At 39.5% G+C, this 59,303-nt stretch overlaps 8 protein-coding genes, 1 long non-coding RNA gene and 1 other non-coding gene across 16 annotated transcripts; 7 read left to right on the top strand and 3 right to left on the bottom strand.

Moving 5' to 3' along the window:
• Positions 1–6,183: 6,183 nt before the first annotated feature.
• On the bottom strand, positions 6,184–11,478 carry mtfr1l (mitochondrial fission regulator 1-like). Its single transcript, XM_077621676.1, has 8 exons — positions 11,336–11,478; positions 10,344–10,480; positions 10,107–10,214; positions 9,931–10,040; positions 9,111–9,322; positions 8,666–9,032; positions 7,314–7,456; positions 6,184–7,239 (listed from the first exon to the last, which is right to left on the bottom strand). The coding sequence occupies exons 2-7, from the start codon at positions 10,356–10,358 to the stop codon at positions 7,339–7,341; spliced, it is 930 nt and encodes a 309-aa protein (XP_077477802.1). The 5' UTR covers positions 10,359–10,480; positions 11,336–11,478; the 3' UTR covers positions 6,184–7,239; positions 7,314–7,338.
• Positions 11,479–11,678: 200 nt separating this feature from the next.
• Positions 11,679–20,907, top strand: LOC144089443 (oxidation resistance protein 1). 5 transcript variants are annotated; one of them, XM_077620272.1, is made up of 16 exons: positions 11,679–11,821; positions 12,943–13,174; positions 14,016–14,221; positions 14,372–14,451; positions 15,676–15,765; positions 16,071–16,223; positions 17,022–17,153; positions 17,240–17,424; positions 17,752–18,071; positions 18,145–18,307; positions 18,538–18,718; positions 18,783–18,899; positions 19,462–19,614; positions 19,678–19,773; positions 19,844–19,917; positions 20,441–20,907. In XM_077620272.1, the coding sequence occupies exons 2-16, from the start codon at positions 13,077–13,079 to the stop codon at positions 20,574–20,576; spliced, it is 2,184 nt and encodes a 727-aa protein (XP_077476398.1). In that variant the 5' UTR covers positions 11,679–11,821; positions 12,943–13,076; the 3' UTR covers positions 20,577–20,907. The 5 variants fall into 5 exon arrangements, with proteins under 5 accessions (XP_077476398.1, XP_077476395.1, XP_077476396.1 ...); XM_077620269.1 differs by lacking the exons at positions 11,679–11,821; positions 12,943–13,174; positions 14,016–14,221; positions 14,372–14,451 and having other exon boundaries at positions 15,614–15,765; positions 16,074–16,229; positions 18,139–18,307; XM_077620270.1 differs by lacking the exons at positions 11,679–11,821; positions 12,943–13,174; positions 14,016–14,221; positions 14,372–14,451 and having other exon boundaries at positions 15,614–15,765; positions 18,139–18,307.
• A 567-nt stretch (positions 20,908–21,474) lies between these two features.
• selenon (selenoprotein N) lies at positions 21,475–26,437 on the bottom strand. 2 transcript variants are annotated; one of them, XM_077620275.1, is made up of 13 exons: positions 26,355–26,423; positions 26,065–26,262; positions 25,401–25,518; positions 25,193–25,323; positions 24,502–24,714; positions 24,304–24,428; positions 24,001–24,138; positions 23,833–23,914; positions 23,582–23,770; positions 23,418–23,523; positions 22,721–22,833; positions 22,502–22,603; positions 21,475–22,239 (listed from the first exon to the last, which is right to left on the bottom strand). In XM_077620275.1, the coding sequence occupies exons 2-13, from the start codon at positions 26,251–26,253 to the stop codon at positions 22,063–22,065; spliced, it is 1,683 nt and encodes a 560-aa protein (XP_077476401.1). In that variant the 5' UTR covers positions 26,254–26,262; positions 26,355–26,423; the 3' UTR covers positions 21,475–22,062. The 2 variants fall into 2 exon arrangements, with proteins under 2 accessions (XP_077476401.1, XP_077476400.1); XM_077620274.1 differs by having other exon boundaries at positions 26,065–26,437.
• Positions 21,810–27,656, top strand: LOC144089446 (uncharacterized). The gene is made up of 2 exons (XR_013305077.1): positions 21,810–23,510; positions 23,592–27,656. It is a non-coding gene; the product is annotated as an uncharacterized LOC144089446 (long non-coding RNA).
• znf593 (zinc finger protein 593) lies at positions 26,786–28,515 on the bottom strand. Of its 2 annotated transcripts, XM_077620276.1 has the most exons (4): positions 28,437–28,515; positions 27,916–28,130; positions 27,435–27,497; positions 26,786–27,362 (listed from the first exon to the last, which is right to left on the bottom strand). In XM_077620276.1, the coding sequence occupies exons 2-4, from the start codon at positions 28,113–28,115 to the stop codon at positions 27,236–27,238; spliced, it is 390 nt and encodes a 129-aa protein (XP_077476402.1). In that variant the 5' UTR covers positions 28,116–28,130; positions 28,437–28,515; the 3' UTR covers positions 26,786–27,235. The 2 variants fall into 2 exon arrangements, with proteins under 2 accessions (XP_077476402.1, XP_077476403.1); XM_077620277.1 differs by lacking the exon at positions 28,437–28,515 and having other exon boundaries at positions 27,916–28,429.
• A 230-nt stretch (positions 28,516–28,745) lies between these two features.
• Positions 28,746–40,009, top strand: rlf (RLF zinc finger). The gene is made up of 8 exons (XM_077620267.1): positions 28,746–28,968; positions 31,315–31,469; positions 32,200–32,281; positions 33,333–33,468; positions 33,570–33,772; positions 33,909–34,045; positions 34,765–34,906; positions 35,126–40,009. The coding sequence occupies exons 1-8, from the start codon at positions 28,789–28,791 to the stop codon at positions 39,560–39,562; spliced, it is 5,472 nt and encodes a 1,823-aa protein (XP_077476393.1). The 5' UTR covers positions 28,746–28,788; the 3' UTR covers positions 39,563–40,009.
• A 658-nt stretch (positions 40,010–40,667) lies between these two features.
• Positions 40,668–45,637, top strand: zmpste24 (zinc metallopeptidase, STE24 homolog). Its single transcript, XM_077621628.1, has 9 exons — positions 40,668–41,037; positions 42,039–42,185; positions 42,287–42,490; positions 42,619–42,771; positions 42,910–43,051; positions 43,117–43,292; positions 43,954–44,058; positions 44,218–44,361; positions 44,516–45,637. Exons 1-9 carry the CDS (start codon positions 40,930–40,932, stop codon positions 44,738–44,740), a joined length of 1,404 nt encoding a protein of 467 aa, XP_077477754.1. The 5' UTR covers positions 40,668–40,929; the 3' UTR covers positions 44,741–45,637.
• Positions 45,638–46,394: 757 nt separating this feature from the next.
• On the top strand, positions 46,395–48,039 carry atp5if1b (ATP synthase inhibitory factor subunit 1b). The gene is made up of 3 exons (XM_077620995.1): positions 46,395–46,538; positions 47,500–47,612; positions 47,692–48,039. Exons 1-3 carry the CDS (start codon positions 46,398–46,400, stop codon positions 47,831–47,833), a joined length of 396 nt encoding a protein of 131 aa, XP_077477121.1. The 5' UTR covers positions 46,395–46,397; the 3' UTR covers positions 47,834–48,039.
• A 265-nt stretch (positions 48,040–48,304) lies between these two features.
• Positions 48,305–50,608, top strand: rpl13a (ribosomal protein L13a). The gene is made up of 7 exons (XM_077621649.1): positions 48,305–48,430; positions 48,881–48,953; positions 49,171–49,236; positions 49,407–49,508; positions 49,804–49,889; positions 50,076–50,135; positions 50,341–50,608. Exons 1-7 carry the CDS (start codon positions 48,341–48,343, stop codon positions 50,548–50,550), a joined length of 687 nt encoding a protein of 228 aa, XP_077477775.1. The 5' UTR covers positions 48,305–48,340; the 3' UTR covers positions 50,551–50,608.
• Positions 49,024–49,104, top strand: LOC144090423 (small nucleolar RNA Z195/SNORD33/SNORD32 family). The gene has a single exon (XR_013305392.1). It is a non-coding gene; the product is annotated as a small nucleolar RNA Z195/SNORD33/SNORD32 family (small nucleolar RNA).
• Positions 50,609–59,303: the final 8,695 nt, after the last annotated feature.

Here is a 59,303-nt window from a genome sequence, read left to right as displayed (position 1 = left end):
AAGACAAGAGGGAGGATCTATTGGGTCATACAATGAATTATGTGCCTAGTCAACAGCAGAGAATGTTTGTAAAATAGCCTACAGGGGCAGTGTTTTTGAAAAGGAATAGTTTACATTTCATACAGAGCATGAATTCAAATGTGAAAATAAGTGTTGATTTCTTACTGTGATTATTGTTTGATTGTTGAGTTTGCATATTCTCCTCGGGCGTGTGTGGGTTTTCTCCAGGTACTCCGGTTTCCTCCCACATTCCAAAAACATTCTTGGTAAGCTGTTTGGACACTCTAAATTGCCGTTAACTGAATGGTTGTCTGTCTCATCGTGCCCTGCAATTGGCTGGCCACCAATTCAGGGTGTCCCGAAGTCATCTGGGATAGGCTCCAGCACCCCTCACGACCCCTGTGAGGATAAACTGGTTCGGAAAATGAATGAATCAATACATTTCCAAGACTGTATTTTTGTGTTTTACCTCATGGAGTTACCAGTCATTACTTTTGACAATTTTTAGGCAGTTTGAGGAGTTGAATATTTTTACAACTTTGGGTAAGAATGTGACAGAAGGAAGTTGAGCATGAGTTGTCACGATAGCCGCCACATGGGAGCAGTCAACATGCGAGCGACTCCGCAGGGGGTTAAAAAACACATCGGGTGAGTCAATGTTGCGTGCATGTTTATGTGGCGGTGGCGTGTGCACGCTGGTGTCAATAGTGGTCGTGCAAAAGGGCAAAACTGGAGTCAAGAGCGGAGAAGGCGTCAATCTCACATTTGTCCGAATATGGACAAAATCACAGTTTAGGTCATGTAGGCCACACTTGTATACCAAATAATAATATTGTGGCCTATATGATTACACAATGTGACTTCCATCTATGAAGACACCTAAGTCTTTATAGTTATTGTTTTATATTTTACCTAAAAAATGTCCCTTGCGCTATGTAGGGTTAACTTCAAGCTAAAAGAAAGTTAGCAATATTGACTTCAAACTGGTAAAATTGAAACATTTTAGATTTAAAGGACAACAACAGGGGGAATTATTCCAAAAGGGATGGTATGATCACATTATGACGCTATACCTACTATTCCTCTGGTATGTGCACAGACCCTAATGGAATAAATGAATGGAAAAATAACATAGTATTTTCCTAGAAAGAATATCCCAGAAGTGCGAAATGTTCTCTGTGAAAAGCGTGGTCAAATGGTCCCAAGGGCAATTTTAATTATGGAAAAAGTTGCAAACAGGCCGGCATGCTCGCGTGGAATACTGTTGGCTGCTTTGATTGACATGTATATTCATGCTGATGCAACCATGTGTTCACTTGTTTTCCGAATGCAACGCGGTGAATATTTAAGTAATTTTGCACACGTTGTTGTGCTACCCCACACGTCACTATGCCAGTTTTTTTTTTTACTTCTCCAGATGTCGAACCAGTCTAGAAAGCACCACATTTAGTAGATGCTTAATTTATGCAAGGCAGCAAAAAACGATGGTGGTTTCATTAGATTAAATCAACACTTTTTGCGTTGTCTTGGAAAAAATAAAAATACAATTTACACTCCAAAATCTATATTCTTCCAGATTACGACCTTTCTTTTTCTTTTCGTATATTTGAAAACAAAAAAATAAACAAGACTGTATTTAATTTTTAAAGGGAATCATGAGTCTAGCAGTCATTGAGCTTCTTTTAAGAAAATGTGGTAATATCCAAAATGTCATCGTGCTTACATGATGTCAAATTCCAGACCAGACGACCATTCTTGGAATTCCCCAGTTATTACAGAATCATAATTTGCATTCATTACAACGGTGAGAAGCTGGATTACCAAACACTCTTATCATAAAAGACAGGGAACATTAAATGTCACATTCGATGAAATAGCCTGTCATCTAAAAGTGTGCCAATTACCAGCTTGACATTATCCACACATACTTCCACAGCATGTGTAGCAAAGGTGGGCAAATGGATTCCCTAAGAACCAGGGCTAATTAGGCGGTCTTATTATGTGCTGTCCCAGGAATAGTCTCTGCAGGGTTCATGACAAAGTAATAAGAGGTTTATGTGTGTGGCTTTGCATGTGTGTGTTCATAACTGTGCATAGTGACATTTACATCCATTCGAAATCATACTCAAAGGGTTGACAAATATACTACATATATATGTATATATGTATGTATATATGTATGTATATATATATATATATATATATATATATATACTATATATATGTAATACATATATATATATATATACATATATACTATATATATGTAATACATATATATAGTATATATGTATATATGTATATATATTATGTATATATATACTACATATATATGTATATATATTATGTATATATATACTACATATATATGTATATACTACATATATATGTATATATACTACATATATATGTATATATACTACATATCTGTATATATACTACATATATGTATATATACTACATATATATGTATATATATATTACCTATATACATTTTAATTCGATTCAAGGACCTCCGATTGATATAATACAATGAATGTACCTGCATCAATAACAAAAACAGCACTTTGGACATTTTGGCAATTAGATTGCTGAAAATTTGCATAAGAACTCTTCTTTAAAAAAACATAGAAAAGATGATAGATGCTGTATCATTCAATGCATCAATCAGATCAATGAATTGTTAAAGCCAATCTAATAATGTTAAAATACTAGTATATGTATTCTTTGGACAATTACATGAAATTTGTCAATGTTATAAAGTTATCCACATTTTGATTAGATGCAAGGGCCTGCGATCAATGTTTCAATGTATCATGACCCCTACATCAGACGTGTTGTTTTGATTCAAATCAATTAAATAATGGCCAGTAGCTTCACATTAAAACCCCAAAGGATAGTCACGATAATTTAATTCAAACTCTCTTTCCCTGCCTTGAACTTCTGAAGAGGCTCCATTTCAATTCATGAATAATAAGCAGATTTTTACCATGAGTTTGACACTACGCAGGCGTAAAACTGATTGAAATGCCAAACACCTTCCCCCTCCTGCGACGACGCTCAAAGCCAGCCAACGGTCTTTTCATGATGTTTTTATTATTTGATGGAGCGATGCTGCTGACCTTAACTGGTGTCCAGCTGGTCGTCTTGGACGCTCGGGGAGTGGCGGTCAGCACTAACGATGCGGCGGCTAAAAACGGACTATGAAGAGCCGCCGGGGTCTTTAGGGCGGCGCACCTCTCATGTTTGAAACCTTTCTCATCCACTCTGTCGACCTAAATCAAGACGGACTTTGCTATGATAAGAAGACAGGGAGATGGCAATCAAACGGAGCGGAAAAGCAATTTATACTGAGATTTAAATTATATTTGACTTTTTCACTCACTGGCCTTGAATTAGCTTTTAAATTCCAACTCTCTTCCTTTTTCCTGTTCTTTTTAAACCACACTATTAAATAAAAAAACTGAATTTCAAGTGAACCTATTGCACTTAAGATTTAGATTTTTTTGTTAACTTTCAAGGTTTTGGCAGACAGAATGAATCTAATTATTGTGAACAAGCCATGCGGAATTTTGACCCAAAACTGACAGGTTAAGCATAGCTGCATTTGCTGGAAGGACAGATTACTTGATAAAGATTATTATTTTGACGTAGTCAGGTATAGCACGTCGCGGTTCTAAGATCAAGAGTTCAATCCCATGTTCTCTTTGTGCCTTCATGGGTTTTCTCTGGGTACTTTGGTCTCCTCCGACATCCCAAAAACATGAATGGTAAGTTGCTTGAACACTATCTAAATTGACCTTAGGTATGAGTGTGACCGTGAATGTTTTTTTTGTCTCCTTGAAGCCTACGATTGTCTGGCAACCAATTCCAGGTGTCCTCCACTTACTCCCCGGCGACCCGTGTGAGGATAAGCGTAACGGAAAATAAATGAATGAGTGTACGAACTGTTACCACCACAAGCTCAAATGTGAGCTACAAAGGGGGGAAAAGATATATCATATGTTTTCTTTTAAACTGGCTTGAATCAGTATTTTAAAAAAAATGGAACAATTACGCAAAGGCTGGTGCTCACGTTGCCACTACGCTCACGGGATCAGTTGCGCATTCTGCTCTGGTATTTCCTTTGCCTTTTTCCAAAGTGGAATGATACTCAGACTGGAAATGGGAGTGAGTCACAATTTGGCAAAGACAGAAAAAAAAAAAAGGATTTTTTTTTTTAATACTCACAAGATTGCGCTTTGTTCTACTCTTTCTTTCTGGAAATGTGACCCCAGAGCAGAGCTATTTCCATCCCCTTTTGGGAGGATGCAACGTGTTTATGACCATTAACTGTGACAACACCTGCAGTCCGCACAGCTGCACTCCAGATTGATGAACGGTCGCCACAACAGGTTTTAACAGATTTTGGCAGGCTCATCAATCAGTCAATAAATGATAATTATTTGGGCAAAAAAAGGGAAAGAGAAAAGCATGGCATCGATCAAACAAACAAACTTCAACACAGGTTGATTCATTGCAAATCCTTCTAATTAAAAGTCATTGGAAATCTATCACTATGAATGGGAGGCAAAGAAATAATTAAAAATACACTTCATCGTTATTGGGGGCCATCCCCAAAGTATTTCTGGTTTTATTAATCTTTATTTGATCTTTTTGAATATTTTAGATATAATGGATATTTTATTCTACATTATATAAGATGGATTAATATATATATACACACATACATATATATGTACATACATACATATATATGTACATATTAAATGTATTCATTCATAAAAAAAATATGATTTACAGTTTAAAAAAATAATGTTTTTAAAATTTAGACCTGACATCCACATATGTGAATATCACAATTTGAGCCATTTAGGCTTCAATTTTAACGTATTCACTGCAATTGACATACGTCAAATCCATTTGAACTGGGATGGCAGGCATTGAGTAATCATATTTCATGACGCTAGATGTCCAATTCAATTTGACGGGGTTCTGGCAGTAATTGAACCATATATGCGAGCCTTCCCGGTCATAATGAGTTGGACGTTTAGCACCAAAGCGTCAATGGCATTGAATTAACATTTGCCATACAAGTATGCACTGGGCTTCAGAATGTGATGTCCACATATGTGAGCTCCAGGTCTTTGCAGGGTTACATTTGACTTTTTAATCAACTCTGACTCTGACAAATGTCTCACTTGTGCGGTCATCAACAATATTGAGGATAATTAAAACAGGTCAAATGCAGAACAAATGAAATAGCACAGTTAATCAACACGGGTAGAGCAGCCAGGGGGGGAAAGTATTTCACAATAGGTAGGTTAAGTGATACAGTTCAGCAAAGCCAAACTAATCGTAGTTAGGTACTTGAAAGACGAGAGAAAAAGTAGCAAGAAAAAAAATGTGAATCAGAGGTCTATATTTAACAGGGCCTAATTATGACGATAAATCTCATTTTTAGAAGTCCCCCCAGAAACGCCTACATTCAGTAGGATAGCTATGGTGGAGTTGAACTAGGCCAAGGACTCGTTCAGAAATAGAGTGCAGCTTACTTTTAGGAGCAACTTCAAATCTAAAGTAGAATGGGCCAGATTTCATGCTAATGTTCAAGAGGGGTGTGATTATAAGTTACATTCATTCAACTCATCAACTTTTCTGTAGTTTAGCTGAGCCTTCCTGCCTCCTTGTGGAAACCTTTTATACTGCCCAAGCACTGCAAAATAGTGTATTGAAATTTTAAGTTTTATAAAAAAAAAATCATAGATCCGTTAGGGTGTGAAATAAGCAATTTTGAGATACAAGTCATCATTCAGTCATTTTGTTGTCTACAAAAAATAGATGCGACTGCTAAATTTTGTCAATGTGGTGATGATGTATAACTCAGGTGGTTAAGTATCATTTTCAGGCTATGTATTGCCACTACTAGTTGTGATTACTTTAAATAAAGGAATAACTCACAAAACGGCAAACCCGAAACCCCACTAAGTGGTCTTAATGCTGAATTTAATTTCCTTCCTGCTAATTCCTAATCACTAATTACCTTTCCCATGTATTTTAAATCCTTCAAATACAATCTGCGATATGAGTTTTCTATTAAAAACACAGATGTATAATAAAATACAGTTAACAGTTAAGTGATCACTGTGTAGTATTCTGTTAGTCATAAATAAAAAGTTAACATTTTCCAAAAAAGATCAACCCATCTTTATTTACATATGCTAACATGACAAAAATAATATCAACAAACGCGTTGCAATGGACGTGCTGTATTCAACCCAACAAAGAGGATCAATGCTGAGAAACTGAGGTAAATTTTAACTTGTCATGGTGCTCTGAAATGTCTTAACGATCTTTGTCATCTCTTAAAAGGATGCGTGAGGAAGTAAATGTGTCATGACAGCGAGGAATTATTGTGAGGGAGTTATTCCTACCCATATTGGTGGCTCATTATGAAAAACACATTACACTAAATCAATTTTGACAAATATCACACATTTTGTTAGGGAATAAGGGATAGGCTAATAAGAAAATGAAGTTGTGGCACAATCAGGGATGGGGGCGAGCAAAATCAGCCATCCGAGCAGGCAACAGATGTGCGGTAAGGCGTTACAAGGAATATTCATAGTCAAAACTCATGTGTTCCTATACAAAGTTATGTAAAACACACACACACTTCACTTATTTTTGCTTCATCGGGAATCCCTATTCTACATCAAAAGGCCGTCAAACGTTCGGATCCTTCAAAGGTCTTCATTCGAGGGTTGGAAAAGTTCCAAAAAATAGATATATATACTCCAAATACACTGTGTATGCTCCTTTCCACACGGGAACACCTTTTAATTGACCTAGAGTAATTTGTTTTATACGCGTGTCATCCCTAAACGCCATTTTAGAGTATATATAGGCTAGACATATACACACACAAATCGCTCTTATTTCCGTCCAAAGATCTAAGAAATGTTGTGCGTATAGTCGCAAACATGTTCAAGTATGATACAGACCTGCAAAATGTCCTAATTAAAAAGCCTCCTTTTCCACGCCGAATAAGTTACAAAGGATTCCTAAAAAGGGGCCACTGGTTGGTTACTCCTGGTTGAAAGTCATTGTTCTGAAACCTGGAGTGCAGAATAAACTATGCCATAGAGATTAGATTTGTTTACTAACTTGCAGCAGTCAGCTACTGCATGGAGGTCCAAGGAATAAAGTTGCATTGTATGACCGTTCATGATAAAACATCTAGAAATGGACAAAAAAAAAATCTCAATATGTTGACATTATCAGTGCCTGGATGAAAATGCTTTGCCACTTACATGGAGCAGCAGGACCGGTGAAGAGCTAATTCCGTTTCAAGGCAACACTGTCTTCTTCCTTCAGGACGAACTTTTTCCTCAGAGCTTCGGAGATCAGGGAAGCCGAATCCTCCTCTCTCAAAGACGTACAGCCTCTGTTATACCTAGGGTTGGGTTGGGTATTGTTTGGTACTTTTTAAAATGGTGCTGAAACAGTTCTTGAAATGATACTTTCCAAAAAAAACACCAAAAAAAACAAAAGGATAGACTACAAAGTAAATATAATATATATATATAAAAAATATAATATATATAAAAAATATAATATATATTTTTTAACTAGCTCTACAATGTATTGTGTCTGTCTTGCTACTGCAACCAAGAAATTTCCCGAATACGGGATGAAATAAAGTTCTAACCTAACTGTTGGGTTTATTCTGGGATGTTACTATATGTTCATTAAGAAGCTATAAATTAATTTGTGCTTTATGTTGGGACCAAGTAAGCACAAGGACACTTTCCCCCACAGCTGCTTTCGAGGCCAGTTAATTGTTTTCAGGACTATTGACTGAACAGGACACCTTGTTCCAGGCTGAGACTGTTGATCTGAGTTGGCAATGAAGATCTACAAGGGACTCTTAAATTGCTTTGACTTGGATTCCGGCAGATGGCGATAATCGCATTATTGTTTAAAAATATGGTCGCTCTGTTTACCTTGTAAAGAAATGATATGCTTATTCGTGCAAATTCTTACGCAGTTGTTTTGGTTTCTGATCCGCTCGGGTCACATTGTATGCTTACTTGTGCAAAATCTTATGCAGGTGTTTGTGGTTTCGATCTAATATGAGATTGTTGTGGCAGTTGTTTTTTTACCTTAATGGTGTTATTCGGTTAGCTTATGCAATTGTTTGAATCAGATTACATTAAATGTTTTGAGTATGGCGCGACTAAATGGACAGAGGAGGATGCCTCTTGAACGAAGGCGAGTTGGGAGTGATTTTCCTTGCACGTTGTAGCCACTGTGTTAAAGATGTCTCCCTGTTTGATTAAAGTGTATTAATAATAAATCTATCTTAACTAGGTCTGCAATGTCTCGTGTCTGTCTTGCTACTGCAACCAAGAAATTTCCCAAATACGGGATGAAATAAAGTTCTAACCTAACCTAACCTAAATACAAGCAAAATGGTGTTGTTGTAACACACAATAAGTGGGTGGCTTAAAAAAAAAAAAAAACATCTTGGTCCGGTTACTGGAACGGCACTAAACTGATACACAATGAAATTAATACCATACATTGATTACATTCTACAAATGTGTTAAGCACATTTGACCTGTGAATTAAATTTGAAATACATCATAAATCGAGTTTTTACCTATCTTTACTCATCTTCATGCGGTTCATGTCCTTCAGGATGTCCATTACGTCGGCAAAGCTGGTGGACTTGGACAGGGACACCGTGTCTTCCTCCGCCTCGCGGTAGTCCATGCTAGGCCGGTCCAGGTCGAAGGTGGCCGATGCAGTCATAGAGACCGGTGGGAGTGGGTCCGGGACCAGCTCCGACACTACCGACACCATGTCTTTGTCACTGTCCTCTTCATCTTCCTCAGTGACATCGCTAATAACGAAAGAGGCGGCTGCCGCGGCCGCTGGCTGGTAGGGAGTGGTTTCGAAGGGGGCCATGGAAAAGCTCATGGTGGTGTCATCAGGGGAGAGCAGATCAGGAGTTAAGGGGTTGGAGCCTGGAATGAAAGAAAGGAATGGGTAAAAAGATATCCAGTTTTAACCATCTTTACTTACAGGAAGAACAAAACATTCACCTGTGTCGCCGGCCACGATCTTTGCAATCTGCGCTCGAAGTTTGCTCAGCTCGTCCTGCAGGGCAGTAGTGCGGTTGAGGGCGGTGACCCCGGGCTTTCTCAAGCCCTCCACCCGCTTGCCCTCACGTCGGAAGTTGGGCACTGATGAGTTCCTGTGTAGAACCAGGAGCGGCGTGGGCCTCCACTCGTGTTTCAAAGGGCGACTGTCACTCCTGGAGAAATAAAAATAATAATACAAATGACGACTGACTGTATATAGTCACCGTCCCAGAACATGTAGGGCAGGACAGTGTACATTTCTTTATGGCTTTAACAGCAGTGCATTGACACGTTTAACCGGTACTCGGACGTTTGGTCGCCCGGAAGGCTATTGATAATTACCATTTAAAATTGTTGCTCAAATTCCCTAAATACAAACTGCGAATTATTATTTTGTCATACGAAATGCCCTATTAATTATCAGGCTAAAGAAAAGCTCCAAATTTCCCAGACTTTTATTGTGTTTTGTTGGAGAACTTGTTAAGACCCTGACTGACATCCCTCCCTAAGCGGACAACTCATGTACATACACACTCTTATACACTCACAAGTCCGCTCAGTGAAACTGCTCAGGGCCATTGTTGGCTTTGATTGATGCGTAATCCGTGTTGTTTTACCTTGTTTGGTACTCGGACGTTTGGTCGCCAGACGTTTGGGTCCGGGCGACCAAACGACCAAACGTCCGGTCACGCGTTTAACCGAGCGTCATTCATTCATTATGTATCAATGAATCCTGACTGGTGTCTACATCCAAAGGATAAGATAAAAGATCCCTCTTTACCGCACTCTGGCGTACGTCTCCTCTTCATCTGCAACAATCCAGGCAATATCTGCTAAGGTGGGAACCATGGGACCGTCCATTGGGCGAAGAGAAGGCATGCCAGGTAGCTCCTGATTAATACATATTAAAATCATGTATAAAAAATAACAAACTTTCAATGATAAAAGGGAAAATACCTGAAAACATGCTCTTTGTGGTGGTTTGAGCGGAAGAGTGGATCCTATTCTCCTCACCACGCTGCGAGTGGATCCATGTGGCTTGTTTTGCCAGATAGGAATAACGTCCTGCAAACAAACAAAACAAAGGATCGGTCGCTCCAAACCAAGAATCTTTGCTGTGCTGCAAAATGCACATGCCAGCACAGTCATAGAGTGCTAATTGATGCAGTGTCTGGAAAAAAAAGGCTGACTTACGGTTTCTGTTTCCATGGCGACAGCTCAGCTTGCGGGGGAAGCACCGGTGCTTTGGTGCTCTTAATGGCTCAAGACTGAGCAGATGTCACGCTAATCGGACAACTCTTGGGATGTAAATTAGAGATTAGTCAGAGCATCTGTTGGGGATACAAAAGCAAGGAGAGAAAAGTTTATATTGAGTAGCGTGAACTTTTATGGAACAAACTCATACAACGTTTTAAGGATGTTTCATTGTGATTCTTGAATTGAGGACATTGAAAAGTCACGAGAATATGCCAACCTGATTTGAATTAGAAACTAAACTAAAATCAACATCTATCCTTGTCAGTGGCCAGCAAGACATTAATATTATGAAATGTAAAAAAACAAAAGAGATTATTTTGTTTCTAAATAACCAGATAATATCGTCTCTTGCCCTAAGGGTTAAAATGTCAGATTGCAACAGAAGTAATGTTATATATTGACAATTCTGTCACTGATTTGCGAATTTCCATTATGTTATTAATATAGTTTTAGTTACTTCAAGGCTATATTTAGTATTGACTTTGAATAGTTTTGTCTCCTGTCCAATCAATGTCACATTGAAAGTAAACAATAAAAAGAAGTATTGATCGCACCAGGGTCTCTTACAAACAACGGGTGTACACTATTATGTGGAACAAAATCATGTTAAAGACATACAGAGTAAAAAGTATATGTAACAAAATGTAGTTTTGTTATTGAGGCACTGTTATAAATCATGCGCCATCAAAAAACAATAGCCGATCTCCTTTTAGTCACAAACTGATCAACACACTGCTGCTGATGTGAACTGTCAATAAATATGATTAGCCGTGAAAGCTAACAAAAACAAATACACACATACGTATATATAAGGCCGTGCGTTAGCATCGGTAGCGCAGACGATGACCCGAAAAGTATACATCCATTTTCTGGACGTTTAGTTGAAAATCAATGTTAAAACGACTAAAAACACAAAAAATAAAACTTACGTTCAAAAGCGGGTAAGATCGAGTAGATGAATTCTATTCCAGGAGCAGTTTATCCTTTTCGTCTTTCAATGTGAGTTATGTTGATGTTCATCAGCGGAAGCCGGTGGTTCGCTTCCGGTGACTGTTCCGTTGCTTTTTCCATCACTGCGCCCCTAGAGTTGGCGGAGAATACGCTTCAATAATTTTAATATAGTTGTAAAAAATTTTGTTTATGTTTTGGGAATATTTTGATGAAAGTGTTGAAACAACGAACAGTGCATTGTGTTACTGGAGGGCGGGTTGTTGTTGCGCCTATTTTTCATCTTTGATGCTACAAGATTTTCTCCAACATACTTCCGCTTTCGCAGGAAGTCGGCTCTTTGAGAAAGAGGAACTGGATTTGTTTTAAATTGACAAGTAGGCGGACCGTGACCACAACACAGCACGTGATATCATAAGACTGCAACTGGAGGATTGCGCAGCGGGGTTTGGCATCCCTAATGACCGGTATGTAAAAGCCTCAGTCCCTGCAAGTTTGCGGTTCATCTGTTTAGAAGCTGTATTATCCTTCCGATCCATTTCTGCTTGTCAGGCTGTGCGTACTTCCACCTGCGGTGATTTGACGCACACCCAAAACACTTCCTGGAATCACACTACGAAATATTTGCTTTGGCATACATTCTAAAAGAACGACATGCAAATATTTGAGATGTAAACAAAGCACCACGCGCTGTAAAGGCTGCAGGCCTTTGAAATGTTGCGGTCCAACGCTCTGATTTGAAGGTATATCACCATTACAAATGCATGCAGCATAGTGGTATAGTAGTTGAGTCTTGATTGGTATGATCGAGACACTGAAGGACAGTGTTTCACATTCATTGAGACACGTAACCATCAACAAAATCAAAAGGCGCAACACTACATTTAAAAGTCGCAAAATTACGCATTAAGACAAGTGGTTTCGTGATGGTGTACCCCCTAGTGGAATATGTATGTCACTGGAATAGATCTATAAACAAAGACATGGTTTTCAGTTGACAATATTTTTTTAGAGGGATCACAACTAATTGATAATCAAATTAATTGACATATTTTGATCATCGATTAGTTGTTAAGAGCCAATTTTGTGTAGAGTTATTGGTCATGTCATTTGCATTTTCTCTTTTTTTATGACAGGTTTGTGACTAAACTACCCTTAGTAACTAAATTGTAATACTACATTTATGAGGGGAATGATGATAATTGTTGAATTCACATGACCTAAAATGTTTTTTGTTCAATTACACGGTAACTAGATCTACATTAATTAATGGTACTTAGAGCATAATCACTGGATATTTTTCGTTAGGTTGGCTAGAGTTACGGTGGGAATCCCTTGAAAATTCCTGATCATTAAGGTTGTAAATTGTAACATGTTTTGAATTGTAAGAGAATGCACGATACTTTAAAATCTGTCTAATTTAAGAACAAGTTGCACTCCCTCTTGATTGATTTGATGTTCTAATTGCATTGTTCAACTGGACCCATTAGTCCACTTAGATCACTTTCCTGCATCGGCAAAAATCCATCCCAGTATGCAACCCGACCCCCCTCTGCACCAAAGTTAAGTTGCCACTTTGTGTTGTAAGCCGCAGATGCTGTAAAACCAGAGCAAAAAAAAGCAGGCCAGTCATGGGGAATGAGAGGAGGAGGAACGATGCCAGTCGAGCCCCATCATCCTTCTGCAGTGGGATTGCAGCATTGTCACAATAAAGAGACATAGATGATGGCTCAGTCCGTGAGGAGGATTGACATCTCCATGGAGAAGAAGCCGCAGAGTGACAAGACCCGGACAAGCTACCTTGGCAATGTGAAGAGCAGGTCAGGTTTACACAAAAGCAGGTTATGATATGCACTCGGCCGGGTTGTTTGTTTTATCGTACCTCAATTCACACGTTCATTCATCTCTGTTTATATTGAGATGTGTAAAAATGGCTGCATTGTGCAATGTTAGATTGTTTTTTTTCACACAAATGCAAGTAGCTGCAATCCAAATAACTCCTAATGAGCTATATCCATTCTTATTAACTTATGCTGAAGTCCAACTGGGAGTTTTGAAGAGTGTTTTACTCAGCCAAGGCATAACACATTAAACACGTGATGAAACTTTGGCGAAATATGTGTTAAAGTGCTTCCCCTATTTAAATTAATGCTAACCAAGATTTTCCCTCAGCATCTTTATGAACCAACGTAATGAGGTACCTGCCCAAATATGACATTACCCTCCTAGTGCCTGGAAACCAACATGAATTGACAATGTAAAAAGTGGTGCAGCTATCCAATGGAAGGGCTCTGAAGTTCATTGAATTTCAAATTTAGTCTGCATCTTAAGAAAAGAAAAATTATCCAGCTTTCATATCACAAGGCAATATTTTTTTTGTTCATTGAACCCTGCAATCTCCGCAAATAATTAAGGCTGCACTAAAAGGGGGTTGAAGTTCCTGATTTGATTGCTAGATAATATTTCAATATCTTACAGACACCTTCAAACATAGCTTTGAATTTTTTACCAAAGTTTTGGCATTCTTAAGGTTAGCCATATTTGGTGGTGCTTGGAGAAAAGAATCTTTGGAGGTAGTATGCTGTTTGAAAGTATCAGGGTGTTGAAGTCAATGTAATTTTGAAACCAATAGAGAGTATCTTTTTCATTGTGTGTCTTCAGGCTGGGCTCAAGACTCCAATCTGGGGTCTCTCAGCCTCCAACATTCACAAAGCGGCCCTGGGACAGTCAACCTCTGGCCCGAGGCTTGCATGACCCTTCAACTAGAAACCTGTATGAACACCATCAGTACCAAATTGCCCCTGTCCAACCTGTGGACCACATCCCACACATTCGAAACCCAATTTTGCGGCAGTACTACCTGCAAGGTAATATGTTAGTCAAATTTACAACTTTTCCTACTCAAAAGATTTTGAACTTGAGGCTCCAACTGACATGTTTTGTAAATTCAATCTCAAAATTGTGTTTTTTTTGTGTGTGTGTGATGTTAAACACTTGACCTTTTGGTTCGGTGGCAGGCACCTCATGGGATGCCAACAGTGCAGTGAAGCAAGAGCAAAAGGGCCGATTGCTACATAAAGGCAAAAGCAACAGTACGGTCAGTGACACACTTTTATGTAGTATATATCTATGATTTAAAGTTTTGGAAATGTACAGTGTTGATAAGAGTTTTATGTCTTGGAAATGGTATTGTCCAACATTCAGTTCACCGACAAGAGCTTCGGTTCGCATGGATATACTCAATGTATTTCAGAGTCTCTTTGAAAAATACAGTAGGATTAATGCATTTTCGGATGTTTCCTCTAAGGCACATGTGTCAAAGTGGCGGCCCGGGGGCCAAATCTGGCCCGCCGCATCATTTTGTGTGGCCCGGGAAAGTAAATAATGACTTTCTGTTTTAGGATCAAATTAAAATGAAGAGTATAGATGTATATTAAATGTCCTGATTTTCCCCCTTTTAAATCAATAATTGTAATTTTTTAATCAATTTTTTTCTGTGTTTTTAGTTCAAAAATCATTTTGTAAAATCTAAAAATATAAAAAAAAAAAAAAGGTAAAATAAACATTGTTTTAGATCTATGAAAAACTGAATATTCAGGGCTTTTAATCCAGTTCTTTTAATCCATTTATAAAAAAAAATCTAAATATTATATCTAAAATGGTCCGGCCCGCATGAAATCAAGTTGACGTTAATGTGGCCGGCGAACCAACCCGAGTTTGACACCCTTGCTCTAAGGTAATGTCTGTTTTTTACATTCATAAAGTAAGCTCTTGATTGGGAATAATTAACCAGACTTGTGTCTTTTAGACAAACAGTGTTCTTGCGACGAGCCCGATTCACTTTGACCTTTGAGCAGAAATCCACTTCGTTGCTATGGTTACTTAGTGCACTTTAAATGAGCGTTTTAAGTTTTATTTGAGGGGGAAAAACATAACGAACAGGAAATAAGTCATTGCTCGCCATGTTCGTCATTAAATGAGGCTGTTTATTGCTATTTGTTAACTCACTTTTATAGATTCAATTGTTACTGTAATATTCCTCTTCTGAACTCCACATACCCCAAAATGTATTTCTCTCTTTTGTTTTGTATTATTAACCTATGCTACAATTTTGATAACTCAAGAACAATTAAAATGATTACTTTAAACAGAAGCATACAAACAGACATCCAGAAACAAATAATGTACTAACTTCCGCCATCAATAGGTTTTCCCTACTGTCATAGGTTATGGTGAATTACAAATGGAATATGAATGTATTGTATCACAACTATTCTTTTTCCAGATAATGTGGTTGTTGTTTTTTTCCTTCTCCACCCAGGATGAGTCAGTGTTTTGTATCTCATCCCAGTTCGGCTCCCACTGCCGGTCACAATCGTCACCTTTGTGTTCGGCCCTTTTTCGGACGGAGGTAAGAATCAGCAATTGTCACATGGTGGAATTTTAGTTGTTGTTGTTGTCTGGATTTTACAGGCAAATCAGCATGACTGCAGCAAATGGTCATGATCAAAAAGCTGATTCTTACAATCCATGCTGATGCATTCATACTCTTTCTTTTCTTTGTCTCTCGTGTCTTAAATGGTGTCATGTGGACCTCTGCTATGAGTACAAACACAGTAAAGGGAGGGCTAAAATGCAGGCAGAAAGAGGAAGTACTTGACTGTTGCTGAGCTATATACGGGGTCAGTCACTCATAATATGGCCTCCTTTGTTAAGCAGCAGCAATCTGAGGTGGGAAAGACCGCCGTAGCAGCCAACTTGGATGCTTGTAAGAAGAAAATGATGCTGGAGACGGATTCAGATGTCTCGGGTCAACACGCTACTCCTGCTCAGTCACCTTTGCCGGAAGCAGAATACGACAAACTGCTGGTAAATGTAAATTGTCCTGTTTTTATACTGTTAAATTGTTTGCACTTGCTTTGCTCATTGACTATTTACATTATTTAAGGACATTGATTAATTAGTTTTATAACCTTTTGTCTTATCCAAAGTTGTTTAACAACTTCTGGAATATGTGTATAAATAGACAATATTTCCAATAGTTCCTTGGCAATCTACATAATGGGCACAGCTGAATTTCTAAAAGTAGCAAATTAACAGGTTCTCTTAATTATTTACTATGAAACTAACTTTGGATACAGTATAAAAGTATTTTTTTTTCTACCTCGAATCTTACAATGTACTCGTTCGTATGTGAAGTTTGACAATTGGTGGCCAATGTGAGCCATATGTCTGCTAAATAAACATTAAGTGGATACTCGGTTGGAACTATTTAGGATAATTTAATGGATGAATGAATGCATGAATGAAGGAGTTATGGGCAATGCATTCTGGTGTGTAGGATTCTTTTTCTTTTATAAAAACTGAAACAAGGAACAAAGAAAAGGAAACATGTTTTGTGTGAACAGATTTTTTCCCCAGGTGTCAACTTATTAAACAGGAATTGTATATAATTGACAGAAAATAAAAATTTAATTTACATCAGATTTATTTGAGAATGCCTTTTACTGTAAGTTACAGAAGTTAAATGAGTACTTCTAATTTTACTACAGTTCACATAGTACTGTATACGTATTCCACCTCAGGATTCAAGTTTGCAATTTTACAACTATTTTCGATGCGATTGGATCACTCATTCACTCACCAAACATATTTTAATGCAAAAAGGATGTAGAGGCGGTTCCAATGCCTGACGGACAGCTTTGCCTTTTGGCTCTACCGCCCGAGTGCTGCCCGGGCGAGGGTCCGGATGCCACGCCTTACCTCAAATTGTTCTGCCGCCACATCACAGACCGCAAGGTAAGCTAAAACTCTAGTTCTGAGTGTCTGGTCAGCTTTCAACCGGAATGTTTTTAAAAACGATATGTTCTCTTCGCCCTCATCAGGGCATCGTGTCCGGTATCCTCCTGGTGACGACGAACAAGCTCTTTTTCGACCCGTGCAAGACTCACCCACTCGTGAAGGAGCACGGCTGCGAGGAGTACCTCCTGTCATGCTCTGTGGACAAGCTGACATCTGTCTCGTTTTTCTCGGACATCTCACATGTTCGTTTTCACTACTCCCAGCATAGGTAAAGTAGTCTGCTTGGAATATATGTGTATATATATATAACCATTTCATACACTGTGTTGTCAAATCTAATCAAAAGCCTTTTATTGTCATCATACACAGATGCGTATAACAAAATTGGTGCTGTTGTGATTGATATATCGCATCTCCTACCAAGAGTAATTAAATCCTGGCGACTGTAGAAAAAGTTTGCCTCGCAGATGTTTGTAAATAACGATAAGATCGAGAAAACAAAACACCAAACTGGAGAGCAAAGAGCCGCTGCACCCGTGCGCACCGCCATCTTGGAATATCAAGTCATTCTAATCACAAATCCTTTGCTTTGCAGAAAAAAAGGGAAAAAACTTTTCCACCGGCTGAAAAATGCCAAAAGCCAAGAACCAAAAGGGGAGTCGCTCTCAATTCTTGCACCTGTGGCGCTCTCCAATTTGAGCCTAAAAGAAGAAGCTGCTGCTGCAGGAAGCGAGCAAACTTTGAGTGCAAACGCCTCTGAGAAACAGCTTGATGGGAGCCCATTTGAGATTTTGTCAGAAGCCTCCGGAGGTCCTCTTGGTGTGGCCGCCAGCTTCTGCTGCGGAGCTTCAGAATTATCCAGTCAAGGGAGAACAGACGAGGCTCCGTCCTCTTCTGTGAGCAGTCCGACTGCAGGTACCGATATAGTGGCGCGGTATTCTGTCATTCCTACAGATTTGATAATACATGTTATTTTTGTAAGCTACAGTTTCTAGAAGGTCTCCAGCCAGAAGTCCCAGCTCTGTTATGTTTGTACGGCTGCGGGTTCAGTCGTCTGCGGGATTAAAAAGGCGTGGCGGAGGGTTCCAGTTTAGCGGGAATGAGCCTACCGCTACAGTACGGGAATCTTGGATTGCACTTTCAGAAGAGAGGTACACTAACTCTTGGGATTTCAGGTCACAAATCACAAGAAGTTTTGTCTTTGGGCCACTGACAGAATTATGAACTGTTTTCAGAAAGCTGGAATGTATTCACATTTTTTTTAATGCATAAAAATAGCCAAGTGAATGTTTCGCCACCAAACAAGAAACACTTGTTTGTTGACGCAGCTGCTGACCTATCCGTCCGTCCTGAATAGTTGCTTTCTGTCCTCCCACTTTAGCTCCGACGAACTGCACGCTTTTCTCCAGCACCGTCGACCAGACTTGTGTCTGCGCACGGGAGGAGGAGAAGAGGACTGGGAGGCGGATTACAACGAAGAGTTTGTACTGGTTGAGGACAAAGACGAAAAGGAGCAGGTGGACTTGTTACAGAAGCAGCGTGGCTCTGGGGACGACTGGGAGGTGAGCATTGAGAAATGCAAACAAGGTCTGTTTTTAACAGAAGAACTTGCCATTCTGTTTGCAGATGGTGTTGATGGAGGACAACAGGGACAAACCAGGCCTGTTCATTGAACGAGACCCTGAAGGACTTCATGCCATTGTGGAGAATAGCCATATTTTGGAAGCCTCACATGTCAGAGAGGTCAGTGAAATTATTTCCTGGAAGTCCCTGTAGTTATCACACTTGCTTTAACTCGACCACAACGGGGCGTTGTAGCACAAAAATATTTGCATTGTCTTGACTTTTGGAGTGTCGGGTTACTTTTTTTTAAAGATCATTATAAATTTTAAGGTCCTCACTGTTCTCTTTATGAGCTTTTACACAATAGGTTTCTACTTAACTTGAAGTTGCTTGATTGCTAGTACTTCAGTTTAGCATTCAGCCAAAAACACATAAAGGGTTGGTTGCCACAATTTGGGGACGGTTTTCACACCATCAACAGGTCATGATTTTTTTCCTTGTAGAAGGCACAGTGATTTCTGTTTTCCAGCAGCTCTCAGTTGTGTTAAACATGTAAATAGAATTATGATAATTAGTCATTTAAAACAAACAACACTTTGATTTCCTTTTAAAAATTGTCAAAACGAAAATCTCATTAAAAAAATGACCACCAATTCTAAAGTGATTACTGATTGTTTAATTGCCAGGTTAACAGGTTTGTCCCATAGTTTTTTATTTCTTCTTCCAACCCTCCTTTACTCAGCTGTACAAAGAGTTGCCCCCCAAAACAGTGGGTCACACCTGGCAGCTGGCGTACAGCACATCTCGCCACGGGGCCAGCCTCAAGTCCCTCTACCGCAAAGTGAGCCTGGCGGACTCACCCAATCTCCTCGTCATCAAAGACACCCTGGACGAGGTAATGCTTCCACTTTACAGCGTCACTGGAGAGGGTGCCATAACCTCTTCTTTGCGTCCTCAGGTATTCGGGGCATTCCTCTCGCACCCTCTAAGGCTCAGTGAGAAGTTTTACGGCACAGGAGAAACATTTCTCTTCATGTTGCATCCTCGATTCAAGGTCATTGTCATGTTGTGCCATATGAGATGATAGTTCAATGCACATAAATGTACGTTCTGTGTTTTCGTAGTGCTTCAGATGGACTGGAGAGAATTCCTTTTTCATTAAAGGGGACCTAGACTCGTTCGCCATTGGCGGAGGAAGGTAAATTTTGCGTTGAACAGTTTGGCAAGCATTTGTATGCAGATTTTTCTTTTCCTAATCTTATTTTTTTTACTATTTTGATGTTAAAAAATTGCTTCACGCCATTTGGTGAGAACAATAATCAATTGCCGTATTTTTCGGACTATAAGTCGCACCAACAAAACAATGCACAATGAAGAGAAAGAAAGAAAAATAAATAAATAGATATACACATGCATGCACATGTATACAAACATATCAGTTGGATTTTTTGGAGGGCATTTTTTTATTTGACCAGATCCCAAAAACAAACATACGTTAAAATAACAATAGTAAAGCAGATTAAATAGGCGTGTCAACATTTTTTTTTTCCAGATAACTGTTGCCAAAAAACAGAGTGGTCAGAGAGGAAAATTAAACATAATAAGTCACATGAGTATTAGTCGCAGGCCCAGTCAAACTATGAAGAGTGCGAGATATAGTCCGGAAAATACAGTAAGTTTGTAAAGAATTTTAAAAGTGATTCTATTTTTTTTTCCGGCAGTGGCCACTTTGGTCTATGGGTTGATGAGAATCTGTACCTGGGCCGCAGCAGCCCCTGTTACACCTTCAATAACTGTTGCCTCTCAGAAACAGACGACTTCCGGATCATGGAACTGGAAGTGTGGACATTTCGCTGAGGCGTTCCACCTTTTGCTATTTTTTTACTGGCTGTCATTTCTCAGTACCAGGCAGGTCAGCCAGTTGGATTTATTCACACAGTTGAACGGATTAGGGTGAGTCAATTTTTGGAGCACTGGCTGCCACAAGGGATAATTTAATAGCTGACGCATTCCTGCGGGCATGCTCTCATGTGTGAATCACTTGTTATTTATTATGGAAGAGCTCCGCATCTTTATGCCGGAAGCCACATTAGTTTGTAAAAATATTAAATAATGCTCCTGTTTTGACAGGATGTCTTCATTACATGTCAAAGGCTGGTGAAATAAAACAGATGGCATATATTAGGAATTATAATCATGATATTCTTGGTTTGGGCTCAGGTTTGATGCTGCTTTTGTATTGGGGGAGGGATTTTAAGGCGATTAGGACTCATTGGCTGAAACAGATTCATTTGCGGGTTCAATATTTTTTCAAAAAGGTGATTTTTGACACTTTGAAATTTGGAACTAAATAACAGAACTAAACTTTGTCATAAGTTTTCCGTCTTTTTTAAAAAAAAATCTAACTCCTAAGCTGAAATTTATGTAAGGGAACCAAATTTTAGCTCTGCCGGTGTTTGAAGTGCACGTTTAAAGTTTCAAGAATAAACACTGTTAAAAATAATGCCTCTCTGACAGCAGAATTTTAAAATCTGTTATACATTTGAGGACATTTTTTATATAGTACTAGAATTCAAACACATCAGGTTAAGTAAAAAACAAAAGATAGAGACAACACAGTTTATTTTTCTGGTATAAAAAGAGATATTGGGTCACAGTGTTGCCATTCAAATTCACACTCTTAGAATCTTTTCACAATATATAAAATATTTCCATCTTTTTTTGTTGCAGGAAATAAGATTCAGAGCACTTAAACTTAGCTAAATCATTTTATTTTGAGATGAATCAGTATGAACAAAGAAACCTGCCAAGATTTTTCTTCTGAAGGTGTGAGGCAACTGACATAAATTATAACAATAGTCTTTGGTGTAGTGTTAACCCCCCACCTAGCAAAAACGGTGGCCCTCTAAAAACAGAAAACTTCAAATTCAGGTTAACTCCCTTTTTCAGAAGGTATTAAATAAGTACAAGCATGGAAATCTGAATATGTTTGAACTGTTGGATTTGGGCATCACACACTAAAGCGATTGCATCAGTTGAAAAAAAAGCGAGCTTGGGTGTTTCCATTTGGACATTTCAGCAAAAACTACATCAAGTTCTGCCCAGCCAAAAGAGCTTTCAGGCAGCACCATCACAAACTGCTGAAAGGTGCCTGGAGGCCTACACTTGCCATTCACTTCCCTTCTGAAGCCTTTGAGTGAGTGACACAGCAAGAAATATTGAATGTGCATGGTGAGTTGATTTTTTTTCTTCATCACAATGATCGTTAATGAAGAGCAGCTCTCAGTTCTTCTCCAGTTAAAACTTATCACACCTCATTAGCCACAGGAATAAAAAAAATCTACTATGCCAGGTACTGTTTAGCCCTCTCCAGTCCCTCCTTCAGGAAACGGATATAGGTGGACGTGGAAGGGTCTTCAAACCCTCCAGGGAAGCTGAAAGTGGACCCCGCCTGCTGCTCGCCTTCGTCAGGGTTCATCGACGTCTGGTCCAGGAAGACGTTTGCGTTGATGTGATGGACCTGGATAAAAAGAGCACTTAAGTTTGGCTAATTAACCCATTCCCTACCAAACATCACGTTATAAGACATGCCCTTTTTTCAAGTCCCTAAAAAATGTTGTGTTCTTTGGCTACGCGAACACAGAACTTACATAAATAATGAAAAGTTTCTACTCTTTCTTTAGTGACAAACTGTTGAACATCATAAATAACATTGTTTATCCATCTTTGGTAAGGAATGAGCTAATGATAAATTTCTACTGGATGAAAAAGAGGTTGTTTACAATGGTTCCATTAGGCAGAGCAACCATCATCTCCACAGGAAAGGTGTACTTGTCAAGGTGCAAGCGAGCCTTTTCACTTAGCTCGGGACTCTGCTGATCACCCTGAAGCAGAGTTACGAAATTGGAAATGTATTTACTTTCTAGTACGATACAAATAGAAACCTTGATTGTGATTATTCTAGTAGGAAATTCCAGTGTAAAGTTCCTGAGAGTTCTTACCTGCAAGTTTTCCAACTCTTTTACCAGAGACCAGCTGCTCACAAAGCTTTGGTTGAGCAGAGCCAGAACGGGCGAACTTTCCAGGACGGTCTCCCGGAGAGTTCGCCCAGAACCTTAAGACCAGAGATAAGATAAGCCTAAGAAATTACATTGTTTCATAGACGCAAATGGTTTCCGTCTGCATGCTGAGAGTCGCTGTTGTTAAACTGAATTTCTGGGGATGACGAATTCAGGATTTTAGATCATAGTCTTATAAAAAAATATATATATATATTTATTGAGCCTAAATCTCCCCGGATGAGTCTTTACACACTGACTCTTAAATGGATACCTTCAGTTGTCCTATTTTCAGCCACTGTGGTGCTATGAGCAATGTAAATATAAAATTAGAGCATCTTAATTTGATGGTAGGTTTCTAGTAATCCCATTACATCATTGCCACAGACCATCTTTTTTTGTCCATCATCCTGCATAAACATATATTGTAATTTTGGGGCTAAGTTATTACTCATATTTCCCCATTTTGAGTCCTAACGTGTAATTTTAGGCTACTATTATTGCTTTAGTTAAGTTGGAAATTGACCGCAGCACTTTCCCATATACATATGTTTATCATTTTGCGCAATGACAAAATGTTCAATTGAATAACCATTAGTAGCATTATTTTTGTATGTAATATTGAACCTAACAGTCCTACCTCAGCAGGACTGGTCATCAAGGGCTCCCCAAAGTAAAATGGAATGCACCAACTTTTTCTCTGCCTCAGCTCGCTGGAAGGCCTTCGAAAAAGGTAGGTAGGAAACCTGCGGTACGGCATGTTCTTAAGTATCACGACGACCAAAACAACAGCATCGCATTTACCTGTTTGAAGGGATACAGGACGACTTCAAGAAGACGTTGGGCTTCTTTCCGATCGATTTCAGCGCGCCAGACAATGTCCTCAAAGACGAACCGGATCGGCTCGGTGCTGCCGGATCGGCTGTCGATGATGTTGCCGTTCTCGTCCATGATGACGGACGGAGTTGAAGGCCCAGTGGATTGCAATTCCAACTGGGAAAAACAATGTTACCTTGAGAAATGCGGCTTGAAATGTAAGTAGAAAAAACCCTTACCTGTGGTAAGTACCCGATGTCTACTTCCATATTGCTGCTTTCGCTAGCACCATACAGCCACTCCATGTCTACATTCAAAGTTCTGTAACGAATGTAGATTAAAGAAAATGAAAAAAAATACTCCTATCATGCTAAAATATAACGTAAAACTCTTTTAGAGAGATGTACTTGTCACTGGGGACGTAGAGGTGAAAGTGTCGCACGTGAGAGGCGTCTTTAGAGAGAACGATGTTGCCTGCAAATTGGCCTGGGGTGAACCAGAAGGGGAAATTGGGGACGGTGTTGAGCTGGAACTCGGCATGAATCCTGTTTGTGGGGAAAAAAAGATGAGGAAATGATCAGAATAATTCATCCATGTTCTATGAAAATTATTGGTGGAAGACGTCAATGATGGATATTGAGGGGGAAAAAAAGCTGTGGATGAAGGTCATTTTCCAAACACTTCTTACATCATAATGTGTTTCTCTTCACCTGAACACAATATCATAATAGAAGTCGTTACTGGCACGTATGCACGCGATGGTGCCCTGAGGTGCAAAGCGAGACTTAATGAAGGGTCGGGGGTGAAACATGGCCAGCAGCGAGTGAATGAGGACCTGCAGCGAGAGCAAAAACGCCAACATGTAACATTCATTTGAGCCGGAACTCAAATTGTTTTCTCAAAGATACCTCTTTGCCCTTTGGCGTGGGTGGGTGGTAACGGTTGTTGGGCAGGTACCCACTGAAGATGTTCAGCTCGCTGGGGATCACCCACCAGGTGTCTCCCACCTCCTGTTTGTTCTTGGGCGGGAGGAAGACCTTGAATTGGCTGGCGAAGAAGGAAGAAGAAGGCACGGCTGGATTCCTCCACGAGCGCAGCCCGCTCAGGCAGCTGTGAGAAACCTGCAAGATATAAAGCCACAAAGTGGTGTACCTTGCTTTCAACTTGTCCTAAACATCTCCATTATGATCCATCTATTTGAACTCATAAAGTTACAAATGGCATTTTTTGGACCATTTTACTCTTACCCAATGTTTCCTCTAATTTTTTGTTTGTCTGGGCAGAAAGACAACCTCCCTGAGCACACTGAGTACCAGTGTGAGCAACATCATTGCTCGCTATGGGCACACACCAGTATCACACCTGCCATAAGCAGGTGTATGTCTACTACACATAAATGATTTAGTAATAATAAAATGTAATGATTAATATCTATGAATGGGCGGCCCAGCGGATGAGTGGTTCGCGCGTCGGCCTCACAACAAAAAACTAAAAAAGGGATTTTATTTTGTGCGCTCCATATGATTTGCTGTGCGCAGAGAAGACGAGAGTAGTGCGCAATTGTGCACGCGCACAGCTAAGAGGTAACATTGATCTTACCCCAAGAAACCCATCTTTGCTTTTTGTCATGGACTCCATGAGCAGAGGCTCCATTCTAGCTTTCATGGTCAAGGTTTCCCCATCTGGATCTTCTATCACTTCCTCTTCAATTTCCCCTGGAGGTGTAATCCCTTGGGAGAAAAACAAAACAAAAAGATGAGACGCCATTGATCCTTATAGGTCATTCATTTAAGTATGTTGGTGGTACCTGTGAGTTTTTCCACAACCGGTTTAAACTCCTCTGGGCTGAGATAGAGGTCATGGTTCGTGTCTAGCGAAGAGAAGAGAAAAAGCCCCTCGGCACCCAGAGTTTGAGCACTCTCCTCCTAAAGGGGGTAGCAGACACACGTTCATTAGATTTACTAGAGTGACTTGTTTGTCAATGCGTGCTGCAGAAAAGCTTGGTTGCCGCGGCGAGGAAAATTTGAATGATTGGGAAAGATCTGCTCAGAGGCCACGGATTCTTTGGCACCGGGTTTTATCCAGTCAAGCTCCTGGCTGTGTCTCCAACAGATGTTGGCCCCCAAAATACACAATGGTTGGTAGAAAGGGGGAGGATAAGACCAAACGTTGAATTCTAGCAGCTGGGATGAATAAAAGACACACCCTTGTAAACACAAAATGGGCTGAACTAACTGCTGATTAAGTGTCTATGCCGCAGAATGCTAAATTTACAGGAGGAAATACCTAAAATGGGTTGGTTAAGAATTAGGAATCCCTTGGGAGAAAGTTTTAAAATACCTTTGAAAATAGATGGATGTCTCTTATTATCATCCTAAAATTGGTTTGCATCCCCAAACTTTGACTTTATATTAAATAATGAATATGAGATCTATTTTTTTTTTAATCTATTGAATTCAATGATTGCTCACGTGTCGCTTGAGAAGATAGTTTTCTTGATGGTACTTGACCCCCCAAGCCAAGAGGGGAACAGCAAAAACCAGAAGCAGGGTGCACGCCCGTGTTGAGATCCAGGAACCGGAGCCCCGAGTCGGCTGTCTTTTCTGGCCGTCGCGGCGCTCACCCTCTCGGATCTCATTTTTATGAACGTCCCCCGCCATATCTTGCTACTGTAAATACATGTTGCTTCGGTAACATCCAAATAAGTTCAGCCTTCTTCAATGCAAGAGGATCACTAAAAAGCTGGAGAAGGACGTCCAACCTGGAGGATGAAAATCCCAGACAACCGCTATAGAGACATTGCAAATTAGCCGTACATCCTTCGGAGGATTTTTTTCCCCCCAACTGGTCAAGTGAAATTCACCACAACCCAAATATTACACTTTTGTAGTTTCAAAGTAAAAGACAAGGTCTACTCAAACCCTCTTTGGACGAGCGCTAGCTTTTTATTTTGAAAGAACGTTTTCGGAAATACAATCTCACTAGCTAAAATATTTGTCCGGGACTATTAAAAGAGGCAGAGCCTTTTTCCTCCCAGGAAACGCTGCCAAACTATTTAAATTATATGTTTCTCTGCCAAAAAAAAAGATCTGCTGCTTCTGCTTCCAATAGTTATTCATTAGTAATGCAGTTATTCATGAAATGCTCATTTTGTTACCGTGGGACAGAAAAAAAAAATTCAGACACACTACATTCAGCAACTTCATTAATTTTATTCAGCTTTGATCATCTGTAAATTGACCAAAATAACTAATTTTATTTTGACAGAATAACTAGTACAGTTATTGTATTCCAAATGTAGGGCATACAATTGAAAGGTCTGCTCTATTTAGGATGAAACACTGATTTTTACAATGCCAGTATGTTTAGGATATCTTATTTTATTTAAAAAAAAATCTCTGGAATCTATCTTCCATCTTGGTACATGATGCATGCAATTCATTTAACAAATAACACCAGTTTATCTGCCTTGTGCAAAGGCAATTCGACTGGTTCTTTATTACCACTGCATACACCCCTAATTTACACATTATTCAGTGTATACTTATGTGATGCTAGCATGGACATCTATGAAACAGTGGTCTGCAAAAAAACACCATTTCACAAGCTGTGCCGTTTTGACTTTTGGCTATTTGTGACTTTTTAGCACATGTCTTCTTCCACAGGCTGCGTCTTCACCTCCACGATCTTTGGGGGGATGTAGGAGCCCATTCCAGCTGCTCTCTCTGCTTCTGCCTGGGTGTATGGTTCCTCTCGAAGCTCTTTCAACCTGGACCGAGGAAAAACAGACCGAGTTTAATTCCTACATATTTCAATGCATACAAAATTAACGTAACCTTACCGTCTCTTGTGGACTTTAGTCTTGAAATGGTCTTTCAAGGATTTCATATCTACAAAATACCTCCTGCAAGACACAAACTCAAAGTATTATCCAACTAGAACCCATCTATCAACGTTGTAGTGGTTCATTTTTTTACTATTTGAAAATGGTTTAACCAATCATGTCATCAAACCTGATAATTGTTATTACAATATAAATAGTAAATCTCTTTCCTGGGTTTCATCTGCTGCTTGTTGTGAAGTTTAGTATCACACAAAAATGGACGTAACACTGAACAATATGTGCATTCAGTTTGTTTTCAATTGCACGTTTTAGATTTGTTTTAATTGCCTTTAGATACCACTAGTGTGATCATTAAAATAGCCACAGTGAAACCATCATATTTAGAACGAGTTTTGCATTGGTTGCACTTCCCAAGGCAACCCTTAATGTACTTAAAAAGGCCCCAGGCTCCTCCTTGGGAGTAAATTTGTCCACTTACGCACAGTGTAAACAGTAATGCTGTGCACATCCTGTCACATCCAAGTCCACCTCCTGATTAAGCAGTTTGGCAGCAATTTCAGGCTTCATGTCTGAATGGATCTCATCCAAGTCTTTGGTCCTTCGTTTTGTCTTCCACGTCTTTGCAATGTTCTTCTTTCTGCCATTATTGTGGTTTTTAATTTGTTTGGACTTCCCCATGGTTGAATCGCTAGGCTGGAAGGAGAAATATTGAATTAGAACATGTTTAGTTGGGAGGATCGACATAGTATAGTACGTGAATGAGGAAACTAGGAAATCATTCTGAAAACTTGTGCTATGTTCAAAACAGTTTCCGCGGAATCACGCGTTTGTGAAGCGACTGGCGTGTCATCTATCAAGTGTCACAAAACACGAGCCCAGTTATACAAATGTTGTCTTCTCCATGACACGACAAATGTAAAATGAAAACTGTAGAAGACTGTCTCCTCGCAATAAAGGATTTTATTCCTTTTAAGCGTCATTTATTTACGCTTTGCTTACCTTCCCCACGTGCAGCCCGGAAGAAGTGGATTTATTTACTTCCGGATGGAAGGAGGAGCAATCGTCATGGTATGCAGAGCTGAAAAAGTCAAGTAAAATTAACGTTTTGATGGGAAAAAAAACATACTAGTTTATTTAGCGTGGTATTCACCTGAACATAGTATCTTAACGTCAAATCTAACTCTTCAGACTCGGGGGAAATGCATTCAACGCACATGTAGTAATCATTACACACCACTAGATGGCAGTAATCTAATATTGGATGTTGCTATGCAAAGAGGGGGAAAAAGAAGAAAAGAAGGCGGTGTCATCAGGCTGCCCTAGTGCATACGCGCCGTGGACAAGGGGGAAGATGGCGGAGAGGAACGTCGAGACACAACCAGAATGGAGCGAACGGGGCCTGGACACGGCCGAGGATACGCTGGTTGCAATGGAAACCCTGCTAGCCACACTTAGGGCCTTCGAAGACGGCCTCAGGCAACAAGAATTGTCCGTGGCGTCATCATCGGACTACTGTGACAACTTCTGCCAGGTAAAGAGTGCGTGTAACGCTTATGCTATCATTAGCATAGCAATAGCTCAGTTTGGGTTGTTTTGCTCGGCGGGTGCAAAATGATCCGGATGTTCTTTGGTGCAGCTATCTTTTACGACTTGCAAAATCTGTATGTTTGCACAAACTTATTTTATATTCGCGCTTGTATTATATATACTTACTCCAAAATACTGAGACTACTCTATATTAAACGAGGGGGTCACAGTACTAGTGAGTGGTTCAATTCCAAATCTGTGCAGTGTTTGTTGATGATGCTGAAAGCACACAAAACAATGTCGAATTTACGCACAAAACCATGTTTCAAGAGTGTCAACCGGACTTAAGCAATTGAAGGATAATGTGGGGCGTGGCGATATGGTTGTTTAGTTTACACGATTCAAGCTTAACATTCTGTACTTGGGCATATTCCAATTTTATGCCATAAATTGGGACTTTTTCTCGTGAGATTCCATTTTGAAAAACACCGCGTGGAAATGTATACACGTTGCAAAGTTTGTCTAAACGGAGGATGTTGTGGCTCAAATTGATCTCTTGTATACTAGAATGGAATATAATTTTAGTACTGCATACTCAAACAGGAAAATGGTGTGCAGTTTTTCATGGCACACTCAGTGGTATTTTATTTTTGTTCGTTATATTATTATTCCTTGATGTTCAGAGAACTTGGATTGGAAAACGGTGGTGGCAGTGCCAGCCTTTCCAAAAGTGCAAAACATCTGAAACCTAATCTTTCTCTTTCCCATTTTTGCAGTCAGCTCCCAAATGAAAAGTAATTACACAAAGAAACAAAGTCTCTAAAACAATACAAGATACAAACTTTTTTTTAATAAATTAATTTGCTCTAGGGATTTGTTGGCCAGGCCAAGTATACTTACACACCTCCCTCACGGCCAGGTTTGAGATCCTTTTAGCAAAACCCTTGGTGGCTATGCTTTAAATAGACAGCAGGGAATTAATCAGCGCTCCCCAACTGTAGACGTCTCACCTGCAGTGTCTGTCTGACTGGCACACTGGCATCTGGGAATCGTCAATGGTAAATTCGAGTCCATCCCACCTGACTTTAGGCAAGAGGCAGGATACACATGAAATTTTTATTTTAGGTTGCGCATGGACTTCGTCAAATCAAAGACTCACAGCATCACTTGCGTGTTTAGTTCAAGGTTCTAGATTTTGCCTTGCTTTTGACTGGCTGGCACAGACACGCTTGTTATTTTGTTAACAAACGGAAGAGGCTAAGAGAATTTTTCCTATTTCACCTTGAGTTGCTTATCCAAGTGCACATGGACTCACTGAAAATCACAACATAAAGATAACTGCCATTTGTATCACTAAATGGATAAATCATTTCAAGGTTTATTGCTGTTCTGAATTTTGTTGGTATTTCAAGTCACTTTCTCGTTCTGTTTATTCTGATATTGCGTCAAATTTTAACAAAAACAGATTTTAAGTGAATTTCAAAATAGCAATCTCCCTTTTAAAAATTCATTTCCTCAATAGTATAATTGTCTAAGTCATAGTTTAACATTTTCAGAAAAATGGAGAAAGCACATTTCTTGCAAGGTTTTTTTTACCACTAAGACAGTGTTATGATTGGCGTAGGAGAAAGCAAATTAGGATACTGCTGCAATGGTAGAAGGGTAAAATGATACCAAACTCTCGATTTAGCAACCAAAAATATGACTTGGAGAAATTATATTTAAAAAAAAATGGATGCAGAATGTTTTTTATTCATAAAGGGATGGCAGGTTTGTATGATCATTGCAATCATAAAAGAGCTTTTAGCTCTCCCCAAGTTTAGTAAGTGGGTGGTAATTGGTCAATTATTTTTTTTGGAAGGGTGTGCCAGTCTTCATATGCAAATGTGTAATTTTAAAAATTGTGCAACATAACACGATAAATAAAATTAATATTCCTTTCAACTATAATTCAGTAAAGAAACAAAGTAATTAAGCAGGCAACGCTGCCACTTTCAACGAGGCAAAACATGAATATGGTGTTATCCATAAATTCATTTGGGAGCGGTGTTGCCAAATCTTAGACATTTAATCATTGTTGATTGTTCAACCATAAAGCATTTCACTCTTGCTAAATATGTTATGAATTTGACAGTTTATTTGGGTGACTTTCTCTTCATTGGGCTGCAAGCCCCCTCGGGCCTAATCAGTAGCACTTTAATGCAGACATTGTCAACTGGGATCACACAGCTGCAGCCTAGCGTCTCACCTCTGTCCCAAGTGTAAAGGCCTGGTGAATCTCATCTAAATAGGATTGTTCTTAAGGGAAAACGTCTGTGATTCTAGTATGTGACTCTATATTTTCTCCTAGGCACTTATGCATTATGCTGGAAGCAGGAACTCCATAGACCATGGTCTTCCGCTTCTCGAGGTCTACTGCCTATCAATAAACTGCTTTGCCGCCGCCCGCTCACACCTCACAGCAGACTCGGATAGAGTGACTCTGGTTTTGAAGAGGCTAGCCTTGTAAGTACATGTGTTTAAATGAACATGTGTTGTGATTACCCCCTGGTCTTGTTTTACTACACAAAAACAGACCGTATTTGCACGTCACACTTACTAAAACGCACATCTGTTTAGGGAGAGATAGAGTGCACACTTTCTGCAGCTTTATTTTAGTCCAGATAACGATGTTCCTTCCAACTTGCCAATGCTAGCCACTTTAGAGAGTCAAGGAGTTTACAAATACAGTGGTACCTCTACTTACGAAATAAGTTAATTCCACTTGTGTATGAAATACGTATGCAACAAAAAATTTACTCAGCCATTAAAATGAATAAGAAATGCAAAGACATTTTCCAATGGGCTGGAATTGCGAGGGGCAGCTGAGTAAATGTACATACACATGCACGTAAACACACAACATTACAACTTAAAATTATGTTACCCACACTCAGAAAAACTCGACAACTTCGTGACAAACGAGTGTATATAGAAGCATTTGTAAGTTGAGGCAGCTGAATAAATGTAAATACACCACACTCAGAAAAACTTGACAACTCTGTGACGAATTAGTTTATATAGAAGTATTTGTAAGTTGAGGCACCACTATATCATCGAAATGCAGTTTATAAGCTTACTCAAAAAACTCTTTAGCAGCCTTCTAACGTAATGGCTCAGAAAATAATTGCTTATGTGAAAAGAGATTGCTAATTAACTATGATTACCAATAGTATTCTCTTTGTATTTGATGCAGAAGCTGTTTTGAACTATTTCTGTCTGTTCCTGAAAATGAAATCCCCTATGAGGCCTGGGTTCAATTTCACCAATCTGTTCAGGTGAGAGGACCCCTGTTCATGTTGACCTACAAGTAACTGAATAAGTACAGACGCTCCCCTACTTACGAACATTCGAGTTACGAACAACGGTACATACGAACATGTCTGCAAATTGCGTTTGTCGAAAAATGTTCGTAAGTTTGATTTTGTATTGCGCGCCTTTTTCCGAGTAGTGCTTCTTTCCGCCGCTAATAACGACGCCTGGCGCTGTGAAAGCTCAGCTCACCCAGCATCTACCTTCCTCTGCCCAGTTCGTTGCAGTGCGGAAGTGCGTGAACGAATCTCCAGTGCGCAAAGAACCTTTTTCATTTTTATCATTAAATATCTCCTGCCTCCATTATTCAATATGGTTGGTGAAAAGCGAAAGGCTTCTATTGAGGGAGGTGCAAGGAAGAGGCAAGCCATTTCATTTGAAATGAGTGGCAATAATAACGAAGCTTGATGCGCGTGAGAAAGTGGTGAGCGTTGCACGTGAATACAACTTGAATCGTTCGACCGTCAGTACCATTTATAAACATAAAGATCGAGCAGCAGGACCCAAATATTGAACGTTGCACAAAGTTTGCAAATCAATTGAATGATGCCATACAGTGCTACCGCATTATTTATGATGAAAAAAAGAAAACTGCAATCGTCATTAGATAGCTTCTTTCGGCCACTTTCTAGTAAATCTCTCTCTCTAGTGTATGTATACAGTACTGTATGTATTCTCTCCATGTTTTTTTTTTTTTTTTTTCAGTACAAACCAATGCGTGTTGCTTATACAAGCCTTAAACATACAAATGCACTTATATAAACCTTCAATATACTTATATAGGCCTTAAACATAAATTATAATACAAAATATAGCACTGAGCAACTTATGAACAATCGCTCGGAACCTAACTCGTTCGTAAGTAGGGGAGCGTCTGTAATGTTGTGGCTTTATTTGTGTCTTTGTATTTTAAGACATTCTCTGCCCATCTTTATTATTCCTTAAATATTTTTGTCTTATTTAGTACAGCTGTCCATATTGCTATCCATTTTTTAAATTTAAATTGGTTCCCCCCAGATTGCACATGACACCTTGTTACAGTATGGAAGTACAGACCTTCAAGCTCTACTACAGATCACTGGAGAGGGAGGTGCATGGAGCAACTCCATCCTTGCTGCTCTCCTTTCAGGCCAGTCAACAATCCAGCAAGAAGGTGAAATGACAAATAATTATCCAAAACTACCACAACTTCAATCTTAGTATGATATTGTCCTGTGCCTTGCTAATCTTTGTAATGTACTGTTCTGTTTGCAGTCGATAATTACATCTGCTTGGAGGGTGAGGGTTTTATGGAGATGCGAGTAAAACATCTGGAGAAGATGGGTGAGGTGGCCAAGGCTGTGGTGCTAGCAAAAGCTTGCACAGACTGCAGCGCGATCTCCAACCAAACAACTTTTCGACACACATATGTCTCTATGCTTTGCCAGCTGCTTCCAAATGAAGAAGCCATAATGGAGGTAAAGGGGGCATGCACAAAATCGTTGAACAATTGTTTTTCTTTCAGATCACTCCCCAAATATCTCATGTAATGTACATTAGTTTGTTGAAGAATGACTCCATGTTAATATGAACTCATGTGATACTGACTAACAGATATCCAGGCAAGACTGCAAGGATGTCCTCGAGATAACCTCCAATTTGGATTCTGAGGGAGAGGAAAACACTGGCTTCATCTTGTGTACGACCTTCCTAACACAGCAGCTTCAGCAGCCCAGCCTCGACTGTTCTTGGTGAGTCTTGCTGGGGATGAGATGTTGAAAAATGGATGTTGGGCGCCTATTTGCACCATGGCTAGTACAGGTGTGGGATATGGGGAAAAAAATCCTCCATCACAATCGGAAATGCCGGTACCCGGACATTTCGTCGACGGACAATTCGTCGCCAGACAGTTATAATAACAGACAAATTTAGGGTTTCGTTAAGAGGGGAGAGATTTCTTTTAGTCGAAGAGGAAGATATCGTTTTAATGGCAACGGACACTAATCTCGATTTATTGGCAAAAAGTATACACTGGTTTTGCGACGTACGTTCTATAGTGCACCTGACAACCATCAACTCTATACCAGTGCATACTTTTTGCCAATAAATCGAGATTAGTGTCAGTTGCCATTAAAACGATATCTTCCTCTTCGACTAAAACAAATCTCTCCCCTCTTAACGAAACCCTAAGTTTGTCTGTTATTCTAACTGTCTGGCGACAAAGTGTCCGGCGACGAAATGTCCGGTCGACGAAATGTCCGGTCACGGAAATGCCACAATGGCATGTTTTTTTCTATTAATATTATTGTTATTAGATTAAAAAAAAGATATAGCATACATAAACACCCCCGCCCAATAATTTCTCAGTCTCATTTGCCACATCACCTTTCATGGCAGATATAGTTTTCCCTTCTTTTTTTGCTCCTTGTCATTTCCTTCAAGCTAATTTAACTCTTTCTTTTATCTGTAGGGAGCTGATTCTCCTCTGGAGTAAACTTCAGAAAAAACTGGACCCCTCAGTTTTGTCTTTTCTTGAAAGATGCCTTCAGCTTGGTGCCATTGCCAAAACAGTGCAACATTTGCTATTCCTGATCCGTATCATTCAGACAGAGGTGAGACTAGTTAATAAGTCCTTTCCACATATGTGCAACAATGTCTGTTATACAATTTCACAGTGTACAAAATCATGACACAGTGATGATACAAAGAGGAATACATTGACACAAAACCATCAACAATGCATCACAACATTGATGCGGCAAATGCAATTGAAACGTGTTGGTGTTTGAATCAAGTACAACAATTAAATACTACAACTAAATATTTTTCAGGCAGCAGCAGTGGGCACAGCTACCTCAGTGGAGCTTGGTGTCAAAGCGCTACAGCTTCCACAGAACGATGACATGGACAGCAGAATCGAGATCTGCAAAATCGTGTCAGGCCTCCTTATGAACGACCTAGAAGTGCGGCGCGCCTGCCTCCTCACAGAGTTCATACTGGGGCCCAGCCAGCAGGTTCTAAATCGCCTCCAGGAGCTTTACCAGCGACCAGATCAAAAATATGATCAGGAGAGTGGCGTTATACCCAACTCGCTACGCTGTGAACTACTGCTGGTGCTGAAGGCACACTGGCCTATTGACCCTGAATTTTGGGACTGGAACACACTCAAGTATCACTGCTTTTCCCTGCTCGGGTTGAAACCCAAGTCGGAAGGTAATGAGGAAGAGAGTGAGAAACCATTCCTGCTTCAAGTCAACACGGAAGTACCTGAGCACAATCCCTGTTTAAATGGAAGTCTTTATCCACACAAGCAGCATGATCAAACACCTTCTCAATTGGTTCGAGGGGAAGCAGAAGTAAGGAGAGCCAAGCTCTGTTGTCGCATTTGCAAAAGGTCCTTCACTGAGGCTCAAATCATACACCACTCCAAAAGACATGTCGTGGATGACAAACATCCCTGCCCCATTTGTTTGCAAAGGTTTAGGAGCCGTAAAGAGCTTATACCCCACTTAAGACAACACATCCAAAGCGAAGCCCCTCATCCCAACAATAATGGTAACGTCACGGATGATGACATCGAACCCGGTGAAATTACCATTGACCCTTCTTTAATTTTGTATTATGAATCCACGCGTGATCCCAAAGTCCTGCAGCATATTGTACAGCAAGCCAAGAGCCTCAAGGAAAACAAGTGTGAGGACAAAGAGCACATAACATTTGATTACATGAACATGCACTACAGGCTGCAGAACCGAGAGGAATATTTCTGTCCTGGAACTGGGTGTTCCAAGGTCTTCAAGCATTCCAAGTACTTGTATGTGCACTTAAAGTTGGACCATAAAGGCGACGAGAATGTCAAGCATTTTTATCACATGAAAGAGCAACGGGAGAAGTGTGCCTTCTGCCGGCGCCATTTTGTCTCTGCTTACCATCACCATAAACATCGAAAAATTCACTATGGTCAGCTACCATACATGTGCTTGGTGATGGGTTGTGGTTTCCGTTTTGGTTCTTCCAATGAGCTGGTCTTGCATAAACAGATCCATGGCTTTCAGCTAAACTACCAGTGTGAGCTTGAGGGATGCTTAGTCAATTACTCCGACCTGGGGCAACTTTATCACCACGAAGCACAACATTTCAGGGATGCTGCGTTCACCTGCACAAGCCCCTCGTGCAAAAAGTTTTACTTTTCCAAAAGGGAATTCATAGAGCATCTCTCCACACACAGCATTACTTTCTCGGAAAAGGACTTTGAGGCTCAAAGGAAAGAAAAAGAGACCCTTTTTAAGGCTGATTTGGAAAAAACGGCCCTTGTCAGTAATCCTGCTGATACAGAAGAGAATGTTAATGAAGATTGCCAAAAAACACCCGTGAGTTGCGTCACCTCCGTTCAACCATCTGTCAATGAAACGCCCAAAACAGTACTGACCTTGGTAGCAATGTGTTTTGATGGAAGTAAGTTCACTTGTGGATTTGAGAAGTGCGGTATGACTTTCTCCCGCGCGCGAGATGTCCAAAGGCACCTAAAACATGCCCACCCAGAACACCTTAAATTGGAGAACAAAGATAATAAACAGGACAAGGAGCGGGGTCCAAAACCCAAAAAATTCAAGGCTGCAATCGAGTCAGACAATGAGGAAGATGACACCCAGTTCTTTCCTCCGGGCTCACCCGGAGAAGATGGGAACGAATGGACAACTTCTTCCCCCCCTACAACAAGTCTTGCTAAAAATGATGCCCTTAAAGAAATTCTCATTGGGCTGAGTCGACTCGACCTCAATAGTTTGTCTCCGCAAAGTGTTGCAGATAAGCAGATCCCGCCTGTTCAAGAAGCAAGTGCATCCATTCAGTACACTCTTAGAGATAAACAACCTGTGGTTTTGCTTTCTAGAACCCCCACGAAGCCGCCAAAGCGAGATATAGAAACGGATAACCAAGATGAATCATTTGCCATTGATAAACCCTACAGATGCAAAATCGGACAGTGTGACTTCCGTACTGCACGGACCTATAGTTTGCTGCGCCACTCAGTTAGCATGCACGGCCAGACTATTGAACAAGCCAAACGGATGTCGTCTTTGAAGGACACTTCTTTTCGGCCCTTTAAGTGTCGTTTGTGTTTTAAAAGTCACAGGGAGAAAAGGGCCTTGAGAATCCACTACATTCGGACGCATCGACTCAGCACAAGTTCGGCGGATAAGTATTGTTTTGGATCTGCGCAGATTGGAAAGGCCACACTACCCAACTCGAACCCAAAGGTGAAGGACGAGGAACCCGGTTCAGGAGACGAGGAAAAAAACTGCAAAAATAGACTCAATGCAAGTAGTTTATCATCCTCTTTAACTGCAAAGGCAGCGGAGGGGAAAAAGCAGGAAAAGGACCAAAGAGGAGACGGTGAGATGGAAGTCCTACCCCATGAGAGAAAGAGACGCTTGGTGGCCAAAAATAATCTCTGCTATTTTTTAGATAAATTCAATAAACCCTTTCACTGCGTTGCCAAAAACTGTGATTCCGCATTCTCTACCCAGGGAGGCCTTGTGCGCCACCTTCAACTCATACACCATTACAAACGCTCTCAACTCCTGTTGGAACAAGAAGCGGAACACGAACCCGACGTCAAAACCGCCAGTGGGAAGAAAAGTCCTTACCCGAGTTCCGATGAACCTAAACCCCAATATACGTGTCAATTTGCCAACTGCAATGCCTCCTACCATCTCAAAAGCAGCCTAGCACGCCACACCCGGATTGCGCACTCTCAGGCGTCAGGGTTAATTAAGTGCAAGTATCAGGGCTGCTCTAAAGTATTCACTCACAGTGACTCAATGAAAAAACACATCTTATTCCGACATTGCGATTACTACGACTCTTTGGTGGTACGGCTCCAGAGTACTCACAAAAAGTCAGTTACAGGCTGCCAAAACAAGGATGTGGTGAACCCGGTCACGCCCAGCTTAACTGACACGCCAGCACCTGAAACGCAACAAGCCACTCAGTCGGAAGAGAAAAAAAACAATGACGAGACGGAAAAACAGGACAAATTGACTGTTCAAAACAATCATCATTTCAGCACTTATGTTTTCAGAACGCACGAGGAGGCATTACAAATGTGCCAAGACCGTTGTTTGCGTGTAGCCTACCCTTGCATGATTCAAGACTGTGACTCTGTCCTCAAGTATATGTACAACTTAAACCGTCACTACAAAGGAGTTCACCACATGCAAACGGAGTATCTTCAAGAGAATGTCGACAGGCTCTTTTTCACCGCGGAGCGGCTAGAGGAGTTGATTCAGATGAAGTCGGCCAGGACAACGGTGGAAGGGGAAGGGGAAGCGAAGTCCAGTGGAGGTTGCGAAATGGATAATCAACCAGAGGCAGCAGAATCAGAGAAACAAGATCCAGAAGCTAATCTACTTTCTGACAAGGCGGAAACCAATGGGGAGGCTCTTCCAGATCCCCTGGGATTCCCCGAAGAAGAGGCACCGCCGGCTGTCAAGACAAATGATATTCTCGTCGGTGCCGAGGAAGTCTTGTATGGAGAACCTAGTACAGACACTCAAGCCGAGGAGGAGTCTGTTGCAGCAATTGCGAATGTACGCAAACCCATGGGCAAGATATTGAACTTGGAACAAATAAAACCCCTCCTTCGTCCTCTCACCATCAATCTCTCGCCACAGTGCTCGGTATTCTTTACAAGAGAGGACAGCATTCAGAATGCATCAAAAGATGGAGAGAAAATGGCGGAAAAGTCTGAAACATCGGCTCCACCAACGCGGCAACCTCTGAAGCGAAAGAATGAGATTTCTGTACCGCCCACAAATGGGATCGAGCCTCAGACTCTAGGTTCACCTCCACACAGTTTTGATATTACCTCATATAAGCCTGTTGGCTTTGAGGCTTCTTTCCTCAAATTTATACAAGACACTGAACCAAAAGACACAAAAACTCTTAGCGCCAAACGGCGCGACTCCTTCCGGCGCAGTTGTTCAGTTAAAGAAAATAATCAGCTCGGAATTTCACTCACGAGAAGCAGACGGAGTCATCCCATGATTCACAAACCCTCCAGCGTAACGAGGAATATTTCGTCCGTCCGAAACTTGAAGTCCATCTTAGACAAAGCCCTTGCTGGGTGTGGAGATCTGGCCATCAAGCAGCTTCAGTACCTCAGACCCGTGGTGGTTCTGGGTAAGCCGGTGTGCACGGCTCCCCTGTCAAAACGCTTCCCAACAGAGCCCCAAAACAGCAAACTGCTTCTGGGAAGCAAAGTTTAACTGAGCACCTCTAGGAAAATCAATATATTAAAAAATATATTTAACATTGATTTTGTAAATTCAAGCTCCCCCTGTTATTTGATTGATAAAACGGAAGAAATGAAAATCATCATCAAGATTGGTCTTCCCCTTCCATATCTTTTATTCTAGTGTACATACAAGTGCTCCGAGATCCGTGTACAGCTTAACAGTTAGTTAGAAATGGCTGTTAGTGAGAGGCCTTTTTTCCTGTGTCAAAAATTCAATGTACAAACCATAAGTCAGTTCTTCCAGCAAAACTTCTCATGAGGAACTGATGGTCCCTTTTAAGTTGATGTTACATATTGGTGGCATTGGCAGTGCTCGGAATGAGGGATCTGTGTGTTAACTTTATAATAAATAGTAAAAAAAAAATGTCTGTATTCTTTTCACATATTACAAATACATTAAAACTGTAGGGTTTTTCTGCATTGCCATAACATACCTGTCATACATGTTTTATACGTTTTTTGATAGTTTCAAATTGTGCACGACATATACTAACTTATGTACGGGATTTTTTTTTTTAAATACGTTTTTTTTGTAAAACTGATCTCCTTTTGCCCATTTTGGCTTTAATCCGGATCGTCTCGGTCACTGGTAGCAGACGAAAGTGTCATCGTCCACTGCTAATATTGTCGTGCTTTAAGCATGATATGCGAATGCCCATTCACCTTTCATCCATCTGCCTTTTCACTATATAAATATAGCGCGTCAGCAAGCAATGTACCCAGACAGTCAAGCCGTCACCGCCATATAGCTACATCTACAGAATCTTGAATTTAGTTCGTACTGATTGGGATGGCAGCTGAATATAAAGAAAATCGTTAGAATTCCAAGACCTGACAATTCTCATAGTTTTAAATGATAAATAATTAGCTGTTTAGATCAATAACTTCATTTTTATATTTCCCAAAAAGAAAACTCATGTATAAACTAATATGTTACATGAAACTGTTTTTTTGGACTAACGTGATATATGCATCAAAACAAAAATAGGATTGCACAAGTTTTTTTTATACCTCTTGGCAAAGGAAGTTTACTATTTCACCGCAGGGTGGCAGTAATGCGTCAATATCTGCCCAATTTGGCCGAAATGAAGAAAGAAGAAGATAGGCGCTCCCTCATGAATGAAAAGTCATTATTAATGATGGAGGCTTAAGAACAACTCTTGCTCGGCGTTGTAGTCATTTTTAGGTTTATTTCATGCTAGTAAACTCTTCCAATTAATTCGAATCGTAGCCTGTTTAGTGTGTTCGAAACTAGGAGCAATACATTACGTTACTGTTAGCCTGGGAAGCTACTCGTGACTTCCATTTAACTATCCAAACAAGAACATTTGCGCAAATATGTTCGACATTATATATCAGCTTCCGGTGGAAAAGCAGATATTTTATGCTGTTTTGGGCTTTTCGTGGACGGTATATCTATGGGAGGCCTATCTTGCACATAGACAGGTAAGTTTCTTGTTATTCACGAAGCAAAATATATTGTTGGTGTGTTTTTTATTTGTAGTTTACCCATTTAATGCCCAAATTTCCCTGGACATTTAATGTATTAACGGCCTTGTGTATCATAATTGGGATATCTGGCCTTAAAAGACCATGTTTGACTGCCATCGACGGTGACAGACGTCACATGGCACCTCAAGTACGGTATTAGCACACATGTTTTAGACCACGATAAAGATCTCCATTTTGGACGGTCAGTCCCTGTCGAAATGAATTGGACGTCTCTCACTGTCAATGGCAGCCGGTATTATTTTATGGATTTAATGGTTTAAAAAAACAAGTTTATTTAGTTTGGGTGTTGTAAAGACTAATATCCTAAATTAACTGTAATGAATGTAAAAACAGATCTTGTTCGTCTATGAACGTCAATGGCAGCTATGAGTGAAGCATTGATATCACTGGTATTACTGTTGACTTATAAATAGTAAAAAAAATGAAACATTTTTGTGTGTAAAATTGTGTACAGTGAAAATTAAGGTTTTGGGGTCGATCTTAAAATATGTTTCAAACAATACAAAGTATGTAACCATAAAAGGCATGAAACTGGCTTCTGGTTGATCATGCCAAGATAAAGTTGTTCAAACTTGGTTCCTTTTTTTAAATTATCAAGACATGTCTAAGTACTATGTACTAAATTTAAGGGATTTTTAATATAAATATATACCCAAGTCCCATCTTAAAATTTTGCCAGGGTATCCAAAAAATCGTACATATTAACTGATAGTTTCGAAGAGCAAAAACTTCATAGCTGTTGTTTTTCTCAAATTGAAATTCATGCCAAAACTGGTTTTCCTTTTAGCATATACTGTAAATAACAGTAGAGCTTTAGGGCTGTCAAAGTGGAGTTAATATTTGATGACATTTATTCAATTTTTAAGTGAGTGTATTGATAGGGTATAAATAACAGCTTATTTTTTTAACTATTTGAGTGTTTATCACCCTTGCAGCGAAAGATATACAGGTCAACGAGAAATGTGCCACAAGAGCTGGGAAAGATAATCGATTCAGAAACATTTGAAAAGTCCCGACTCTATCAGCTGGATAAAAGTAACTTCAGCTTTTGGTCTGGCCTGTATTCAGAGACGGAAGGAACGGTAAGACACTGCTAAGCAAGTGTGATTATTATTATTATTATTCATGTTTATAATGGACTAATTTGTGGTTTTGGTGTTCTTTTAAACTGTGATTGTCAAAGCTGGTCCTGCTTTTGGGCGGCATTCCTTTTCTGTGGGATGTCGCCGGTGCAGGGATAAAATACTTTGGATTTGGCCCGGAGTATGAGATCACGCAGTCTCTTGTATTTTTGACCCTGGCCACCCTGCTCACGGCTTTGACTGGCCTTCCTTGGAGTTTGTACAACACGTTTGTCATTGAGGAGAAGCATGGCTTCAACCAGCAGGTAATCTTGCTTTCTCCCAACATGACGGTAACAGAGGCAATAGTTCAATGCGTCCCCTCTAAATATTTGTTCAAATTCCGAAGCAATTGGTTGCTTGAACCCTCTAAATACTTTGGTTTGCTCTTTAGACGATGGGGTTCTTCTTCATGGACGCCATGAAGAAGTTTGCCGTGACTCAGTGTATCCTGTTGCCTGTGACTTCGCTGCTTCTCTACATTATCAAAATTGGAGGGGACTACTTCTTCATCTACGCCTGGCTCTTCACCCTGGCTGTTTCTCTGGTGAGTTGAGGGCTTTTACAACAAAATCCACGGGCAATCATGTTCTATTCTTAAATGTGCAATTGGGTGCAACTTTATTTTTTCTTCAACTGAGAACTAATAGCAATATCCCGTAACAATACTCTTGCCCGTTTTCAGATCCTCGTGACCATCTATGCTGACTACATCGCTCCCTTGTTTGATAAATTTACTCCTTTACCGGAAGGGGAGCTGAAGTCGGCCATTGAAGCCATGGCCAGCAGTATAAGTTTCCCACTCACAAAGGTTTACGTCGTCGAAGGTATGATAAGGGAAATGGAAAAAAAGCGCCTGTGTGCTATTTTTCAAAGTTTTTTGTGTTGCCAGGTTCCAAACGGTCTTCACACAGCAATGCATACTTCTATGGGTTTTTCAAAAACAAACGCATTGTGCTGTTTGACACCTTGCTGGAGGACTTTTCTCCCATCAACAAGGGGGACGAGACAAAGCCCGCCCAACCAGAAAATGACGGCGATAGCAGCCAATTGAAGTCCAAGCCAAAGGTTAAAATGCTTTAAACTTTTTTTTTCCTGGAGTTTGAATAGGAAGTTTAGGGTGCTTTTACATGAGAATGTCCTCTAAATTTAAATGACCGTATTTTTCGGAATATAAGTCGCACCAGCCAAATAATGAAGAGGGAAAAAATAATATAAAGTTGCACTGGAGTATATGTGGCATTTTGAAGGGGTGTTTTTTTAAATTATTTATCAGAAACCAAGAACAAACATACGTTCAAGTAACAATAGTAAAATTGAGAACAGTGGGCTAAATAGGCATCTGTTAACATAGCAGATAACATTAAAATAAAAACAACATACCAGCCTTTCAAAGGTCAGACAAGGGGAAAAAACGTCCCAACTTAGTATATTAGTCAAACTATGAAAAAAGTGCGACTTATAGTTTAGAATATATGGTACATCTAATTTTGTAGTAACTAAATGTTCCAGCCAAATAGACTCAAATAAGCTTTTATTTGAAGAGTTATTATGGATATTCTTAATTTCTTATAACAGAATTTACATGGGGTTTATTTTCAACAAGTTTTTTTGGTGTGAACACTTGCACTTGAGAGCATGTCAATCAAGTTTGAGAAAGTACTCAATCAGATTTTGCATGATTAAACAATATTTCCCTTTCTAATTGCTGTGTTTCACATCTTCACAGCACAAGAAACAAGGATGCAACAACCAAGAAATCCTTGCCGTTTTGGGACACGAGCTTGGTCACTGGAAACTTGGTCACACCGTCAAAAACATTGTCATCAGTCAGGTGGGCTTTTTTTTCACTCTTTCTTTCATATTAACATATTACATTATTGAATAATCATTGCTGCCACCCCCCAATCAGAATGGATTAGATTTCTATTGCCGTCAATGGCAGCGAGCGTTTTAATTCTGCCGTTAACATTTGTTGTCTTTTTTCCCACAGATTAATTCCTTCCTTTGTTTCTTTCTATTTGCTGTCCTCATTGGACGAAAGGAGTTGTTTGTCGCATTTGGCTTCAATGACAGCCAGCCCACCTTAATTGGCTTGATGATAATCTTCCAGTTCATCTTTTCTCCATATAATGAGGTAGCCATTTTGTTTTCATTGTAGTGTGTATTTTAAATGCGCCCTAAAAGTGTCAAAAGGGGCACGATCTAGGGCTGAATTGAATACACATGCTAGTTGACTAGAAGTAGAGTTGCAACATCGCAATTGACGTGTTTCTCTTTTATCGTGGCAGCTTCTGTCCTTCTGCCTGACAGTCCTGAGCCGCAGGTTCGAGTTCCAAGCGGACGCTTTTGCACGCAACATGGGCAAAGCTTCAGACCTCTACTCGTCTCTCATCAAGCTGAACAAGGATAACTTGGGCTTCCCCGTGGCCGACTGGTTGTACTCCATGTGGCACTACTCGCACCCGCCCCTGCTGGAGCGTCTCAGAGCGCTAGGCAATGCCAAGCAGGACTGACGGGCCACCAAGGGGGAGCGGCGGGCGCTGCCTCCTCCCAAAAACCACCGGAGACCCGTCCTGGCCCTCTGATGCCTTTCCCCTCATCTTATTTTATCTCGTTTTAGAAAATTCATTTAATTCTTTGGGGTTTGCCTTTTTTTTAATGGTGAAACATACTAGCTCAAGGCAGCCAAAAGAACTGAAGGGGACTGAGGCATTAAGAGCGAACTTCCCAAGAACATGAGTGAGCAATGTGTGTTAAATTGAGGGATTTGTCTATTTGTCTTCCATTTTGTATGAAGGCAAAATAGCGTCAACTCTGTGGGTTAAGTTCGGATTGTAAAGTGAAATGAAATTCGATGTGGCAAACGACGTGACATGTACCTTCATGGACACACAGGCCGGGTTATTTCATGTTCTTGCATTTGTTGCTACTTTGTGATACGGACGAGAATGTTAGCAATATGGACTGCTTACGTTGCTAGTTTCTAATGAGGGGCTTTGCTGTATGTTATAAAAATGGGCCTCCCAATTGTCTTTGTTCTGTTACTTGACCCTGTTGGAGACACAGAAGTGCTAACATTTTCATTTGGAAGAGAATTTGGCTTTGTGATTTAATTTTCTTGGGGGGAGGAGGGTACAGGCCTTCTCGTGCACCTGTTTGCTGACTGGGGTCCAATGTACCTAGTACATATGTAACTGAGGATTAGTGTATAGAAATTAATTGTGGAAAGAAACAAAAATAGAATGTGCTTTGGATTTTTTAAGTTGACATGTATCCTTAATTCGGCAATCTGAGCTCAGAGTTGCCTGGTGTATGTGCTTATGAGGGACTTCATTGGGGGAGGAGGGCCTCTGGGAGGATCCTCGAGACAAATACTTTCTTTGCTGAATAAAATTATTCCAAGCTTTTTATGTTTTTTGGTATTATTAAAAGTGGATTAAGAATATACTGATTTAATACTAAAAAAACTGCTACTTGAAATAGTTGTTCCCTCACAAATATTTTTGTGTTTGCAATCATGAAAATGTATTATGCATCTGAATATGTAAAAGAAAATTTAAATGGATTTTAAATGTCTTCAACCTGTGGCATATACTAGTATTGTGTTAAATTATGTATTACTTATACGTTTTTAAAAAAATCTTATTTTACATCTACATTAATTTTCACTCATTTGCGAGATTTCTGGCCCATTTATCTATTTGAAAAGAAAAAATCAAAACTGCTTGTAGCATGGAAATGTGGATACTTTCTTGACTCTGCTATAAGATGGCCGCCAGTTACTGACGCCCCACTTCAACTTTTCTACTTAGCTCTCTTAGGTCGCGCATTTACAAGCACCTTTCATTGAAGAAAAAAACTATATAATAAAAAATAAATGTTATTTTGTACTTTTTTAAATTGCTAATATCAACTTCAGATGAAAGTGCACATGGGCGCATAGTCACTGCTTCTAGCTAGACAAAATGGGGGTGTTATATTTTCACCCAAAAATATATATATAAATGTATCGCCCGTGTGTCATAATCTCCATTTAATCTTTTAAATTGAATGTAACATTACTTAGTAGTTAGTTGTATTTGCTGCAGTATTCTGGAAAAAAATGTCTTCTGAAAAAAGGTAAACGTAGTGCCCACCCCTCTGTCTAGATATGAATGGTACCGTCCGTGTATGTATTTACAGACAAGGGCAAAGCCAGGCGTTACCCCTGTCATTGTCATTTTGCCACCCAGTTTTGCTAACATGGCGAGGTTTTTGAGGCCTAACATCCGCGGTTTGTTTTCTTTACAGCAGAGAATGTCATCCGACCAGGTAAAATTATGTTCCTCAACAAAACACCGCTTTCTGTGGGTATAAAGTCATTTTGTTGGAAGCCAATTCACATTCATTACCATTAGCTCCAAAGTTTTCCTAGCCAAATATGACAGCTCGATAAACAAGTCATCTGCATGAATACAGGATAAACAGAATGGTGATCTATAAAATTAAGCGAAGTTTTTTTTCCTCCTAAATGTACTGCATCGATACAACAATGTCAGTTTAACTAAAATATGCTAGGTGATTTGTTTACTCAATGTTTGTACGAAATCTCTTTGCCCTTGTGACCTCAGTATGGCTGCACAATTGTTTAATTTAAACCTAATATGTTTACATTGCAGAATTATTCAATTTTCCTTATTTCTGACAATTTATTTCTACAACTCTCGTCCAGTGATCTCAATCTTTTTGAGCCAGTGTATATCTTATTATTGAAATATGTCAAGCATAACACTGGACTAAAATGTCATAAAAGGTATATATGTAGTACTGAAAGACTATCTCAATTTATTCACACAGATAATTGTGCTTTTCCTTGGCCTCTTAAGTCATTTTTTTTTACTCAAATGACAAGTGAATACGCAGAAAGTACCTAAAGTCATTGGTGGAAGACTATTAGATTGTTCTGCCTAGCGCTATACATTAACGGCATAAATAGATGAACAAATATACATGTATTACTGTGAAGTAATAATATTTTTCAAAGCATCTATCTCCTGTATTTGCTTAAATTCTAGATATGGAAAATTGTATAGCAACTCAGATGATTTTGCTCAAATTAAGTAGCATTTTCTACATGACTATTTTTTAAGACTACTGTTGGAAATCCAAGGTTTCTTGATGTGAGTTAACCTTTGCTATGAGTTAGGTTAGTAGAAGAAAGCACTCTTTCTAACCTTTTGTTATTTACTCACTCTTCAACATTTTTCCACTGGGCTGGTTGTATACATTGCAGCTGGGTGAGCTGGGTAAAGGTGCTGGAAAAGGTGGCGGAGCTGGCGGGTCCATCCGAGAAGCAGGAGGAGCCATGGGAAAGAAACAAGCGGCTGAGGAGGAAATGTACTTTAAGTAGGTGTACCAGCATGATCATGGTACAAATGTAATTGATAAGATAAGATCTCACCATAATCTTTCACTTGCACAAAAGACGCAAGGAGCAGGAGCAGCTGGCTGCACTGAAGCAACACCACCAGGAGGAAATCGACCACCACAAAAAGGAGATTGAACGTCTGCAGCGCGAGATTGACCGCCACAAGGGGAAGATCAGGAAGCTGAAGCACGACGACTAAGAATGAGCTTCTGGCCAGACATCCTTAATCACTGTGGTGTTGCATCTGAAACTATATAATCTCTGGTATTAAATAAAAATCACGTGTTCTTCGACACGAGCCTTGACTGTTTTGTAAAAATGCAATGGTTTGAAAAGTGAATGTAACATGATTTGCATGAGCTACTGTATATGTCATACAGAAAATAAACTATGAACTTGTGTGAACGATCCTGCATTTTTATTGCAAAGAAGGATATCCAAATGTATTTATTATTAATATTCATTTTCTGTGGCAGTTGTCCTCAGTTTGGATAATTGTGGGGGGATTGGTTGATGGATTAAATGGGATCGTTAAAATCAACGCTATATATTTTAAATTATCTTTATTTGAATTATTGAAGTCTCTCGTTCTAAAATATAAAATTTTGGACATTTTTTTAGTAACCCGCAACAACTACGTATTCTTTGTCCGTCTTTCCACAGGTGGCGCTAAAACTTTTGCAAGACAGTCAAACAAGCTATGTAGATGACGCAATTTCCGCCCGCCCGTGTCTTTTACCACGGGCGTCCCCGCGCTTCTTTCTTTTCGCTCGTCATGGCGGACCGCTTCAATAAGGTGGGAACGTTTATGAGACGATTATCTTGTTTTATTCGGATCTTTATAGTTATTTCGGTCATTTGTTTTAGTTAACATGTTGTCAAACGTTTTATTATATGAAAAAACGTGTAAAGTGGGGTACAATATGTCGAAACAATGTAGTTAAATGTGTTCCTCAGTCGGCCTAGTTTCCGAAGGCACAAGGCATCATGGCAGCTATGGTAGCCGACGGTGTTAGCTTCCTGCTAACTCAATTTTCTTACTCAAAGTATGAATTTGGTTGAACCGTATTCCCATTTGTAACTTCCTAGGATAAACAATTACAAAAAAGATGTCGATTGAATATTCGGATCGCTAATGTCGTAGTTGTTTCGACATACATGTAAGCCATGTGCTCTTTATAGATTGATCTAGTAATGGATGGACTTTGCAAAAACGATCACGTCCTAATATCTTATATTTTTGTAGGTTCTGCTACTAGATGGCAGGGGCCATCTGCTTGGTCGCCTGGCTGCCATCGTTGCCAAGCAGACCTTGCTGGGTATGCATCTTATTAATTTCCACCATTTATGAAGTTTTTTTTTTTAATAAAGTTAGAAACTGACCTCAATATTGTCCTTGATGAAAATATCACGTTTTGTTTGAGTTTAACGACCATGAAAAAACTCACATGCACTACCATCTGAGACGAACTAATATGAATGTAAACTTTTACTATACACGTACGCAGGTATATAATTTTAATTTCTGTTTTAAAGGGCACAAAGTTGTAGTGGTGAGGTGTGAAGGCATCAACATCTCTGGCAATTTCTACAGGAACAAACGTAGGTAACCTACATAGTGCCCTCCTAATTTCAATCTTCATTTTTGTCGATGTTAAACAAAACAATTGAGTTTTAACTGCCAATGAGAATATTTAGAACTATCCTTAGACTGCATTCTACTGAACTGAAATTTTGGAATGTGCTTTGAAAGTAGTAATATAATTCTGCAGTGAAGTACCTGGCTTTCCTGCGCAAGAGAATGAACACCAATCCCTCTCGCGGCCCGTACCACTTCAGAGCTCCTAGCAGGATCTTCTGGAGGACGGTTAGAGGTGAGAAACAAACCTCACAGGAACTTGATGCTTTCCCAACACTATGTAAAATTAACAGTCCAAATTTGAAGTGTAAATATGGAACAATTTAAAGTTGAATTCATTTAAACTGGGAGATCTGTTTGTGAATACTCTTTTTAGTACCATTGACGGTGCTGGGTTTCCAATCCATGTGGTCTGGGAGGGGTTAATGACCATGGTTTGGACATCTAGCACTAAGAATGGGTGAAGGGTAGTCCAGAAAAATTACATATCTTTATGAATTGTTAATTTTGATCAATTGTGTGCCACCTAGGCATGCTGCCCCACAAAACCAAGAGAGGCCAGGCCGCTCTGGAGAGGCTGAAGGTGTTCGACGGGGTCCCCCCACCCTACGACAAGGTGGTCTTTCTGCATAATGTTGCCGCCCATTAGTTACACTGTCAATGATGTTTTACCTTACCTTACCTAGCCTTGTTTGACTGAGGTTTGAAATCAAAACACAAAATCTGAGACAAGCCATCTGCAACATACTTTTTGGCCTTCTTTGGTCAGTTTTGAATCCCCTCTCTTTCTTTCTTTCTTCAGAGGAAGCGCATGGTGGTTCCAGCTGCTCTTAAGGTTGTGCGACTGAAGCCCACGCGTAAGGTGAGCGGCGATCGTTTTCGGCACCATGTCTAAAAACGGCCTGTGTCTCGACCCTGATGATTTGAAATCTGATCATTTATTGATGAAACCACACTTAACGGATCTGACTTCTGAGTTGAATTTGCACGTTAGCATCAAAGGCAAAAACGCATTTTAGTTGCAATGTTTTTCCTTCCTAATCCCACCCCTTTCACGTGTCGTACAGTTTGCCCTTCTTGGACGTTTGGCCCATGAGGTGGGCTGGAAGTATCAGGCCATCACAGCCACGCTGGAGGAGAAGAGGAAACAGAAAGCCAAACTGCGCTACAACAAGAAAAAGGCCACCATCAGGCTGACCAAATTGGCAACGAAGAACGTCGAGAGCCAAATCGCAAAGTACACAGATGTTCTCAAACAATTTGGCGTTCTTGTCTGATCTTATTGTGTGGCCAATAAACAAATCAATGTTTATAATAAAGGGTTTTGTTTATGAATCAACTGAGTTGGAAAAAATATACATTGTTCTTTGTGTGTTGGGTGACATTCCAAATTGCTGCCTGAATGAAAGCGGAATGCCACAAGAAGACGCACTTTTGCTGCCATAAAGGTGGTTGGAGTCTCCTGCAATGCATCTTTTTTCTCCTGAAGAGGGCAGCATTGTTTTAACGATTAAATGACATCTTTAATGCTTTTTAAAAAATAAGTGATCCTTTTGTACATGCAGTTACAGGCAGTATTTTAACTTACTGCATTTAAGCTTTATTCCTTCTGACTCAAATTTCTTGTCATTGCGGCATGCATTATTATAAGTTGGCATTTTTACCACTTGAAATGGAAATGAGTGACATTTGCCTTCGACAAAAGCCAGCAGAAGTGACTGACTGGAGCTATTTTCCGTGCCACATGACTGACAAGCCCGATTATACTCTACTGTCCATTGTCGACTAAAGGCAAATAGTTATCAGTTTACATTGTTTTCTCAGAATGCACTTCGGAATCGCCTCTGGAAACTGGACAAAGTTGTCCTTAGAGAGTGATTCTTTTAACTTTTGATGTTTAAATAATAGAAACGTTTAATACATATACTAGTTCTATTCATTGAAAGGAAAATAATACAACAGGGAACTACATCTCCCATGATGCTTGTTTGCGAAACGGCAGAGTAATTGGGCTGCACGCTGTTATTCCCAATCTGCCAAACCTGTTTTCAACAGGTTTAATTGAAATGTGGAAACGCTACCAAGTTTATTGATGATATTTATTTATTTTCTCTTTATTTGTTGGTGTCAGATTGCATTGGAAGTAAAGGTAAGATTGCACAGAAATCAGATCATTTTATCAACAGTAGAAATTGTGTTTGGGGAAATTTGTTTGAGCGTCATTAGTCACGGATTAAACTTTGATAACGTTGACGCGTGCTGCTGCAAACTAAAACATCATAAAATGCAAGCCTTTATGTTATTATATTGACTACTTATTTATTGATCGTTTATCTGTTTGTTTGTTGTTATTTATGCACTCCCTACTTATTTATATTGTGACTACTTATTATGTTGACTACGTATTTATTGATTGTTCATTTGTGCACTTCGTGATGAGAGCTTTAAATCTCATTATCGTTGTATGATGACAATAAAAAGCATTCACATTAATTACACAACATAGACATTAAAGAACACTTGTCGAATCAAGGGGAAACATTCAAAAAAAACGGATCTTTAAACAATTAATTTATATCATTGGTCAAGGGCAAAAGTTCAACTCAGTACTTTGCAACCATTTTTTGCTCTACTCCTCAAGAGAAAATGTTTGAAATATCCAAATTCTTTACCAGAATTAAATTGGATTTCACCGTAACCCAGTGTTTTAATCCCAGGCCAATCTGAGTTTATAACTCAGTTTACCAAACCCAGATTCAAGATCCCACAAACCAACCTGACAACACACCAGAGACGCACTCCTCCATGTTTCACAGCAGGTTCAGCTGACATTTCTGTCACGAGTGTGTTAAGAGTGGTACTCCTAACACTTTTAAGATCGCGTGTGAATCAAATACCCACACTTGAAATCATCTGAAAAGCTTCCTGGGAGATTTCCCCATGATTTGTTGAATAACGCATTTACCGACATCGCTGAATAAAAAGTTTGTGTGTTGGTTTTCTGTAAACTCCAATATTGAGCTTTCCAACCATCCATTGCTTTTTACTGTTTATGTTTGATTATGCTCGGGGCAGTGAAGTCTGATGCACAAAGTTTCATTAGTTTTACTGGATTATTTGCACTTGGACATTCATGCTTCGGGCTTAATGTTTATAATCAAGACTTCGTATGGTCCTCTAAGTACCGTAAGACCCAATATGGAAACTAGCATTTGCATTTTTCTCCCTGCAATAAAAAGCAACTTCCATTTCTGCTCTATTTTAATCAACCATGAGCAGAATAATGATGACCCAAGACATTTCAAAAGCGATCGGTGCTGTATATGTACAGTTTCTTCAAAAAGAAACAGAACTGAGTCTGTCAGACATATTTTTCTTCACGTCATCCATTTTAATCATGATGCATGGAATTAATCATGACTTGCAGTGGGCTCCACGCACCTACAATTTATTTGTTCATTGGCACTGACCTCTAAGCGTCATTTAAATGATGTAAAATGACAGGGCTCTCATTCACATAGAGGTCAATCTCCAATTTGAAGACATAAATATGTAAAATCCAGAAATTGATCTCGCGCTACGGGAGACAGAAAATTGGTGGAAGCTCAGCGGAGAGAGCAACTTAATCAAGGCATTATGAGCTCCTTTTAATGGAAGCCTCCTCGCTTTGCTTGGAAAATGTCACGTATTTGCACGCAGCAACGCATGTCCTTGAGAGCGTTCCACTGAAAAGGCACGAGCTCCGCCACAAGGGACGGCATCGAGAATACCAATCTTGTGTGATAAACAACTCAACAACTATGAAAGAGGCACTGTGACAAATGAGAGTGAACCCAGGTTGCTTTCTGTTGCAACATCATTGGCTTTGACTGCACTGTAATCTGACTCACTCCCCCAGCCAGGTTAGTGGATGCTATGGGTTACGTTGCACTTAAATTATTTAGCATTTTCTTCAGAGAATTGTGGAAAACGCATAGTTCAGCATGGCTGAGGAAATCTAGTGTGTACTTTTTGAATTTACATATGTATTTGTACTTGTGATTTTTGACTATCTTATCCTCACAAGGGTCGCCTTGTATAAGTGTGAGAAAATGGATGGATGGAAATTTTCATTCATTGCCACACTTTCAAATCAGTTCCCCGTATTGTCTTCTATTTCAGTATCATTTTGAAGAGGGAGAAAACAAAACAGTGTGTGGCCATAATGATCAATGTAGCATTTGGCCTAGCCGTAGAACAACATCCCAACTGTAAAATAATGGGATGTCAACATCATGTTGCTGGGTTGCCTTGCTTCAGTAGAGACTGGTGCATCTCTTTATCCTGCACCATTATTTACAAATGCTACAGCGTTCTGACAATGTTTCTGCAAAAACAAATTGCCAGTGAATGTTACAGCTCCAAAGGGAAAATTGAAGTAAGAAAAACCAATTTTTGAAAGAGAGATATAAAGAGCACTGCTGTGCGTGACTTCGAAGAGGTGCCAGCAAATAATATTTTGTCATAATGTCTGATTTGGAATCAATCACAATGTCTTTTTTTTTTAATTATTTGCACGCGTTCTAATGATAAAACATTATATTGTAAATGTATGTTGAACATAGTGTTATTGTAGAATATGCTCAAAATGTCCTGTGTAATAGCCTCTAGTGTTTGAACAGTGCAACGATCACACTAAATTATCCATGACAAAGTCGTTCTACTTTACTTGATTTCATTGATTTTTTTTCTCTCCCCCCACCCCCCCTCGACTTAACAGCTATATTGTGGAATTTTCCTAGATGAATGGCTTTTACAGCATTCAATGTTGTTCTCAAAGGAATTCTAATCGATTTGCCAATGACATTCATTTGTAATTTCATTAAATGCAGTTTTATAGCTTGTTGAACAGACAATTAAACATTGTTTCTAGCCTCTTGGTTGGTAAACGATAGCTTGATGGTGGAACAAAGTAAGTAGTTGTTGGAAGGCTTGGTAGCAAACAGTATAATTACCTAAAATGTGAAAAGGGAACTGAAGCTTAAAGTCCCACTTTCACATCAGGGGTTATTTTACTAAATTTGATAGAGTGGACTTCATTGAGCCAAAACACACTCCTTTCCCTTTGTAGAATATACCAAAAAAAGCACACAGTTTTAACCCTATTTCCCCTTTTCACTTTTAACTGCATATTTCGACTTGTCACACGATAAAGACAACAACTCTCGAGTACCGTTTCAGTCATCTCAATAGTTATGAATCTATGTGAGTCTTAATAATTAGTTTTTAAATACTCTTTGACACAATTTTATCATTTAATTTGTGTGTAAAAACTCAGCGGCACTTTGAATTAAGGAAAAATAATTCAAACTCATACGACATAACAGTGTAAATATTTAGTATTTGGATGCCATTTTTTAGAGAGCTGCCAACACAGACAGATCAAATCAAAGAGAAAATCAAAGGTCGTCACGCTCCACGATGGCTGACCATCAGGCCCCCAAAAAGAGGCAAAGAAACAGGCAAAGGCCAAAGAAGTTATCAAGGAAATAAATTAAACGCAACGTTTGTCCTTTGTCCTTATTTCAGGCCAAAGAGGTCGTGCTATCACTTTCTTCTCCGTCATTGATTTTTTTGTGAGTTGCCTCGCGGTTCCATTGATTGGGTGGTCTGACTTCGCACAACATGGTAAAGAGCTGTAACTGTGCAGAGCTATCAAAACGGATGGCGGGGGGGCTAGTTTCAATAATGCTCTCCAGGGAACAGTAAACAATTCCTGCATATCGACCTCACTGGCGCATTTATTATATTCTAAAACACACTGTAGTGGCTGTGCGTCGCCTCGTGTGAGGTTAGAGCAAAAAGATCTACCGCTTTCGTCGCCCCCCCCCCCCTCAATTATAGAGGTTGGTATTCAAATGTGTTGGCCCCTAAGCCAGTACATGAAGCTAATGCATTTCACATGGAGTTAACACTTTCCCATGAGCGCTCTCCTATGCTTTTCGCTATGCGTTTTTACCCTCATCAGCATAACAGGCCTGTTTAAAGCGGCTACTGTTTGGGGGGTTTATTTCATCTCCTTGCACAACTTGGATGTCACAGCACAGTGGTCATTCAGGACTTAGAATGTAGCCATTCACCTCTGAAGACAGGCACACACAATTTACTTGGTGTGATGGAGGTCACTCAGAACAAATTCGTCCCTGATGAATTAATGAGTGTTGCGCAAACTGTATTTTAGATTGATTTGGGAGTTTCTCATATGCAGATTTGCCTGTGTGAAATGAGCTGTAATGAGGCAGATACAAAGGGAGGCTTAAGCAATCCTTCATACTTTTCGTCTTCATCACTGATTAGTGAAGGGGGTGATAGATACATAGATGGACAGTGGAAGGTCAAACTAACTTTGAGAGAATGCTATTCTATGAATGGTCTTGGATCGTATTGTATTTTAAAGTCCCACTATTTTTTTCCTATTTATTTCACTATCTTAAACTGACCCAGATTCAAGTGTGGTGGTAACACACAACAATCCAACTAGCCACTTGGGATGCATTTAAAACATTCACATATTCCATTCTCTAGTCAATACACACATGTACGAGCTAAATGGGATGGCGGAAACAATCCCAGAAGACGTTTGTGAGGTTGCTAGTTATCTAAACACATTCCTAATGCTAATTTCCATACAGTATCACCTTATAGTTCTTTCACTGTGAGGACACAAATGAATGGCAATGTTACAAGATGCCTAGTATTTATTCAGGATGTGATAGATGATAATAGCAACAGGATGAATCCGGAAATGAATTGTTCCATATTCATATTCAGCTGAATTGCTTGAGAAGTAATTGAAAAGCATTTCGCATTACGCATGTATAATGAACACAAGCACGCTTTGACATTAAGTGAGGATTTTTTTTTAAAGCAAAGAAGTGGAATATCAAGCGAGCTGTATCCGATTAAGCGTGTATGATCAATGATCATTGCCAAAAACCTCCGAGCCAAAATGGATTTTACGTCAACGCCATTGACTGTGAATGAGTTTTAGAATTCCTGTTCAGGTCTGTTTTATAATGTTTTTTTACATATTTTTTAAAAGACTGAAGTTGGTCATTGGGGAGTAGGACAAGAGAAAAATGGCACTACTAAAATATTCTCAAACATTCCTTTGATATTTGGTTAATTAATAATTAATTCGGAACGACTCATTTTTGTATTTTGTATGTGGAGTGTTCAAATTTTGAAGGGAGGAATGTTAAATAACCGCAATTCTGGAATGAACTAACTGAGAACTCATAATATTTACAAGTGGCACACCCACGAAATGATTGTCAAGTCGAGATCACTTTGAAAGCTTGTCTTCTGAGTCTTTGCCCTGATTAATAACGAGCAGCTACATGACATCCAGAAGCCGAGATAGAGCGAATGCGTGCACCTAAAATTGTAAATTGATCATGATAAGCTGTAATGAAATCCGCTCACTTCTCCATTCGCTGTTGATTGCCTCTCCTGTGGTGCAGAATTTGGAGTAATCTTCCGCCGTATGCGAGCCTCTCTTTGACAGTCACGCTTCATTGTTCAAGCACACAAATGTGCATATACGTACTATATGACTAGGGGGTCTTTGTGAGAAGGTGTGGTTAAATCACAGGGGATCCTCGCCTTTTTTCTATGTTCCGGCTAGCTCCATTAATCAATTCTCCAATAAGCGCAAGGCTTGCGTCCTGGTAGCCCACAAAACCATCGGCGTAAGTCCACAGTTGTGTTCCTCTGGCCACTGGAGAGTTATTTTTTCATATGTGCTTCTCCTCTATGAACCCAGTGACACTGTCTGCCTCATGTAAAGTTTTTTTCTCGAAGGTAAGGTAGAGTGGACTTTCAAACTCAACCATGGCAGCCACTATTCTTCTCGTTTTACTTTTTCGTGTGACCTTGTGGACACAACTTCGGGTTTCTGCAATGATGAAAGTGATGCTGGGCTTTTTTCTTCAAATGGAACTTGCTGTACGTACTCTGCCTAAAGGTACATTTGGGGCAATGCTAACCAATTTTATAGAACAGAACTTTCCATTTAGTATCCCCATAGAATTAACTTCACTTTTATACTCACTGGATGGCTCGTTTTGGTTTCTCCGCATAAAAATAATGAGCTCCAACACAAGAGATGAATCCAAAAGCCTGTGCTTAGGGAGATTGAAATGGTTTTTTGATTGACAGACGGTGAGAGAATTTTTTTTTTGCAGTTATCGTTTGAAAATATTGCAAAAAATAGTGTAGATCATCATAGTGTATCAGAATGTATCGGACTTTTGTCACAATAATGGATTCGATTCAGTAGATGTTTACTTTAACACAGAAAACAGCATTTGTCATTTACTGGCTACACTATTTTTTTGCAATATTTTCATTGATTCAATACAATACAATAAAATCATTGATTTTTTTGATTGACAGACGGGGAGAGAATTTTTTTGGGCAGTTATTGTTTGAAAATATTGCAAAAAATAGTGTAGCCAGTAAATGACAAATGCTGTTTTCTGTGTTAAAGTAAACGTCTACTGAATTGAATCCGTTATTGTGACAAAAGTCCGATACTTTCTGATATTGCAAAAACTTAGTAGCCATATCAGGTGCCGATACTGATACTAAATATCGAATCGGGACGTTTCTAGTTCCCAAACTCAAGCATTGCACACCTGAGAAACTCTTGAGAGAATCAACACCAATTGTCATTTACTCTGAGCAGAAATCAATTGATCCAGGTGCAAAGGAGGAAAAGAAAAGACTAATAGAAAACGCTTGAATCATGGAATTTTAAGACTTAATCTCAAATCACTACGCTAATGAAAATTGATTGAAAGTTGTTTCACGCGAGCTGATTAAACACTGCTTGCACTCTCTTTCTGCATGGTCATCTTTCCTTTTAGCTTAAACATTTGACAAGTCTTTTTGGAACGTTCCACAAGCTAACTAATGCCTCATTGTAAGCGATGTTCAATCGATACTCACTTAATAGGTGCACATGCATTATTATCGAAGTTTAAGTGGATGCATTATGGCAACAACACTTTAAGACTTTGATTCAACTCTTATTTAGTAATGTATGATTGTGAATGCATGTCTATATCAATGTGTGACCTGTCCTTAACTCACTATAAGTATAAAGTGTATTTTGCATCCCCAAAATGGGATCTAGAGTCTTAAAAATACATTTAAAAATGGATGGCTAGACTTGTGCTGAGCTGGTTCTGTAATGTTTGAGCTTTTCAGTGGTGTAAAACTACTGGTAGGTGTTTTATTTTGTTTGCTTTTTATTACATAAGAGGGATATACTATAGAAATATCTTACAGTAGCATGCTGGGTAATTGCACACCACTGCAAACTATAACTGCAAAAGTGAACATCCTGTCAAAATGATAAATGACGTTTGTTTGGGGTAATATTTTTCTCTTGGGGTAATGTTGTTCTTTGTTATTTTTAATGCCTTTTTTATCAGTCTTGGAATAAACCACAAGCAGGTAAAACATATATTTAAGTATGCTCACGTTTTATTCATTAGTAGTTGTATTACAAAATAAGTATTGCCATACAACGACTTTATTGTACTTTGGTATGGGGCTTGTCATTTATGGGAAACATATTCATGATTATTTTTTTATGGTTACTGAAACACAATTATTCATAAATTTTTATGTGGTGTTTAATACAATATCTTTATATATATTTTTAAACAACAGCTATAATGATGATAAAAATGATTTAAAAAAATGTTTTTCCCCATGTGAGCTGAATACTAGTTTTGAACAGATTCAGGTTTTTTCTACATTAATGACCACATTTTACACCTCGTATTTCGTAATGCTTCGCCCACGCTAGTAAATAGATTCAAAATTCTGCTTCAGGCATAAAACACCTAACTCAACATTGCATCATTTCTGTCCAACATAGAATCTGCTATAAAATGTTGGTCTCATTCCAAATGTTATACTGTGTTTCCTTGAATTTACGGACATGAGCAAATGTAAACCTCCACCTAATATAATGTAT

This window comes from Stigmatopora argus, chromosome 15 (genome assembly GCF_051989625.1).
Source record: "Stigmatopora argus isolate UIUO_Sarg chromosome 15, RoL_Sarg_1.0, whole genome shotgun sequence".
NCBI classification, from domain to species: Eukaryota; Metazoa; Chordata; class Actinopteri; order Syngnathiformes; family Syngnathidae; genus Stigmatopora; species Stigmatopora argus.
The sequence above is the reverse complement of the archived record's forward strand: the minus strand, read 5'-3'. Positions and strand labels throughout refer to the sequence as shown.

Excerpts from the sequence above, each read along its gene's own strand:
- mtfr1l (XM_077621676.1), bottom strand. Across the intron at positions 10,041-10,106 it reads CACAAAGAGCATGTTTTCAG|GAGCTACCTGGCATGCCTTC; the intron begins GTATTTTCCCTT and ends TGTATTAATCAG. Across the intron at positions 9,033-9,110 it reads GATCGTGGCCGGCGACACAG|GCTCCAACCCCTTAACTCCT; the intron begins GTGAATGTTTTG and ends CTTTCATTCCAG.
- LOC144089443 (XM_077620272.1), top strand. The coding sequence starts at position 13,077 with ATGATGGCTCAGTCCGTGAGGAGGATTGACATCTCCATGGAGAAGAAG. Across the intron at positions 13,175-14,015 it reads CTTGGCAATGTGAAGAGCAG|GCTGGGCTCAAGACTCCAAT; the intron begins GTCAGGTTTACA and ends GTGTGTCTTCAG. Across the intron at positions 18,900-19,461 it reads AAGCCTCACATGTCAGAGAG|CTGTACAAAGAGTTGCCCCC; the intron begins GTCAGTGAAATT and ends TCCTTTACTCAG.
- znf593 (XM_077620277.1), bottom strand. The coding sequence starts at position 28,181 with ATGTCGATCCTCCCAACTAAACATGTTCTAATTCAATATTTCTCCTTC. Across the intron at positions 27,498-27,915 it reads CATTACTGTTTACACTGTGC|GAGGTATTTTGTAGATATGA; the intron begins GTAAGTGGACAA and ends TGTGTCTTGCAG. Across the intron at positions 27,363-27,434 it reads ACTAAAGTCCACAAGAGACG|GTTGAAAGAGCTTCGAGAGG; the intron begins GTAAGGTTACGT and ends TCCTCGGTCCAG.
- rlf (XM_077620267.1), top strand. The coding sequence starts at position 28,789 with ATGGCGGAGAGGAACGTCGAGACACAACCAGAATGGAGCGAACGGGGC. Across the intron at positions 31,470-32,199 it reads GTTTTGAAGAGGCTAGCCTT|AAGCTGTTTTGAACTATTTC; the intron begins GTAAGTACATGT and ends TATTTGATGCAG. Across the intron at positions 32,282-33,332 it reads AATTTCACCAATCTGTTCAG|ATTGCACATGACACCTTGTT; the intron begins GTGAGAGGACCC and ends GGTTCCCCCCAG.
- zmpste24 (XM_077621628.1), top strand. The coding sequence starts at position 40,930 with ATGTTCGACATTATATATCAGCTTCCGGTGGAAAAGCAGATATTTTAT. Across the intron at positions 42,186-42,286 it reads ATTCAGAGACGGAAGGAACG|CTGGTCCTGCTTTTGGGCGG; the intron begins GTAAGACACTGC and ends TGATTGTCAAAG. Across the intron at positions 43,293-43,953 it reads AATTGAAGTCCAAGCCAAAG|CACAAGAAACAAGGATGCAA; the intron begins GTTAAAATGCTT and ends ACATCTTCACAG.
- atp5if1b (XM_077620995.1), top strand. The coding sequence starts at position 46,398 with ATGTATTTACAGACAAGGGCAAAGCCAGGCGTTACCCCTGTCATTGTC. Across the intron at positions 46,539-47,499 it reads AGAGAATGTCATCCGACCAG|CTGGGTGAGCTGGGTAAAGG; the intron begins GTAAAATTATGT and ends TATACATTGCAG. Across the intron at positions 47,613-47,691 it reads GAGGAGGAAATGTACTTTAA|ACGCAAGGAGCAGGAGCAGC; the intron begins GTAGGTGTACCA and ends CTTGCACAAAAG.
- rpl13a (XM_077621649.1), top strand. The coding sequence starts at position 48,341 with ATGACGCAATTTCCGCCCGCCCGTGTCTTTTACCACGGGCGTCCCCGC. Across the intron at positions 48,431-48,880 it reads TGGCGGACCGCTTCAATAAG|GTTCTGCTACTAGATGGCAG; the intron begins GTGGGAACGTTT and ends ATATTTTTGTAG. Across the intron at positions 49,509-49,803 it reads CTTCTGGAGGACGGTTAGAG|GCATGCTGCCCCACAAAACC; the intron begins GTGAGAAACAAA and ends TGTGCCACCTAG.